We start from the raw sequence: 72,089 nt of genomic DNA, 5'->3' as shown, positions 1-72,089 counted from the left end.
AAATAAAAAGTATTATACTAGACACTTGTCTTCACCAAGTGATGTAAGAGACTTAGGCAAACATGGCCTTGATTGACAAGAACTCTTACGATCAATCTTGGATCCCGAGACGACTCACACACTCTATGATGTACAATGGATGATGGTGGTGGATGATGGTGTTATGGTGGTGGTGGGTGGTGGATGAAGTGTGAGAGAGGTGGTGTGCCAAGGCATGAGTTGCAATGAAACCAAGCACTCCTATTTATAGGCTGAACAGAAGCCTGGGCACGGCCCCGTGTCCGCTGCACACGGCCCCGTGCCCGTCTGACAATCTCTCTCCTCATTAATTGTAATTCGCAATTACAATTAATGCGCCTGCAGTACTTTCGCCACGCCCCCGTGTTCACTGGGCACGGCCCCGTGGTGGGCAATAGAAGCTTCTATAGGTTTGTCTTTTCTGCTGCTTCTTGGGCACAGCCCCGTGCTGGCTGAGCACGGGGCGTGTTCAGTCTTCTGCCTTCTCTGTTTTGTTTGGGAGGATGCTGTCAAGGGTTCGGGCATTCCACTTATGTTCCTTTTCTTGTATTTATGTTAGATTCAACTGTCTTTTTGCTTCTTTTGTTAATTTGAGCTCATTTAATCCTGAAAATACAAAAGGAAGACAAAAACACTCTTTTTCCAACATTAGTACTTAAAAAGGGTTAGTTTTATGCCTCATTTGATGTAATTTATATGTTGCATTTTACATACATCAAATATCCCCACACTTGAATTTTTGCTTGTCCTCAAGCAAAACTCTTTAATATGTGGCTTACACTCCCAAATGGAATGGGTAGAAGAGAAGGTTTTGGCTTGTCATAGAGTGTCGGGAATCCAAGATTTTTATTGGGTTTTATTTTTATTTATTTACAATTCTATTCGTTATGATTTATTTAGAACGTTTCATAAGAGAAATTACTTATTTGGGCATAGCATGCCTTTTTAAAATTCCATTTATATACAAGTTCACATACCTCACGGGAGAAATCACTCACACTCGGCCGAAGGTGTACTTTTTTAGTGAATCACTCGAGAGCGGCATGGAACTTATTCCTACCATAGGCTTGCCAAGCAATCAATCCTCCTCCTTTTTAACTTTTTACCTTTGTAAATATCAAGAGGACTTTTTGGGTAAAGGCTTGGGCTAAAGGTGGGTAGTTGGGTTAGTGGTTAGTAGAAAAGGGCGGAAATCGTAAAAAGCGTCGGTTTTCGTAAAACATTTTGTTTTAGTGACTTTTTATTCTTAATGAATAATTTCTTCAAACAAACTTTTGTTTTAAGAGCTTTGTTTTCTAACTTCATTGTTTTTTTTTAGTCACACGAAAACCAAGCTTGTTACTAAAATAAAGGGTAAAAATAAAAAGGGTTTTTGGTGGGTAAAAAGGTTTTAGGGTAAAGAAATGAAAAGGTTTAGGCTCAAAGGGGTTAACTAGGGGGAGTTTTTGGGTAGGTGAAAAGAAAAATAAAAATAATGGTTTTGAAAGAAAAAGGGTTAGTCCTAATGTCTCCATCATTTACTTACTTGGGTTTAAGTTGGTAAGGACCCGGAATGAATTGTCGTGGCAAGTTCTAGAGTCGTAAGAACCAAGCGGCTATTCACACAAGAAACGAAAAATGAGCATATAGCTTAAAGATGTATATTTATATGCTCAATAAAGGCTCAAAACTCACTTTTTGTGGGAATGGGTTTTTTGTGTGATCAAGTATATATAATCGAATTTTAACTAAGCTTGTCATGCCGTTTCATAATTTTCTTATGTTGGTTCTTTTTATCACGATGCTATCGGTTGTAAATTTGTAAAAATATAACCTTGTTAGTCTTAGAATTCCCAACTTAAACTTTAGACAAATAAAAAAATGAAAATTTAAAAAAAAAAAAAAATTAGGGTGATTAGCGGTTCCAATTGAGTTTTGTGTAAGGCTTGTTATTAGGACTTGCAAAATTCAAGGTTTTAGCATCCCCCCACACTTAAATTACACATTGTCCTCAATGTGTCCCAAAAATAAATTTTTATGTTGATTGAATGTGTAACATGGTGTTAAAAGCAAAAATTTGTGTTACTGGCAGTCTGGGCACGGCCCCGTGTTCAGGTGCCAGTAACGATAATTAAAGAAAAGAAACAGAAGCCTGGACATGGGGGCGTGTCTGGTGAACACGGCCCGTGTCCAGTTACCTGAACTGGGCATTTTTCTGCAGGGTGTTCAGCACGGGGCCGTGTTGGCTGGGCACGGCCCGTGCTGAACTTACTGTAATGGAGAAATTGTTGTTGTGTGGCCTTGTTCTTGTGCATGGGGCCATGTTTCTCGTTTCCCTTATCATCCCTTACCACCATGAGTGTGTTTTATTTATTATGAACCATTCAAACCTTAAAACCATCATTCCATTAAAACCATAGAGAGATCTTACATAGTCCTAAATTTATATTAAGCTAGATGAGAAAAGAAGCATTAAACCATGGAGTTCTAGCCTAAACATTATTTTAATTAGCAAAATTTCCAAGAAGCTAGTAGTCTTGGTTAGATATGGCCTTATAGAACTCCTTCTTCCGGGTGTGACTTTCCTCATATGTCGGCGAGCCATTCCTCCACCTCCCTTGGAAGGAGAAAAGAGGGCTCATTAGCGTTAGTTTGAGGAGTTGCGATTTCCACCGGGATCTCTTGTTGGTGCTCCATGGGAGGTTCCGCCGAAATGTCGTCCCACCCGGTAGGGTTGTTAACTTCGAGTGCCAGGTTCCAATCCTATTGAGGAAGGACCGGTTCCATTGGGGGTGTTACAAGAATATTTAACCTCTGGTGCAAGAGGTTAATCTCTTGGAAGCTACTCTCAAGTCCCACCGTAAGATCGTTAATACGGTCGATTAGGACCTCCTCTACTGACGTCATTTCGTCGAGAGCCTCCCTTAATGCTATTACATAGTGCACAAGTGTAGCTTCAATGGAGGGCCTCCTTCCTCTTCGGCTGTTTGATGAATGCACGGAAGATGTTTCGCTGTTTTCACTCGACATTCTACGAAAAATGAACTGAAAATAGTTTATTCTCTGAAACAGTAGACCGGACACGGCCCCGTGCTCATTGAGCACGGCCCCGTGTTCATCTTTCTGCAGAGTTTTGGAGCAAGGAAACTTGAAGTTTTAAGTTATTTGCTGAACTTGTGGGGTCTTTTCAAACATTAGTAACTTAAAACAATGTTATACAACATATTTTTACTAAGATTCCTTGAACAAAACTCATCAATCCCTACCACAAAGCTTGAAAATTCAAACTTTAATGGAGGTTTTTAGAGAAAGATGAAGAAGAAGGAAATGGTTAAAAGAGGAAAGGACAAGATGGCTTGTTGGGACCTTCTTTTAGAACTTACCTAGAATAGTTGAGAGAAGATTCCTTCAAATCTCTGTCCCAAGTTGGTCCAAATGTGCAGAATTCTTGGCTGCATTTATAGAAAACGACAGCATCCTGGACACGGCCCCGTGTTCAGTGGGCACGGCCCCGTGTGCAGATAAAATTCTGACACAATTTGTCCGTATTCTGACGTAAGGGTCAGAAGCGAATCTTTTGGTGAACACGGGGGCGTGTTGGCTGGACACGGCCCCGTGTCGAGAGGCTGGTTATGAAGTTTGTCTCGTTTTTAAGGAACTTAATCGTATCGGGTGGTTCCTGACTGGTTGGAACAACCCCAAAGTGCCTAAGATACCTTAATTATCCTAGACTAAGGCGAGAACGCAAGAGGTTGTCGGTGAGGGTAATTCCTATTTTTATTCTAGGTGGACAAGTCCAACCCGTTCCCGGGCTCTCGTTAAAGAAGGTATATGCCGAATCGCTCAGGTCTATGTATGCACCGAACGAAGTCGATGGAGAGTCCTTCACGGCACAATCGGCACAGGGACGACTATCGTCCAAGTCTTCGCTAGGTATGAAGGTATTTTTGGAAGCAACGAGGTTGTTGGAATGCGATCCCAACATTTCTTCATGGTCTTCGTCTTTGGGTGAATCAAGGAAATCCTTCCTAAGCTCTTTTGACTAATTTAGAATTAGATCTTCTAGTTGAAATAACTCGTCGAGGAGCATTTCCCCTAGAATATCTGGCTGGGCGCATTCGAGGGAGAGATAGTGATTATTTTTACTTTCGCCCCTCTTAAGGTTATAGGGAGTCGGTGGGTCTATGTAGTGGGGCTTATAATTTAGAAAGTAGCATTCTAATTCTTTATGTTCGCCTCCACATAATTGACACCACGTACCATAAGAGTGCCGAAAGTAAAAAGAATTACCATCACTCATGTTTGTGTCATAAATTACCAACCTCCGGGATCTAACGGTTCTGTTTTCAGTAAGTGAATCTTGGGCACGGGGGCGTGTTGAGTGAGCACGGCCCCGTGTTCAGCTTACTGTCTGACTTAAAACAAGATTGCCAGTTCCAATGATTGAGCACGGGGGCGTGTTCAGCAGGCACGGCCCGTGCTGAGCTCTGCAGAAGCTGAAAAACTAAGAAAATCCTAAAAAGTAAAAAAGAAAAATAAAAATATGATTAGGCCGTTGATTCCTAACTTTCTTAAAATCCTTGTGTCCCCGGCAACGGCGCCAAAAACTTGATGCGTGTGTAGTGTAATATATTTTAGATGTATATTTTAAGCCCTTTTTACACTTTTAGCCAAGTTTTAAATTTATAAAACACGATATTCACTAACACTAAACACACATATGGGCAAGTGCACCCATCGTGGACGTAGTATAGTGTTGGTAAGATACCGAGGTCGTCCAAGGACACAAGAGCTTTTAGTACCGGTTTATCCTCAACGTCTAACCAAATCAAAATGTTAGAAAAGATTTTTAAACTAAGAAAATAAAAACTAACTAAATGCTGAAAAATAAAATAAAAATAAAAACAGATAGACAAGATGAATCACTTGGATCCGACTCGTGTATTAGTATAACCTTTGATTATTTTCGCACTTTTGCACTTGTTTAAGAGATTATCTTAGTTATTGTAGTAGGCCCCTCTTTTGAAGGCGACGTTACCCTCAACCCAGTAGTTTGAGTCAGCAAGGATACAATCCTAAAGGGTCGGATTATTGAAAGATAATGAATTAAGTTATTAATGCAAATTATGGTAGGCCCCTCTTTTGGAGGTGACGTTACCCTCGACTAAGTAGTCTGAGTCAGCAGGGATACAATCCTAAATAGCCGGGTTATAGTATTAATAGTAGTTAACTTATGAGGGGGTCAAAGAGTTTGGATCCCCGCCATCCAATACCTATGGGTATTGAAGGAGATCCTACTAAATTTGACCCTGGTCCCTTGCAGGACCTCTAAACGCTGAACAAGGGCAAGACCCTTACCAAATCGTTCCCTTAACCCCCGACCAGGTAGCCAACATACCTCCATATAGACCGTGGAGATATGAATGGTGAAAATCTTTTATTTTATATAGAAAGTAAAATAATGCCAAGACACCACGGACAAACGATAAGGAAAAGTCACCTTCAACATAAGCAACTAGTTATTAAAGTCATTAATACAAAACCAAATAAAAAGTGCAAAAGATTAAAAATAAAAAGTATTATACTAGACACTTGTCTTCACCAAGTGATGTAAGAGACTTAGGCAAACATGGCCTTGATTGTCAAGAACTCTTACAATCAATCTTGGATCCCGAGACGACTCACACACTCTATGATGGACAATGGATGATGGTGGTGGATGATGGTGTTATGGTGGTGGTGGGTGGTGGATGAAGTGTGAGAGAGGTGGTGTGCCAAGGGATGAGTTACAATGAAACCAAGCACTCCTATTTATAGGCTGAACAGAAGCCTGGGCACGGCCCCGTGTCCGCTGCACATGGCCCCGTGCCCGTCTGACAATCTCTCTCATTAATTGTAATTCGCAATTACAATTAATGCGCCTGCAGTACTTTCGCCACGCCCCCGTGTTCACTGGGCACGACCCCGTGGTGGGCAATAGAAGCTTCTATAGGTTTGTCTTTTCTGCTGCTGTCACACCCCAACCGATGGCGGAAACATCGGGATGAGACGAAGTGTGTAGATTGCTCAAAACGTCATAACACTATGTGACAATAATTAATTTAAATTCAAATTTCATTTCAAAACTAAATGTCATACATAATTCAAAAGGATATAACAACTTTGTTTCATAACAAGTAACATAACAAACAAAAGATAGAATATTCTAGGCGTGTATCTAGTCCACCCTAAACTTGTTTCATGAATCATCCATACTTCAATAATCAACCTGCAACATGTATTAAAATAGAGTTTCAATGCAAAAGCAAAGAGCGAGTATACTAGTTTGTTTACATAGCATAATAGAATAAAACTCATATCCAACATGAACATAACAAAATAGTTTCAACGTGCTAGTTTACGTAGTCCAAGTGATAGCCCAAGTTTCCCAATGCGTTTAAAGTACCTAACCCAAAGTTTAACGGGAGGTTGATATGTCTCCTCCTAACAATACCCCAAAGACTAACGGGGAGGTGCATTACTCCTATAGCGCTACTATTGTTAAGGCGAAACTACACACAAGAATTAAACGTTCACATTGCACAAAAAGTCTCAAGATTCACAAGTTTCATGTTTCATGTTTAAATGGATAGAGTAAGTTTCAAATAAGTTTCAAGTGTCACGTGCGTTTAATATAGAATACATGTTGCACCCAAAGTGTTTAAAAGTAAAAATGGGTTCGAGTATACTCACGGTTTACAAGTGGTGACTTGAAGTTCCGAGAGCAAGTTTGTAGATGAGTTAGTTTGGAACACCTTGTCCTTCTACACAAGGAAACGTAGGTGTGTGAGTTTGGCGTATACGGAAGATTATAGATTCGGAGTTTTTAAAATATAAAGAAAGTAACATAGGTGAAAATAATCATCTTGTACACATAACTCTTGTTCTTGACACTATTGAAACTCAAAAGAGTTGGTATGATTTTGTTGGGACCTGAAGGTTTATTCATGTAGGTTAACAATATATAGGGATTGATCATGTAATTAGTTTATTATGTTTTGGGTTTATCAATGTGGTTTGGGCTAGAATAGGTGTCGCATGGGCTTAGGTGGTATCGGCCCTAATGTGTTTAGTATATAAACACCCCTAATCACTTGATTAGGGGTTGTTGATAGCGAGTAGAAGGCAGGCGACACAAGGTATTGGAACCGAGTTCCATCCGAGATTTGTATCAGTCATCGTTCATCGTGAATGCAAGTTTCGGTTTGATTCTTATTTATTGTTTGTTATTTGATCATAATATTAGTTCTTGAATCACCTTGTGTTTGATTTCCGCGCTCTCACAAGGCTTAGATTGATATCATTGAGATCCTCACGGGTTTTACAATTGGTATCAGAGCCATTGAAGCCATTCAAGGGCTCGGTTTTGGTATCAATCAGATTCAAGAAATTGCATATATTACTGATCCGGTTTGTTAAGTGTGTTTGCAGATTTTTATCGACTGTTCTTGACAAATTCATTGGAAAAATCACTGATTTTGGTTTGTTGATTTCAGTATTGGTAGTTGCTGAAATTTCGGGATATCGGTTCAACAGATTCAAAGATTACAATATCTTTGAATTTTGGAAATTGCTGAAAAGTCGGGATTGCGAGTAAACAGTTCTTATCACTTATTGTTTTGCAGGTTACGACTCGCAATCACCCAGTTGCGGCTCATCACGTTTCAGTTACGACTTGCAACCTCAGCTGGTTTCGGTTCATACTGCCTCAGTTACGACTCGCAACCAAAGGATTGGTCTTCACTCGCAACCGTAGTTTCGGCTCATTCGGTTTTGTTACGACTCGCAACCATTCAGTTACGACTCTCAACCACAGAAATCTTGACTCGCAACCTACGTTGTTACGACTCGCAATCACTGAAGTTTCGACTCGCAACCTTGTCAGTTTCGACTAACAACCATCAGAAAATTGACTCGCAACCCCGTTTCGACTCGCAACGAATTTGTGTGACGGACATTTGGACTGTTGATTTTGGACTTAATAAAATTAATTAATTAATTAACTGATTAATTAACCATGTCAACCACCAACAGTGAATTGTCTGCCCTAACTCAACAACAAGAACTGGATTCAAAGCTAGGAACCACAACACGTATTCCGAGATTAACTGATGCTAATGACTTTCCCGAGTGGAAGTGGCGCTTTGAACAGCATCTGAAAGTTAAAGATTACAAGCTATGGCGCAGCATCTTGAGAGGACCTAGGGAGATCATGATGGAAAGCCCTACAGAACCTGATGTCAAAGTAAAGAAGCCTCGAGACCAATACACTGAAGAGGATCTGCTCATTATTGAAGAAGATGATAGAGCTCTTTCTTATCTGACCATGGGATTGGGTCCTAATATTGCTATGGGCTTTCGCACGTGCAAATCTGCCAAGGAACTGTGGGACTCTCTGGTAGAAGTGTATGAAGGTAACGAAGATATGAAAGAAAGTCGAAGGAACTTGCTGCAACAAAATTTCAACAATTTCAACCATATTTATGGTGAAACAGTAGATAATCAGATCCAAAGGTTTGTCAAGCTGGTGACTCAAATGCAAATGGAAGAAATTCATACCACAAACGCCTCCACCAACAGACAACTTCTCAATGCTTTGCCCAAGAGTTGGGATCATCATGTTGCTATGATCAAGAAGACCAAAGATCTTGCAAGATGCACCCTGTCTGAGATGATCTCGCATATCAAAGCTTGTGAATTGGATGACAAGCAGACAGAGACTAACTACAAGAACAGCATGCTGGCTGCCGGTTTCTCAATAGCTCCAACCACATCCAGTGACAGTAACACAGCTCTTCTGTCTCAAGGAGGATTCCAAATGTTTCGCAATGCTACAGCTGCTAAACCTGCTCCCACTTCAGCAAACGTCTACAACTCAGGGTCCTCTACTCAAGCTTCCCCTACAAGTGCTGGAAAGGCATCTGCTGCACCTTCTGCCTCTGTGGCGAGCAATGAAATGGTTGCCTTCTTCTCGAAACAGTCAAAAGAAAATCTTGAAATTGCAGCCTCAGTCATAAATTGCTTGAATGCCTTTACTTCGGGAAACCTTGGTCCTCCTAAGTTTTCCATGGATGATTTGGATCAAATTCTTCCAGAAGATGTGGAAGAAATGGATATCACGTGGCAGATGGCTATGGCGGCTTTTAGAGCTAAAAACTTTGTGAGGAAAACAGGGAAAAACAAATGGCAGAATCTTACGTTCTCGGGCCCCGCAAAGATGCCATTTGAGTTTCGTTGCTATAATTGTCATGAACAGGGTCATTTAGCTAGAAATTGCACGAAACCCAAGGTGAATGGTGAACAAACTCCAGCTCAGCCTGCTGCTCCTGTTACGCCCAATCGAGAAAGAGCTCTTGTGACTACAACTGGTGTGCCTGCTGATAATGTCAACAGTGGAAGCCCACAACCTATGGGATTGGCCCAAGCTTTGGTGGTTCAGCCTGATTCGCCTTTTGACTGGAGTTCAGAGATAGAAAGACTAAACATCTCAGCTCCTGAAAATCAAGCCAACTCAAGCAATATCGCTTTCATGGCCAGCAACGATTCGGTGAATGATGATGTGAAGGTAGCACAGGAGGAGGAGTCGTCAGCTGAAAACTTCGCCTTCATGACTCAAATCCTGTCAGCACCTGTCAAAGGTCTCACTAAAGAAGAGGTAATTTCTGTTTTCTGCACTTCTGAATGTAGGGAACGAGTTGAGGCCTATAGAATCCATAACGCTGAGCTAATCGAAGACTATAATGAAATTAAACGCAAAAATTTCACTTTAACGAAAAATGAAAAACTTTTCAAAGAAAAAATCGAAGCTCAGCGTAAGGATATCGTCCAACTCAAAGACGATGTTAGTGTATCCACGGCCCAACTCATCATGGTTAAAGAAAAACTGTGTGAGGTGACTAAGGAACTGGAGAATGTTAGGGATAAATACCAAATTAATCAGTTAAACATTAAAAAATTCGATTCCTCCGGTAAATTACTCAAAAATCTCTGTGATCAACAATTGGCTTATTCTAAAAAGAAAGGGTCGGGATTGGGTTACAATCAGACTCCTCCTCCGTACAATAACAATTACACTTACTTGCCTATGACCGAGGAGGAGATGCTGAATGAAGGTAAAATGACATACGGATCCAAAAATAATAAGCCCTCAGTGAATGTTGAAGGTTCCAAAAATAGTAAGTCCTCAATTAATGGTAAACCTGCTGAAGAACAGGTAAAACCAGAAACGTGTTTTGTGTCAAAGGGTACTTTTGATCCTAACAGTTCTTCGTCATGTGCAGATAAAGTACCTGAAGTGATATGGGGAGATGTGTTTGGAAGTGAACAAGTTTTAGAATCTGATTCTTCTAAAACTTCTTTTGATAATACTAATTCTGGTTGTGTGTTTGGACAAGCGTTTTTGAACTCTTTTCATAGTTATGTTTCGTCTTCTTTTGGGCCTGATGTTTTGGGCAAAACAGTGAATGCTTGTGATGAACCTTTTAAAAATGCGTGTGATGATGAATGTTTTGCAACTGCTGAAAATTGTGATTCTGATGTTTCTGATTCTCAAGGTGAAAATAGTGTGACCAACGATGTTCCTCAGGACACTTTCAGTGAAACCACTGAAAATGTTTCACAAGAAAACCAATCACACACTGATTTTTCGTGTGAATCAAATTCAGTGGACATTTCTACTGATGAATCTGACGGAACTTCTTTGGATGGCAACGATAGAAAGGAATCATTATTTGTTGATGAAGTCTCAGCCTCGATCGAGACTGAAACTCAAAATGATTTGCAAAACGAGAAAGAAGTTTTCTTAAATGAAAGTTTGAAAGAAAATACTTGTGAAAAAAATCATAAGTCAACATCTGAAACACCTAATCAAAATGATTTTCATGAAACAGTAAAAATTGAAAACACTACTTTTTCAGATTCTCATGCTTGTGCCAGTGCTAGTTCTGATCCTCAGGTATCTACAAGCTCAGGGAAGGCACAAGCAAGTCAATCAAAACAGAACAAGCAAGCTCCATCTTCAAGACCCAAAAGACCCGCAGCCACTGTGAATCATCAAAACTCTTCCACAGTGAAACGACAAATTTGTTTCAATTGTGGGATAGCCGGGCACATTGCCAGAAACTGTGTCTCGTTGTCTTCCTCTGTGCAGTCTAAAACTCAACACGCACAACATCAGAAAGTCAAACCAAATCGATTTGGTCCTTCTAAGTCAATGAAGACTGATAGGTCTAAGACAATGAAGAACGACCATCGTAGGGTCAGGCCTTCTGATCAAGATTGGAATGCAGCCAAACGTAGACATAAAAATCAGCAAAATCATTTTTCAGAAAACAGATTTAAGGCGTTTGGTAATTATGCTAACAACTGGTCTAAACAATATTGGAAACCTAAATCTAAAGCCGTGCATTCCAACTTGCCTCATACACTTCATAAAAATTCTGCCAATGCGAATTCATCAAAATTTTTAAATAAAGACAATTTAGTTTGGCAGAGGGTAACGTATTTCGATGCTCAAGGAAAACCCAGATCCACTATGGGCTGGGTTCCTAAATCTAACTAATCCCGCTACTCGTGCAGGAACAGCTATGGAGGACTACCGTGCGCCTCTGGTACATGGATAGTGGCTGTTCCAGGCACATGACAGGAGACTTATCCCAACTTGTGAATGTCAAAGAATTTAATGGTGGATATGTCTCATTTGCGGGAGGTGAATCTGGCAGAATCACTTTGAAAGGAACTGTTCAAAACGGTGTTCTCAGCTTTGAAAATGTCAATTATGTTCCAGAACTGAAGCACAATCTGTTAAGTATTTCGCAGATTTGTGATAGAGGGAATTCAGTTCATTTTACGAAGAAAGGATGTCATGTTCTTAAGCCTGGGATTGTTATTCCAGAAGACTGGTTCTTGATGACAGCTGAAAGAAAAGGGAATGCTTACGTCATTGATATGAACAAGAAACCGTGTGAAGAGATCACCTGTTTATTTTCGAAGATTTCAGAGCATGATGGTCTTTTGTGGCATCGTCGACTTGGGCACGTGAATATGAAAAATCTGAATCGTCTAGCTAAAGGTCAATTGGTACGAGATCTTCCGATTAAGGATTTCATGTTGGTGGAAAAGTGTGTTGCTTGTGCGAAAGGAAAGGCTCATCGAAAACCTCACAAGACTAAACCAGTACCTTCAACAAAAGCTATACTAGAACTACTTCACATGGATCTTTTTGGTCCAGTGAATGTGCTGAGTATCGGGAAGAAAGCTTACTGTCTAGTAATCGTCGATGATTACTCTCGCTACACTTGGGTGTATTTTCTCAGTCACAAAAACGAAACTGCTGGACTGGTGAAACAATTCATTACATTGGCTGAAAATCAAGCGAGTACTAAGGTGAAGGTTATTCGATCAGACAATGGGACAGAATTCAAGAATGTTACTTTGGATACGCTCTGCATTGAAAAGGGAATTGATCGACAGTTCAGTGCGCCACGCACTCCACAACAGAATGGAGTGGCTGAAAGAAGGAATCGTACTCTAATTGAGGCAGCACGTACCATGCTGGCTGATTCAAAGCTTCCTAGCTTCTTTTGGGCCGAAGCTGTTAGCACGGCTTGTTATATCCAGAATCATGCTTTAGTAAACAAACGTCACATGAAAACCCCTTATGAGATTCTGGAAGGACGTAAACCTTCGGTTTCACACTTTCGTATTTTTGGTTGTCCATGTGTATTATTACTAATGGACTCAAATGGAAAGTTTGAAGTCAAAGGTGACGAATGTTACTTTGTTGGATATGCTAAAGGCTCTGCTTATAGGGTATACAACAAAGTAACTAGAAAAGTTGTTGAGTCGTGCAACATCGAATGGCTTGAAGAGAATGCTACGGACGCTAGAGTCGGTCCAGATTGGTTATATGATTATTCTGCTCTGTTTAAATCATTTAACATTTTGTCAAGTGATGTTTCAGTTGCAGGTGAGTCAGTTCCCCAACAACCATTGTCATTTGAAGATACTGAGGACGAAGCACAGATGCAAGAAAATGTGAAGCATCATACTGTTGATCCACCGGGAATGGTGTTCACGCAACATCCTACACCGACACCGATGGTCAATCAATCCCCTGAAGGTGCATCAACCAGTGACTCTGCAATGTTTCCTGATCCAATTCCTGAGGATTGTACCGTCACTTCTCCTGTAGTTCACACTACAAGTGCACCTGATGAGGGGGAGTGTAGCAACACCACCACTGCAGAGGAGACTGTACCAGATTTGGCCATACCGACGAGCGTTCAACGCAATCACCCAATCGAAAATGTGATTGGTCCTGTAAATGCAGGAATTTTGACCAGGAGTCAATCAGGAACCATTAACACTTGCTTATATTCTAGTTATCTTTCTCAAATTGAACCTAAAACCATTGATATAGCTTTGCAGGAACCTGGCTGGGTAGATGCTATGCACGAAGAGCTGAACCAGTTTGAAAAACTTGGAGTATGGAAGCTTGTCAAGTTGCCAGCAGGAAAGCGTAAGCTTGGAACTAGATGGGTTTTTCGAAACAAGCAGGATTCTGCGGGTGTCATTGTTCGAAACAAAGCAAGGCTGGTGGTTCAGGGATTTAGACAAATCGAAGGTCTAGATTATGATGAAGTATATGCTCCGGTTGCGCGACTTGAAGCCATCCGGATCTTTTTGGCTTACGCGTCGTACGTGGGATTCACTGTTTATCAGATGGATGTCAAGACCGCGTTTCTCTATGGAGATGTGAAGGAGGAAATTTTTGTCGAGCAACCGCCAGGGTTTGTGCATCCAGATCATCCTGAGTACGCCTACAAGTTAGACAAGGCGTTGTACGGGTTACATCAGGCTCCTCGAGCTTGGTATGCCACCCTAACTGAGCATCTGTTGGCTCATGGATATACGCGTGGCACCATAGACCAGACTCTGTTTATCAAGAGGGTAGGACGTGATCAAATTTTGGTTCAAATCTACGTTGATGACATCATTTTCGGATCTACAAGCGAGGATCTGTGCAAGGAGTTCGAGAGAGTTATGAAGAAAAAGTTTGAAATGAGTGCTCTGGGGGAGATGACACTGTTTTTGGGTCTACAAGTCAAGCAGAGTTCACAAGGAATTCTGATTCATCAAGGGAAGTATGTGGATGATGTCCTGGCAAAGTTCAAATTCACGGACGCAAAGCCTACTGAAACACCTATGGCTGAGAGACCATTATTGACTGAAGATGAAGAAGGAGAGTCTGTAAATCAACGTCAATATAGGTCAATGATTGGGTCATTGATGTATCTCACAGCTAGCCGTCCGGACATCATGTTCGCTGTTTGCAACTGTGCACGCTATCAGGCTAATCCTAAAACTTCTCATCTTATTGCTGTTAAACGGATCTTTCGGTATCTTAAAGGCCGACCGCGGTTTGGCCTGTGGTATCCGAGAGATTCCAATTTTGACTTGTTTGCTTTTTCTGACAGCAATTTTGGAGGTACTGACAGTGACAGAAAATCCACTTCTGCGGGATGTCAATTTTTGGGTGATCGGCTCATTTCTTGGCAGTGCAAGAAACAACAAACGGTGGCGATATCCACAGCTGAAGCTGAGTATGTTGCTGCTTCTGCTTCTTGCTCTCAAGTGGTGTGGATGCAACATCAATTGCAGGATTATGGTTTGACTTATCTTAACACTACTATTTACTGCGATAATGATGCTGCAATACAAATTGTTCGAAATCCTGTTTTTCACTCCAAAACCAAGCACATTGATATTAAAGTTCATTTCATTCGGGACTGTTTTGACAGAGGTCTGATTACGCTTGAACAAATCGACACAGATGCAAATGCTGCCGATTTGTTCACTAAACCTGTCAGCAGCTCGAAATTCAGAGTGCTTGTGGATTTTCTAAAAATGATCCGTTTTGCTAATTGAGCATATTTTTTGTTTTGTTTTGTTTTTCGTAGGTAAATTTGTTCATAAAGTTTTCTATTCTTAGGTAGTTTTTATTTATGCACAAATTTAGGGGGAGAAAAATCGAAAAATACAAAAACATTGAAAAATCGAAAAATACAAAAACATTGAAAAATTGAAAAAATACAAAAAGAGTTTCAAAAGGAAGTGTGGCTGGACTGGGAAATGAAATGAATTTTCACATTATGGTCAAGGGCTGACTCATGTAAGACCAGTATCGAAATTGTTTGACTCTAGTATGATGTGTGTTGGTAGGCTCTATCCTTAAGATTGGAAACAATAGCTGTTTCTGTTCAGAACTAAACCAGTACATGACCTCAGAAAAGAAAATCACTTGGAATTAGCTCATGTCTATTTGAATGTTTGTATGCTTTTCCCGATACACACAATTTTGATCTGATTCTGAAATCTTATCTGAAAAGGTCGTGTACCTCCTCTGCTGCATCCAGATACATGCTGACCTGGAGGTGCTAGGCAACGTCAGCTTCTGCTGCATCCAGATACATGCTGACCTAGCTGTACGTTGTCGATCTGTAGATCAATTAACACCCGAAAGAGGCCCTCTAGTGCCCAAAAGAAACCCAATAAACCTATATCAAATTGAGAAAAACTCATTTGATCTGTATATTATACCATCTCTGCAAAAGATCTATTCTGTTCTTTTCTCAATCTATTCCCAGTTAAGATTTCAGAAATCTGGATTGGACTTGTGAAATATGTGGTAGGGAAGATACTTGCATGATAGAGTGTGCTATTTATATTTCCGGGATTTGATTAGTATTTGTTTGGGTGTTCATGATTAAAATATCAAAACATGATAAAATGAAGTACGGGCAGTTATATGGAAAAGGTCTAGGGAGATGAGTTTAAGAGGACAAATATACTGACAGTTGTCTAGATCATTCTAAAATAGATCAGTGTTGATAAGTGAAGTCATGCCCGAGACCCTGTGATTTGATCCCTGAGCATCTATGCAAATTTCCTGTTTTATTTTTGTAAATAATATTTTATTATTTATTTTTGTTGTAGGTTTTTGTTTTGCAAAATAATGCTCAATTAGTTTAATGGGTTATTATTTGAAAATCAGATCTTTTTATTTGGGTTTGTTAAAATCATTTTTGAAAAACATTTCCTTAAGCCCAAGTGCTGAAAAACATTTTATTGAGCCCAAGTCAATAAGGCCCAAGCCCAACAGACTTGGGCCCATGAGAAATAGTGGACATATAAAAGGGACATTACGAGTCATTGTCTCCATTCACTCGCATCCTTGTTCAAATTCTCTCTCAACTTTCCGGCCGTAATCTCGATTCCGACTCAATTCCGGTTGCGACTCGCAATCCGATCAGATCATCAACAGGTAATATGACGTCATTGTTCAAGATTTTGCAGGATTTTTGAATTTTGTTTGAAGATTCCGGCGAATATATGAAGATTCCGATGAAGATATGAAGATTCCGATGAAGTCTCCGATGAGTGTTTGAAGTTTCCGATGAAGTTTCCAGTCGCAATCAAGAACAACAGGACTCGAAACTACTGATTACGACTCGCAACCTCAAGATTGCGACTCATGATTGCGACTCATTCTGGCTTGTTGCGACTCATGATTGCGACTCGCAATCTTCCAGTTGCGACTCAGTTTTCCTGGTTGCGACTCGTGGTTACGACTCGAAACCTTGGGTTGCGACTCATGGTTACGAGTGAACAGTAACAGTGTTTGTTTTATTTTTAATTTTTATCACTGTGCTATTGGAAACTTATACGTTTTGTGTGGTGTGCAGAAAAATGGACTTAAAGTTTATCGCGTCTCACAATCAAGTAGCATATTTGGCACCTCCACCTGTTAAGCATAAGCAGCTGTTCACGTCATTGATCAAAGGCCTAAGTACATGCCGTATTGCTCACGCTCTTCGTGAAAATCCGGTCGTTTATGAAAGCCTCATTCGAGATTTTTGGAAGACTGCAAAGGTGGAAATCATTGAAGGAAAAGGAGCTATAGCTGCTGAGATCGACGGGACGAAGATTATTGTGACGGAGCAGACTATCAGGGATGTGTTGAAGTTCAATGATCAGGAAACGGATCCAATCGAGCTTGCTGCTGGAGCGATTGAAGCAATTTTGCCACGACTGAGCTATGAAGGAAAATTTCCTCCCCTGGTTAAGAAGTTTGTTCATCCGTACTGGCGTTTATTATTGCACATGTTCCTGTTGTGCATGACAGAAAACCGCGGGGGAATTGATCAATTAAACACAACACAGACGGCTGCATTGATTTGCGTGATTACTAATGAGCCGTTCAACTATTCAAGATATGTTCTGGAAGCGATGAAGAGAAATGCTATTGGGCTTCGAAAGGATAAGTTTCTTATGTATCCTAGATTTGTTCAGATGATTCTCAATGAACGTTATCCTGAATTGAGGAGATCTGGTGATACTCTGGAGTTAAAGCCTATGGGCCCTTCGTGTTTTGGTGCTCTTACTACGAAGAAGGGAACAGAGAAAAAGTTTGAAGGTTTGATCGAGTTGGAGAAGTTTGGTCAGTTTGCAGAGACCGAAGACATTGTTGAGAATCCAGTCAGGGCACAAGCCGTACCTGCACGTGCCATTGTTGCTGAAGAACATGACATTCAAAGGAGAGATGAAAATGAGCCTGAGCCAGAGCGTATCACTATTAACTCTGACGATGAAGGTGTTGAGATTACATGTGATTCTGATGATGATGACATAGAACTTCCTCCTGAAGTTAATGCTGATGCTGTTTCTACAGTTAATCCAGTGATTTCTGCTGAGAGTTTGGCAATGCTGATAAAGAAAGTGACTGACACGATGGGAAATCCTCCTCCCAATCTGTCAGTATCTACTGAAGAGCCAGAAGAAAGCCCAAGGGATTCTGATTCTATTCCGCTAAAAAGGAAAAGAAGGGATCCTAGACCCGGAATGTTTATCGAACAAAGCAAAGATCAATCTGTAACTGTTGCTGATGATGCTGAAGGTTTATATGACTTCGATTTTGAAAAGTATGTTGACGATGCTACCACCACCACTACAGAGAATATCTTTGAGTCTGGTGTTCATACTCAAGGTGATGATACAGTTATGACGAATGTTGAAGTTCAAAATGAAGCTGTGCCTAATGTTGAAGCTCATGTAGAAGCTGGGCCCTCTGAAATTGTTAGTGCTGGTCCTTCTGGTACTATTCATGAAGAACCGAGCAGTTCAAGTGGTAAACGACCTGTAGAACCACTTAGAATGCCTTTCGACAGTGATTCTAGTGATGATGATGAGTTTATAAGCATGAGGGAAATGAAGAAACGTTTGGTTGTGCTCGAACAAGATTCAATTCATAAAGATGCAAAGATCATACAGCTTGAAGATACCATTGTGAAGAAAGATCAACAAATTGAGCAACTGCAAGGAGACGTTAGTTTGTTGTTCAATATTGTTTATGATTTGCGAGGCAAGCTTGAAAAGAAATTTGGACAAGAGTTTTCTGATACCACAGATGTCGAAAACAGAAAGAAAGCTTTTGAGAAAGATAATGCTGAAAGGAGTGCTGCTATGGAAAAATACTTTGAAAGAGTTACTGATCCAGAAGCAGAGAAAGCTAAAGCAGAGAGGTTGAAGAAGAAAAGAGAGTTTGTGATTCTGAAGAACAAGAATGCTAATCCAGATGATGAAGATGCACGTGCTACACATCATTTAATGGATGTTGGTGAAACTCTCTACGATAAGAAAGGAAATCGATCTGGTGTAGTCAGCTGGGGTTATGATCATGATCGTAACAGATGGTGGATCAAGAGGAAAGTTGGACCGGTTGAATGGTACAAACATTCAGGGCAATTTCAATCATTCACTAAGGTAGATTTGACAGATTTGACAAATAAACCTTATGTGGATGATAAGCCTAATGGTCCTGGTTATGCATTCTTCGAGAGACTGAAAAGGGAAGTTGCAAAAGGTTTTCCCTCGATGCGTACAGCGGATTCTACTGTTAAACCAGCGAAAGGGATCAGGGATCCGTATACAAACAAGCGAATGAAGATTGTGCACTGGCCCGCTACTGACAAAGAGAAGACGATTCCGTTGGTGAGAAAGATTCCAAAAGGGGCGCTGAAGACAATGCATTTTTGGGCGTATGATGAACGTCTTGGTTAAGCAGTGATTGTTTGTGATGGTGATGCAAGTTACTGTTTGGTAGATCAGATCGATTTGTTGAATCTTGCAGTTGAAGATCTTGAAGTCTTGGCAAGCAACCAAATCAGAGCTACTGAAAAATATGAGGAAATTGCTAAGGGTTGGACATCTGCAGTAGCTTCTGTCATGCATATTCACAAGAAGGGTTTTGGTGGATACAAAGACAATATGAGTGGTGGTCATCAAAGCATCTGAAGTCAGAAGAACCTGCATGCATAAACCTAGGGGGAGATTGTTGGGACCTGAAGGTTTATTCATGTAGGTTAACAATATATAGGGATTGATCATGTAATTAGTTTATTATGTTTTGGGTTTATCAATGTGGTTTGGGCTAGAATAGGTGTCGCATGGGCTTAGGTGGTATCGGCCCTAATGTGTTTAGTATATAAACACCCCTAATCACTTGATTAGGGGTTGTTGATAGCGAGTAGAAGGCAGGCGACACAAGGTATTGGAACCGAGTTCCATCCGAGATTTGTATCAGTCATCGTTCATCGTGAATGCAAGTTTCGGTTTGATTCTTATTTATTGTTTGTTATTTGATCATAATATTAGTTCTTGAATCACCTTGTGTTTGATTTCCGCGCTCTCACAAGGCTTAGATTGATATCATTGAGATCCTCACGGGTTTTACAGATTTCATGGATTCTAAGATCCATTAGAGTCGTAACAAGGGCATGGTCATAGATGATGTAACGTCCACTTAACAAATAACTATTAAGTCATCATCAAGTCTTAGTTACTTAGATGTATACGTATAGAATAACTTAGATATTATATAGTTTTACAAGTCTTAAGATTCAAGCATGAGGTAGGAGATTAATGTCTCCATTTAGGTACCTCTTTGTGTCATAGAATACATACATGAGGTAGGAAGAATAAGCTTCCATTTAGGCACCTCTATTGTTCACCACTACACTTGTTGTTATAAACGACAAGGAGGGTCATGAACATACAAGTATCAAGGTATAAACAACAACTAATCTATAGTAAAACATCAAGTAATGAGTGGATTCTTATGAAGGATAGCCCAAGCTAATCCAACCATCACACATACATCAAGCTTCACACTTGAACACTACTTGTGGGTAAAACCCCTATTAAAACAGAAAGTTTATGAGGTTTTAACCTCTGATTTAGATGTCTCAACCATGTTTTTAAGCTTAACCAACCATGAGAGGGGTTGTAAGCATTAGGACATTGGTTTGAGATGTGTTTCACACAAGTTAGATGAAGTTTGCATAAGTTTGAAACAAAACAGAAAGTTTTAGTCCATTTTAGGGCAAATCCAAGCCTGATTCTTCCAAGGAAAAACCAAGGATTCAAACCCAAGGAAATAACAAAGCAATAGGAAGAAGAACCAAGTGATTTGGTTGAGAAATGAGCAAGTTACACTCACTTTAGTAAAGCTTCACGAATCTGTCCAAATCTCAGATTTTCAGCTGATTAGAGAGCAATTTTGTGAAGATTAGAGAGTTGTGAAAGTCTAAAATGAGTTGGAGAAGGTGAGTATTTATAATGGAAGAGATTAGAGGTGATTGGAGGTGATTAGAGGTGGATTAAAGGTGATTGGGTGAGGTTGGAGAGTTGGATTTCGTGCAAAATTTGAAAGAAAACACAAGTTTGCCGAAACAAGGCGCTCGCGTAGCGCTAGCAACCAGGCTATACCCGTCGCGCTACGCTAGCACATGGATTATGAAATTAAGTTTGAAAAATGACAATTTGGCCCCTGTAGTTCATAGTTTAGGGTTTTTAAGAGTTTTAGGGGATGTTCTTGTCATATAAGCATTGTTTAAGGGCAAGACAAGTATGATTATCATAAACCAAGTATAATTGAGTGCATAAATGTCGAAATTAAGTATCGTTCTCGTTCAAAACACGTTCAATGCATAAGTTTAGTTTAATCACAAGTTTCGCACATAGTTTCCAAGAATCACGATTAAACATAGACTGATTCACCAAATCGAACATACGAGTATACATAGAATGCGTTTAACATAGATGTAACAAAATATAAGCTTCATTAATGATCCAAGTCTCGATTTGATAAAGATTACAAGGAAAGAAACGATTACAAGAATACAAAGTTTCCAAAAATAGAATTACGAATCAAACTTTCTATAAATGGAAAGTACAAGATTGCCGGGCGTTACAGTCTCCCCTCCTTTAGGAAATTTCGTCCTGAAATTTAGGAAGACGTAGGGAAAAGATGAGGATACTTTGACTTCATATCCTTTTTGAGTTCCCATGTAAATTCAGCGCCACGTTTTCCTTCCCATCTAACTTTGACGATAGGAATCTTGTTGCGCCTTAATAGCTTGACTTCTTGCTCAACGATTTCCACTGGTTTTTCCACAAAATGCATAGTATCGTTGATTTGAAGATCTTCGAGAGGAACTTGAAGTCCTTCATCAGCGAGACATTTCTTTAGGTTCGAGACGTGGAACGTTGGATGAACGTTGCTGAGCTCTTGGGGTAAGTCGAGTCGATAAGCCACCTTACCAATCCTTTCGAGTATCTTGAAAGGACCGACATAACGAGGGGCAAGTTTTCCCTTTTTACCAAAACGAACCACTCCTTTCCAAGGAGATACTTTGAGTAGGACATGGTCCCCAACGTTGAATTCCATTGGCTTTCGTCCCTTGTCAGCATAACTCTTTTGACGATTTCGAGCCTTGAGTAGATTGTCACGGATTTGGAGAATCTTATCCGTTGCTTCTTGAATGATCTCAGGGCCAGAAAAATGCTTATCGCCAATCTCGTGCCAGCTTAAAGGGGAACGACATTTGCGACCATATAATGCCTCGAAAGGAGCCATTTGAATACTAGAGTGGTAGCTATTGTTGTACGAGAACTCGATCAAAGGTAAATGCACATCCCAACTACCACCAAAGTCGATGACACAAGAACGGAGCATGTCCTCTAGGGTTTGGATAGTACGTTCAGTCTGTCCATCCGTTTGAGGATGAAAGGCCGTACTGAGATTTAAATGAGTACCCATAGCGGACTGAAAAGTTTGCCAGAGACGCGAAGTGAATCGACCATCACGATCAGAAATGATGTCGAGAGGAACACCATGATGGCGTATGACTTCATTGGTATAGATACGAGCAAGTCGTTCAACCTTGAAATCCTCACGAATGGGAATGAATTGTGCGGACTTGGTCAAACGATCAATGACCACCCAAATACTATCGTAACCAGCAGGTGTACGAGGAAATTTAGTTATGAAGTCCATCGCAATGCTATCCCATTTCCAAACAGGGATCTCAGGTTGTTCGAGTAGACCAGAAGGTCGTTGATGCTCGGCTTTGACTTTCGAACAGGTAAGACACTTGGAAACGTACACAGCAATGTCTCTCTTCATACCAGGCCACCAATAGGATGTACGTAGATTATGGTACATCTTGTCGGCGCCAGGATGAATTGAGTACCTAGATTTGTGTGCTTCGTTCATGATAAGGTCATGAAGATCGTCGCGATCTGGGATCCAGACGCGATCACAACAATAGAGAAGACCATCAGGTTTCGAAACGAGTTGACTTTCAGAAGCTCCACGTATTTCCACACCCATGGAACCTTCATTGATAGACGAATATTGCGCTTCACGAATGCGATTGTGAAGATTGCTCGAGACATGAAAACAACGAATGACATCTACATGAGCCTTACGACTAAGTGCATCGGCCACGACATTCGCCTTACCAGGGTGGTAGCGAATCTCGCAATCGTAGTCGTTAAGTAATTCCACCCAACGTCGCTGTCGCATATTGAGTTCTTTTTGGTCAAAGATGTGTTGCAGGCTCTTATGGTCAGTGAAAACCACACATTTAGTACCATATAGGTAGTGTCGCCAAATCTTTAACGCAAAAACAACTGCGCCGAGCTCGAGGTCGTGGGTAGTATAATTTTTCTCATGTATTTTGAGTTGGCGAGAGGCGTAAGCGATGACCTTGTCTCGTTGCATGAGGACGCAACCAAGATCACGATTCGAGGCATCACAATACACCACGAAATCATCATTCCCATCAGGGAGAGCGAGGATAGGAGCGTTGCAAAGCAACTCCTTGAGAGTTTGAAAAGATTCCTCTTGCTCAGGACCCCAAGCAAAAGGTTTCTCTTTTTGAGTCAACGAAGTGAGAGGAACTGCGATCTTTGAAAAATTCGAGATGAATCGACGGTAGTAACCCGCCAATCCTAAGAAAGAACGGATTTCAGAAGGAGATTTAGGCGCGGTCCAATTCTTCACAGCTTCGATTTTTGCAGGGTCGACATGGATTCCTTTTTCACTAACAACGTGTCCAAGGAATTGAACTTCTTTGATCCAAAACTCGCATTTAGAAAACTTAGCGTATAAACGCTCACTACGCAAAAGTTCGAGTATAAGACGAAGATGACGCTCATGATCGGCTCGAGATTTAGAATAGATGAGGATATCGTCAATAAAGACGATTACGAAGCGATCCAAGTAAGGTTTACAAACACGATTCATGAGATCCATGAACATAGCGGGTGCGTTGGTTAAGCCAAAGGGCATAACCACAAACTCGTAATGTCCATAGCGAGTACGAAAAGCGGTTTTGGGAACGTCCTCTTCGAGGACTCGAAGTTGATGATAACCAGAACGAAGATCGATTTTGGAGAAACAGGTAGCGCCTTGGAGTTGATCAAAGAGATCGTCGATACGCGGCAGAGGGTAACGATTCTTGATGGTGAGTTTGTTGAGCTCACGATAGTCGATACACATACGAAAAGAACCATCTTTCTTTTTAACGAAGAGCACGGGAGCACCCCAAGGAGAGGTACTTGGACGAATGAAACCCTTCTCGAGGAGTTCTTGGAGTTGCGAGGATAATTCTTGCATCTCAGAAGGTGCAAGACGATAGGGAGCCTTAGCAACAGGAGTTGCACCAGGTACGAGATCAATACGAAAATCAACGGATCGAGGAGGAGGAGGACCGGGCAAATCTTCAGGGAAGACGTCAGGGAAATCGCGCACCACTGAAACATCACTTAGGCTTTTTCCCTTGCCTTTTTCTTCCACAACGTGGGCTAAAAAGGCAAAGTACTGTTTGCGTAAGTACTTGTTTGCTTGTGTGCAGGACATCAACTTCAGTCCCCTTGAAGGTCGGTCTCCATAAACGTGTAAAACATCACCAGAGGGAAGAGGTAAGCGAACGAATTTCTCGTGACAAGCGATTTCAGCATGATTCTTTTGTAACCAATCCATGCCTATGATGACGTCCAAACTACCTAGTTGCATGGGTATGAGATCGATAGAGAAAACGTGCTCGTTAAGAATAAGACGACAATCGAGGAGAATGGAATCGACTAGGATAGACTTGCCATTGGCGACTTCAACGGAAAACGACTTAGGTAGCTTAGAGCGTGCACATTTCAACAATGATTCGAATTCTAAGGACACAAAGCTTTTGTCCGCACCAGTATCAAATAGTATCGAAGCATAAAGATGGTTAACAAGAAACGTACCGTTAACGACATCATTGTCGTTGCGTGCTTGATTTGCGTTTAGGTTGAAGACGCGTCCACGAGTAGGCTGCTGGTGCTCTTGGATCCATTGAGGGCATTGGGGACGAAGATGATTAACATCCCCACATTTGAAACATGCCCTAGCAGGTCTTGCGTTTTGGGGAGCAGGTGGAGCTTGTTGAGCTTGTTGAGCTGGTTGCGCTGGCTGAACTGGTTGAGCTGGCTGCCCTTGGCGACAATAGTTGATGGTATGACCATAACGGTTGCAATTTTCACAACGACGACACCTAGCATTAGCGGGATGATGGAAGTTACAGGTGGTACACTTGGGGTGAATCCCAGTGTACGGCTTGGGGGCATCAACAGGAGCAACAGGATTTGGGTTAACAGGCGACACAATCGCGTTACAAACGGGGTTTGATTGATTTCGCTTCTTTCCCCTATTATTATTCGATTGTTGGGTAATTTGATGGGCTGGCTTAGAAGAAACGGGGTTTGCTGCTTGCTTATCGCGAACGCGATTGTTGTTCAAAGACGCGGCCAAACGGTAAATGTCTTCGATGCTATCGAGTTTGGCTGCCTCGATTGTGTCACGCATACTAGGGGGTAAACCATTGATATACTTGCTTTTCTTGCGATCAGGGGTTGAAACAAGGTGAGGGACAATGAAACTAAGTTGCTTGAAACGGGTGGTGTAAGCTAGGTTGTCATCACCAATCTGTTTTAATACCCAGAATTCTTCTTCCAACTTTCTTTGCTCATGCGGAGGACAAAACTCATCCATCATTAGGGCCTTAGTCTCCTCCCAGGTCAACGCATAAGCCAACTCGTTCGAACGGATGTTTCTTTCATTCGACCACCACTCAAGAGCGCGGGCTTGGAATACCCCGGTTGCGCTACGTGTCTTGAGTTCGTCAGGGCAATCGCTATTGATGAATGTGACCTCTATGCTGTCAAACCACTCAAGCATAGCGGTCACCCCATCATTGCCAGTAAATGGCTTGGGATGGCACGAAGAAAAGTGCTTAAAGTTGAACGAGGCGGGCTTGCGTATTTCGACCTTAGAGTCGACGGAAGAGTGAGGAGTTTCAGATGCACGAATCTCGGAAATGACCTTTGGGACGACGCGAGCGAATTGATCGGCCATGAAAGCCATCATCTTCTTGGTGGAGCGAGACTTTGACTTCTTAGACGCGTTGGAGAGACGAGATGACATCTAAGATTTAAAGAACGAAATGAGTGAGACTTGGTCATAATGTTTGTTTATGAAAATGAAATTGATCACATAGCATAAAGAGTCACATAGCATAAAGGTTCAAGTTGATTTTCATAGCATAAAAGTTTAAACGTTCATATAGCATAGTCATGAATTCCACATAGCATAACACGAATAAACGAAAGCATTGTAAATTTAGTTTGTTCACGAGGGATTATTATTGTTTGTGATTGCGATAACATGCGAAATGTTTAAAACGACATTTTGAAATGAACGAACGTTCAAGTATAAAAATCATATATAAATTGAGATACATAAAAGAGAGGCTCAATAAAACATTGGAGTGTTTCGGGTAGAGAAACGTCGACTATTCCAAAGTGGGTCGAAAGTTCTTTCGAATTAGAGATATTGTGCTTTGGCCTATAAGTAAGATACTCTCGTCGAGAAGCGATTAACGGTATCTTACCCTTCCGGTTACTACACATCTCTAAATGATTGAAACATTCGGGACTTTGGCGAGAATAAAAATCAAGGAATGGGACTCAATCGACAAGATGCGGGTTTCACCCCTAACTTGACGATTTCGTACCCTAAATGTGGTTGGTACTCGTCGGCCAAAATAAATTTTGACACTATGACGAGGGTCCACTAGAGTTGAAATGGAAATTACCATTAAGTTGTGGATGTCACTCCTAGCTTAATGGTGAAATTTCGTGCAAAAATAGATTAAAGGTAGAATGAGAGTCGTTTACCAAATTGTGGGTTTCACGCCTATTTTGGTAAATTCTTCTCGCTGGTGTTACAAGAGTATAAAAATAGCATATGTGTATTCGTGTTAGCCTTAGGAAAGGCACATAAATTTAATCAAAAGTATAGCTAGGAAGCATGCATGGTAGAGTACAAGTTTTAAACAACAAATAAGAGGCAAAATTCCTAGAACTATAGATTAGGGCAAAAGCATGGCAATTTTCCTAATTCCCTATAGTTATGGCTCTGATACCAATCTGTCACACCCCAACCGATGGCGGAAACATCGGGATGAGACGAAGTGTGTAGATTGCTCAAAACGTCATAACACTATGTGACAATAATTAATTTAAATTCAAATTTCATTTCAAAACTAAATGTCATACATAATTCAAAAGGATATAACAACTTTGTTTCATAACAAGTAACATAACAAACAAAAGATAGAATATTCTAGGCGTGTATCTAGTCCACCCTAAACTTGTTTCATGAATCATCCATACTTCAATAATCAACCTGCAACATGTATTAAAATAGAGTTTCAATGCAAAAGCAAAGAGCGAGTATACTAGTTTGTTTACATAGCATAATAGAATAAAACTCATATCCAACATGAACATAACAAAATAGTTTCAACGTGCTAGTTTACGTAGTCCAAGTGATAGCCCAAGTTTCCCAATGCGTTTAAAGTACCTAACCCAAAGTTTAACGGGAGGTTGATATGTCTCCTCCTAACAATACCCCAAAGACTAACGGGGAGGTGCATTACTCCTATAGCGCTACTATTGTTAAGGTGGAACTACACACAAGAATTAAACGTTCACATTGCACAAAAAGTCTCAAGATTCACAAGTTTCACAAGTTTCATGTTTCATGTTTAAATGGATAGAGTAAGTTTCAAATAAGTTTCAAGTGTCACGTGCGTTTAATATAGAATACATGTTGCACCCAAAGTGTTTAAAAGTAAAAATGGGTTCGAGTATACTCACGGTTTACAAGTGGTGACTTGAAGTTCCGAGAGCAAGTTTGTAGATGAGTTAGTTTGGAACACCTTGTCCTTCTACACAAGGAAACGTAGGTGTGTGAGTTTGGCGTATACGGAAGATTATAGATTCGGAGTTTTTAAAATATAAAGAAAGTAACATAGGTGAAAATAATCATCTTGTACACATAACTCTTGTTCTTGACACTATTGAAACTCAAAAGAGTTGGTATGATTTCATGGATTCTAAGATCCATTAGAGTCGTAACAAGGGCATGGTCATAGATGATGTAACGTCCACTTAACAAATAACTATTAAGTCATCATCAAGTCTTAGTTACTTAGATGTATACGTATAGAATAACTTAGATATTATATAGTTTTACAAGTCTTAAGATTCAAGCATGAGGTAGGAGATTAATGTCTCCATTTAGGTACCTCTTTGTGTCATAGAATACATACATGAGGTAGGAAGAATAAGCTTCCATTTAGGCACCTCTATTGCTCACCACTACACTTGTTGTTATAAACGACAAGGAGGGTCATGAACATACAAGTATCAAGGTATAAACAACAACTAATCTATAGTAAAACATCAAGTAATGAGTGGATTCTTATGAAGGATAGCCCAAGCTAATCCAACCATCACACATACATCAAGCTTCACACTTGAACACTACTTGTGGGTAAAACCCCTATTAAAACAGAAAGTTTATGAGGTTTTAACCTCTGATTTAGATGTCTCAACCATGTTTTTAAGCTTAACCAACCATGAGAGGGGTTGTAAGCATTAGGACATTGGTTTGAGATGTGTTTCACACAAGTTAGATGAAGTTTGCATAAGTTTGAAACAAAACAGAAAGTTTTAGTCCATTTTAGGGCAAATCCAAGCCTGATTCTTCCAAGGAAAAACCAAGGATTCAAACCCAAGGAAATAACAAAGCAATAGGAAGAAGAACCAAGTGATTTGGTTGAGAAATGAGCAAGTTACACTCACTTTAGTAAAGCTTCACGAATCTGTCCAAAACTCAGATTTTCAGCTGATTAGAGAGCAATTTTATGAAGATTAGAGAGTTGTGAAAGTCTAAAATGAGTTGGAGAAGGTGAGTATTTATAATGGAAGAGATTAGAGGTGATTGGAGGTGATTAGAGGTGGATTAAAGGTGATTGGGTGAGGTTGGAGAGTTGGATTTCGTGCAAAATTTGAAAGAAAACACAAGTCTGCCGAAACAAGGCGCTCGCGTAGCGCTAGCAACCAGGCTATACCCGTCGCACTACGCTAGCACATGGATTATGAAATTAAGTTTGAAAAATGACAATTTGGCCCCTGTAGTTCATAGTTTAGGGTTTTTAAGAGTTTTAGGGGATGTTCTTGTCATATAAGCATTGTTTAAGGGCAAGAAAAGTATGATTATCATAAACCAAGTATAATTGAGTGCATAAATGTCGAAATTAAGTATCGTTCTTGTTCAAAACACGTTCAATGCATAAGTTTAGTTTAATCACAAGTTTCGCACATAGTTTCCAAGAATCACGATTAAACATAGACTGATTCACCAAATCGAACATACGAGTATACATAGAATGCGTTTAACATAGATGTAACAAAATATAAGCTTCATTAATGATCCAAGTCTCGATTTGATAAAGATTACAAGGAAAGAAACGATTACAAGAATACAAAGTTTCCAAAAATAGAATTACGAATCAAACTTTCTATAAATGGAAAGTACAAAATTGTCGGGCGTTACAGCTGCTTCTTGGGCACGGCCCCGTGGTGGCTGAGCACGGGGCGTGTTCAGTCTTCTGCCTTCTCTATTTTGCTTGGGAGGATGCTGTCGAGGGGTCGGGCATTCCACTTATGTTCCTTTTCTTGTATTTATGTTAGATTCAGCTGTCTTTTTGCTTCTTTTGTTAATTTGAGCTCATTTAATCCGGAAAATACAAAAGGAAGACAAAAACACTCTTTTTCCAACATTAGTACTTAAAAAGGGTTAGTTTTACGCCTCATTTGGTGTAATTTATATGTTGCATTTTACATACATCAGTATCTTATGATTAGTGTCATCCAAGACGTTGTACCGTATTGGATGATGTTGACTTGGCGCAAGGGTACTGAAGGATTTTGCAGGATCTCAATACGTATTTCCTTTGCCAGGTGTTGGAAGCTGGTGGATGCGAGTTTTGAAAGTGCATCCGCGGGTTTGTTTTCACTCCTGTTGATATGGCGAATGTTGAAGGAGGTGAAACGCGATGTCAGTTGTTTGGCTTGTTTGAGATATAGGATCATGATATCCCCTTTCGCGGCGTATTCACCGCGGATTTGCCCCGCAACTAGTAATGAGTCGACGTGTGCTTCCAAATGTTGGACGCCGAGCTTGACTGCCAAGCGTAGCCCTGCGAGTAAAGTTTCGTACTTTTCCTCGTTGTTTGTACTTTTGAAATCGAGGCGAATGGCATAGGTAAGCTCTTGGCCATCAGGGCTGACGAGTCGCAGACCTGCACCGCACTGTCCTCGTTGGACGCACCATCAGTATATAGTGCCCAGATGTCTGATGGGGACGGTGGAGGTGTAGGATTTTATTCGTCTTCTCATTCTTGTATAAGGTTTGCCGGTACTTGTACGGCAAAGTCAGCTAAAACCTGGCCTTTGATTGCTGGGTGCTGTTTGTAAATCAAGGTTTGCGCGCCCAGTTCAATGGCCCATTTGGCAAGTCTTCCAGAGATTTTGGGCTTGGAGAGGATTTGCCCGATCCTGTAGTTGGTTAACACGGTGATGACATGATCTATAAAGTAACCGCGTAGCCGTCTAGATGCATGTACTAGTGCGAGTACCAACTTCTCCATGATGGAGTATCTTGTCTCTGGATCGTTGAGCATTTTGCTGACATAATAGATTGGTGTTTGGACCCCTTCTCTCACCACTATGGGTACCACGCCCACCGCGTTGTCCGTGGCGGACAGGTACAGGATGAGTGGTTCTTTTTTGCATGGTGCCGTGAGAGTTGGGAGTTGGATCAAACACTCTTTCATCTCTCGGAAAGCGTTCTCTGCCTCTGCGGTCCATTGGAACTGTTCCTTTTTCAGGCAGTTGCGCAAAGTACTGATAAAGGGATAAGATTTAGCCGCGTGGTTGGCTAAGAATCTGTTTAACGCGGCTAGCCGGCCAGCTAATCGTTGCATCTCCTTTATTGTGGAAGGCGGTGGCATGCGGTCGATCGCCTAGACCTTTTTCCGAGTTGACCTTGAACCCATCTTTTGTGGCGATGAATCCAAGGAACTTTCCTTCTTCCATTCCAAACGAGCATTTCCCTGGGTTGAGCTTCATGTTAATGCCTCGCAGAGTTTGGAATGTTCTTTCAATATCTTGGAGCATGGTATCGTCCTCCATGCTCATGACGACTAACTCGTCCATGTATATCTCGACACACTTGCTGATGTGATCGCCAAAAGTGTCGTTCATCAGCTTTTGATAGGTTGCACCCGCATTGCGCAACCCAAACGGCATTTTTGTGTAGCAGTAATTTTCGGTAGGGGTGCGGAATGCCGTTTTGTCTTCGTCCTCGATTGCCATCTGTACTTGGTGATAGCCTTTGTAACAATCGACACTACCATCGGAACGGGGTGAGGTTGTCGACTTTCTCGTCGATCTCCGGAAGTGAGTAGCAATCTTTGGGGCAAACTTTGTTAAGGTCTTTATAGTCTACGCACATGCGCCAGCCCCGGTCGCTTTTTCTACCATGATTGGGTTGGATAACCAAGTCTGGTATTTGACTTCCCGCAGGATGCATGCGGAGAGCAGTTCTTTAACCTGCTCGTTCATCGCCTCGTTCTTTGCGGATCCAAGGTGGCATTGGCCTTGGATCACGGGCTTGATACCTGGTAGAGTATTCAAGAAATGTTGCGCGACTTCACGTGGGACACCTGTCATATCGGAGGGTGTCTATGCAAAGATATCTTGATTCCTAAAGAGGAGGAGTTGCTTCAGGCGCGCTCTTGTGCTGTTAGACAAGGCGGGGCCCAATGTCACTGTCTGTTCGGGGTACCTTGCATTAAGTACCCATTTCTCGGGTGCGGTGTTGGGGGTCAGCCTTGCCGTTTTGGTCGGACGCAGTTCGTCCGTCGACATTACTTCTCTGCGGGCGTAAATTATCGCGATCCCTGTCTTGGTTGAAAAACCGATAGCAGAGTGGAGAACGGATGTTATCATGTTAAAATCGCCCTGAGATTCTCGTCTGAGAAATACGTCGTAGCGGGAGGTGTGTGGTAAAACCATGAAGTTTACCTCCTCGATCCGCGTGTGCTTACCGTTGGTAAGGCGCACAGGGAATGTGATTTGGCCCAGAGGGAACACTGTTTCCCCCGCGAATCTAGCCAATGGGTAGTCCACCGACTGCAATCGATCTTTGTCTTCTTGATCGAATTGGTTGAAGCATTGCTCATAGATAATATCGGAGGTACTGCCTGGGTCGATAAATAGATGCTCAGTGCAGTAATGAGCTAGGTAGCCGGTGATGACGACGGCGCGCCTATCGCGTGGTCCGCCTCGGACTTTGGGGAAAACGATTTGTTCGTCTCGCCAGTCGTCGTCTCCTCTTCTTGCCGCCTTGCGCGGCTTTCCACGGCCCCCATTGATCATGCGGGTGGTGGCCACATACATGGCCTTTTTGCCGGTGGAGGTACCCTCGTCATTGGGGGTAATGCGCTTAATTTGTTTCTATGCAGCTGACAACAGGTGTTGTAGCTTCCCCTCTTTTAGGGCTCGCTCAATTTCCAATCGGAGACTGATGCAATTGTTCGTAGAGTAGCCCGATTCTTTATGATATTCACAGTAAAGGGTCAAATCTTGGCCCTTCTTGGACTTCATAGGTTGGGCCGGTCGCAAGAACTGTGCTTCCGTTTGAAGGACTTCTCTTGGCGACTTCGTGAGTTCGGTCCAATTGCGGTCCCGAGACTCCTTCTTGGATGCCCGCTGGTCTCACTGGGCATTAATGGTTTCCCGGGCATCGGGCTGGTACCCGCGCGGGATGTATGGTTTGGAATCGTTGCCACGATTCCATGTATCCCGGTTGCGCTTGTTGTTGTTGCGCTTGGGTCTTGGCGGGAGGATTGACCTTCCGCCTGGGGGTGCGTTTTGCCGGCGTGCGGTTTGAGGGACCGCGTGGTCTGGGCGTACGTCTTGACTGCCGCCATGACGTCGTCCCATTTTTCTGGCAAGCCCTCCTTGCCCAAGATGGTCATGATCATTTCATCGTGGTTGACCGTTCGGATGAAATGATTGCGGGACATTTGGTCCGCTACCCCACCAATCCCAAGGCATTCTTTGTTATAGCGGATAACGAAAGATTCCAAACTTTCGTTTTCTCCGCGCCAGATGTTCATGATGTCCAATGTATCACGTTTGTGACGTCGTTGTTGGCTAAAATGAGCAAGAAATTTTTCTTGCAATTGTTCGAATGAGGCCAGCGATCCTAGTGGCAAAGAATCAAACCAGGCCCTTGCTCGTCCGATGAGGGTCTGGAGGAAGAAATGGCACCAACTGGCTTCGTCCCAACGACCCTCAGCCCCGGTAAGGATATTCATATGGTCGTCAAGGTCTGACGAACCATTGTATTCTCCCATCGTACGCGGGAGTTAGCTCGTGGTGAGTGGGGCCTGGGCGATCTTCGGTACGAATTTGGAGTTTTCCGCTGCGGACTTTGGCCTGTAGGGTTGGGCTTTAATGCGCTTTGCGGCGCGATCGTATACAGCGCAAGGTTATGTAGGGGGATAGTAATTTTATCCTCCTGGTCGGCTGTTAGCCGAGTGAGATTCCTGTTGGTGCAGTATGTCTATTGACTTCGCCTTGTATCGAGTCATGTAACAATAGGATAGAACAATCAGTGCTCGGGGTGCTAGAAACTGAATTTAGTGGATTTGTTGGTAATTCCGCTTGAAACTGTCAAGTGCATGTTCAAGCGAAATCAACATTGTTAATTCCGCTTGAACGTGACATGGTCGTTTCAAGCGAAATCACACTACTATAAATAGGGAGCATGTCCGTTTCATTTGAAGTGGAATTAAGGTCTTGTATTCAGTAACGAGGTGCTGCCGAATTGTCTCTAGGTGCTGTAATTCTATCAGATTAATATAAGAGACATTTATAATTACATCGAGCGTCCGTTTCATTGATTCCGCCTCTGATTCGGATAAACAACTCTTCTGATCGACTCAGTCAGGTCGTACAACGATCCTACAAGTGGTATCAGAGCACAGGAGGAAGAGTTTAGCTTGATATCATCAGTTTTCTGACTTCTACACCTTCTTTTTCAAATTGGACAAGATTTCACGGACAAAATGAACTAAATTTTTCACAGTACATGCGAAACAGTGTTTTAACAAAGCCTTGAGAATACCAGACCTAAATTCGGCTTAAAAGTGACTAAATTGGACCTAAAACTTAATTCCGCTTGAACGAACAACTTGATTTCGTTTGAAAAGTCTAGCTGATTTCGCTTGAAGTCGTAATTCCGCTTGAAAACAGTGTTAATTCCACTTGAATCCGGTATTCCGCTTGAAGATTACGTTTGAAGTTCTGATTTCGCTTGATAATATTGAGGATTACATCTGGTGGAAAGAAAGGTTTATCAACTGGACGAAAGCATATGCACATGAGAGTTGGTTTTGCTTGGAGTTTGGATATGATACACCTGTTAATGACAAAGGAGAAGAAATTCTGATCAAAGATTTTTCAGAGGAAGACAAAAAGAAATTCTCATACAAGCAGAAAATGATTGCCTTGATCCCACAATCAGTTCGAGATGATATTTTTTCATTATTAATTCATGATGGGTCATCTAAATCTGTATAGGAAGCTTTCAGGGTGAAAGCTGAGGGGGGTAAACAGATAAAGAAAAACAAAATAGCGTTACTAAAAAAGGAATTCGATCTGTTTGATAGTTTGAAAGGTGAAACTGTTAGACAAATGATTGAACGGTTCTGTCATTTAAAAATTGAACTTGAAAGATTTAAAATAGTGAAAACAAGAGAAGAAATTATTGACAAAGTGATTGAAGCGCTACCATGAGCTGATCAGTGGCAAACGTTTGTTTTTATCTTGGAAAATGATGTCTTGTATGATTCAATTACTCTTGATGTTTTGTTAGAAAAAATTGAAAGTCATGATCTGGAATTGCAAAAGCAAAGCAAGATGAGCAGTTCGTCGCATCATCAGAATGTTGGTCTGTACTACAAAGGCAATTTACCTTCGGTGAAAGCTGATAGTTCACCAAAGACAGCATTCAGTGGTGAGAAGATGAAAGAAACACAAACAACCTCATCAAGCTACAATTCTGGATATCATTCATCTTCAAAAGCAAGTTCTGAAGAATCAGAGGAGATATGTGTAATATAGCTCTCAAGTTGAAAAATTCTCCTGCAATGAGCATCAATGCAGCAAAGCAGCAAATGAGTTTCCTTGCATCTTTTCTGGAATGGTATGAAGGTCTGGTAGTTGGCAAAATTGGAAACTCCGAATTGACCAAAGAAGACTATGACCAGATTGACCTGGAAGAGATGGAGCTCATTGACATCCGTTGATGTTTGGCAAGTTGCGTTCGCAGAGCTCAAAGATACATGGAGATTACCGAGAAGCAATCTTTGGGTGGTCCGGCAACGAAGCTTGGATTTGACAAATCCAAAGTGACCTGCTTCAAATGTAAGCAAAAAGGTCATTTCAAGAGAGAATGCACTAATTCTGCAGCTGGAGGAAATGAACATCCTTTCAACGATGATTATTATCTGAAGGAAATCTACCACCAAAGCAAAGAAGAGCCGAAAATGATTGAAGATAAACCCAAGTCAAGAGCTTGTGCAGTTTTCCATGATGATGAAGGTTTCGATTGGAGTCAAATTCTTCCAGAAGAAGACCGTATTGATTACCGATTCAAAATTAGAACAAAGGAAGATGATGGAACATGATCATTATGCTTTTGTTGCTGAAATAAAAGAGGAAAATCAAGAAGAAAAAGGCACAGCTGAGATAAAAGAGAAAACTCGAGAAGAGATTTTGAATGAGAAGACTGAAAGAGAAAGATTCATTGTGGGGTGCAGAATGGAGAAAATGCAGGAAGAGTATGAAAATGCAGTGAGCAACAAAAGATGGGATAAGAAACAGGAATGTTTTGTCAACAAACAAGGTGAACCGGTTGTTCCAAGAAGCGACATAGTTCATGATGATGTTCTTTTAGTAATTCCTCAATCTGGCGAATATTACTCAAATGTTGCAAAAGACAAGACATATGTAAAAAGGCTGGATAAAATCATTAGGGATGCTATGACAACAAAACTGAGGAAGAGGAATGAAGAAAGAATGAAGAAGAACATTGAGAATTTAGTTGATGATTTGAAGAAAGCTGCTGAGGAAGTCAAGGTTGAGAAAGTGAAGGTTAAAAAAGTGAAAGATGAAGCTGAGAAAGTTGAGGATGAGAAGATGTTTGAGAAAGAAAAGGAAATAAAAGAAATGGTTGTTGAGAAAGAAACTGTTACTGAAGAACAACAAGTTGAAGAAATTAAGAAGAAGATGGAAAGTTCGATAGAAGTAAAGTTTGAAAGATCAACAAGTGTTGCAGATGATGGTGGTAATGGTGAAGAAATGAAGAATGATGCTGACCAGAATCAGACTGAAGTTGCAGCAAACACCAAAGTGCCAATCACTGAAGTAAATTCTGATTCTGACATCTTAAATGAAACTGTTGAACAGTGCAAGAAATGCATGGAACCATGCAGTGCTTGTACTGAAAAAGATGAAAAGTTCAGAACAAGAGATCTTGAATTTACAAAAATCAAAAAAAATTTCAAAGAAAAATGCAAAGAAATGTTTGAAAATGAAAAGGTTTTAAAAGAAAATAATGAAACGCTTTCAGAAAAATGTAAAAAATTAGAAAAAGAGAATGAAGTTTTGAAAGAAAGTGTTTCTAAAATGACAGAAGAATGTTCACAAAAAGCAAATATTTACCAAGAAATGAAAAAGGAATATGATTCAATAAAATTGGCTTAACACATTACAAAAGAATCATATGAAAAAGTAAAAAGTGAAATGAAACTTGCTCAATCAAGATTGAAATACTGTTCTAAAACATCAAAGGAATTAAAACGAATGTATGAAATTAAACAAGGTGTTGTTAATTCATATATTTAAGATGTTGCTAAGCTAAAATGACATATTGCTGATTGAGAACAGGATAACAACAAGTTAAAAAGTTATCACGCGTCATCATATGTGCTTGAACGTATTTTCAACATAAAACCGGATGGAAAAGATTCTGAGCAAAACACGAAAGGTATTGGCTCAGATTTTCATCAAGTTCCACCACCGGAAAAGTTTGTGTTTTATGATGATGAAAAGGTCGAAAAAGCTTTCAACATGGTAGATCAATTGCCAGACAACATTGACGTAACCTATTCCAAATCTGACGATTCTAGTGATTCAGAGGTGGTAGGTAAGGTCGTTGAAAGTGTGTTGAAAGAAGAGTAAGTTGATACAGGTAAATCTGAATCACAGGATGAAAATGAAGGTAATTTTCATGATAGATATCTGAAAAACTCAAAATCCGAGGAAAATTTGAATGATGATTCAAAAGGATTGTTTATACCATGATTGGATCGGACAAATTGTTCTTAGATGTTGTATTCCCGATTCAGAATGTGATTTCAGAAAAGGTTGATAAAGTTTTCAAGATGGTTGAGATTCAAAAATCCGAGATTCCAAAGTTTGCTGGTAAAGGTCACAAAACTTTTTATAGCAAACCTAGTTACAAGAAGAAAAACATGAAGGCTGGGTTGGGTTATAAAAGAAAACAAAGTCGAAATAAAAATGAAACACCAAATTATCAGGCAAAAATGAGTTTTGTTCAAGGAAAAAGTTTAGCAGAAGAGAAGGAACTTAAATTTGGACGACAGTCTAATGATGAGTCTCATGCTCAGAAAAAACAACATCAGGTCAAAGATGTGTCCAAGAGAACATGTTTTAAATGTGATCAAATTGGACATCTTGCTCACAAGTGTCCGAATCTAAAACCTGTTGATGTTGAGATGAAAAAGAATTCTGATAATGTTCAAAAACAGAAATCTGAGGATGTGAAACAAAAGTCAACTAGATTTGACTCAAAACAAACTTGGAGGTACAACACAAACTAGTTTGCTTCGAATCAAAATTGGAAATCAAACCCGAACAGGTTCGATTCAAGACAGACCTGGAATTCTCACACACCCAGATTCAGAACAACGCAAAGTTGGAAAACATCGGTTGATATGACAAAACCCCAACAGTTTTGGAAACCAAATGTTGTTCAAAAACAAAGTGTTCAAAAAGATTCACATTTTTACAAGCGAGGTACTCCTAAAGGTCAAACATGGTCTGCTAAAAAACAAACGATGTTGGTAAATGAAGAAAAAGTTGAAGTCAAAATTGATAATGTTTTTGAGAAAAATGAAAGAAACTATCCAGTTTTACCTAGAAATATTCATTTTCAATTACCAGAGTCTAAATAGGCTTGAATTGCTTTGTTCAAGTAACTGAATTCGTTAAATGTGCAGGTGCTCAACAAAACCAAAGATTGTGAGAATGAAAACTGGAGCAGCCTGGCACATGGAAAGGATGAAGACGCTGCTGAATCCTGTGTTGGGTGAAACAGGGAGTTTATTTTCTTTCTGTACATAAATAAACAATATTTCAAAAACCCTAAAAAATTGAAAAATTAAAAACCAAAAATATGTGTTTAGTTTGTTATTTTGAAAAACCAAGAATATGTTTGTTTTTATTTTTTTCTCAAAAAAATAGAAAATTACAAAAATATGTTACTTGAATATGCCGAAACCCTCACGGCGGAACAAACATGATTACTTTCACAAGATTGAAAAACGGTTTTCAAACTGTAAAAGATCAATGTGTTGTAAATCATGGGGTATTTATTGCTTTTCATGTAATTCAGTACACATTAAGCAGAAAATGAATGGCGAGACAAAGCTATCAGTATCAGTTTGTCAAATTTTCTTTTAATGATTTTGCATTTTAGGGGGAGAAAAATTGTCAGAAAATCCAAAAACATTAGAAAATTTGAAAAAGCCAAAAACATGATAAAATTCAAAATTTGAGTTTTGTGTAAAAAGAGGAAATGATAGTACATCAGTAGACAATCACAGTACGCTAAAGAAATGGAATGTTTTAATGTGATAAACGGTCTCACTGATGATATGCCAGTAGGTTTTTGCACATTTAGTAGATTGTGTTCGAGATATAAACCTAAATTTCCAACTTGCTTATATCGTGGGGAACATCTCTCGGATATATGGGTAAACCCCGAAATCTTGTTTGAAAGGTCCCTCTTTCTGAGATACTAGGTCTTTATACTCAGTGATATCTGGGTTATTATCCCGGGACTTCTGATTTTGCGGAAGCAATGGCCTAGTCCCCGTATAATACTGTCTGCTTGCTTGAAATATAACATCACCCTCAACATAAAAAATGATAAAACATTGAAAAAATGCTAATCATGTGCTGTTGAAGAAAAGATTCTCTAAAGGGAACATACCTAAAGTCGAACCGTCATCTCTCTGTTGAACGGAAGTTCTGACCTGAGCTCTCACGGTTTCGCATCTAATCCTTTACAGATATCATCTAGGTATACTCACCTGTAAGACTGAATATTTGGATCTTGATACGGAAGTATATTCTGAGCTGGGACACGCGCATAAGTTTAAGTCTTATAAAACACTAATCTCGTATCTCGAAACAGTTGAACTTTGTGTGAAAATTTAAGTGGATCAGTATACTGACAATCTAAGTGAATCGTATAAAACTTAAAGTGTTTAAAGCTCAATGGTACTAGTGATTTGTCATAAACTGATATGATCCTCTGACACGAACTCAAAAAAAATATTGTCTGTAAATATGTTTGTATATATTTCTTTACTGTTTTATGTTTTTAGAAAATTCAAAATTTTTTTTATTCTGCTTTATTTTCGACAACTGATGTCTGAAATGCCGAGTTTCAAAATCTAAGTAAGCTGATTGTGTTTCTGAAAATAAAACAAGTTCATTAATTTGAAACTTGAATTTTTTTTAACAAAAATCAAAAACAGTTTGTGATATCTCCAAGGTCATTAGTTTGGACTTGGATGATTAACTGTGGGGGATTTGGATGCTTATATTGTTATAGAGCTAGTTTCCGATTCGATTCGATGAAACTGCCAAATTCATGAGAAGTGTTAGTTTAGAAAAATTGAGTGAGCCAGGTTAATATTCCTTGATATTTGAAAGTTTGAAATGCTGTTACTTATAAACGTATGAGTGTTGCAGATATTGTACCAGACTACGATCCCGGCAGCTGAGTCTAAGGGGGAGTCTGAAGACGAGCTCAAAGCAAGGGGGAGCTTGTAACTAGAAAGAAAGGTGTCGATCCCTAAAGCACAGAAGCTTGACGAAAGGGGGAGCCTGAAGACTTGAAGAAAGATTGATAGATGCTTACAGTGTTAGACAAGAGACAGAATTTGAAGACTGATCAAGACTGAAGATGTGTCATGATAAAGACTCGACACTGAAGACTTCGTCAACATCCAAGGGGGTGTTTGTTGGTGCAGTATGTCTATTGACTTCGTCTTGTATCGAGTCATGTAATGTAATAGGATAGAACAATCAGTGCTCGGGGTGCTAGAAACTGAATTTAGTGGATTTGTTGGTAATTCCGCTTGAAACTGTCAAGTACATGTTCAAGCGAAATCAACATTGTTAATTCCGCTTGAACGTGACTTGGTCGTTTCAAGCGAAATCATACTACTATAAATAGGGAGCATGTCCATTTCATTTGAAGCGGAATTAAGGTCTCGTGTTCAGTAATGAGGTGCTGCCGAATTGTCTCCAGGTGCTGTAATTCTATCAGATTAATACAAGAGACATTTATAATTACATCGAGCGTCCGTTTCATTGATTCCGCCTCTGATTCGGATAAACAACTCTTCTGATCGACTCAGTCAGGCCGTACAACGATCCTACAATTCCCTGCAGTATGTATGGTCGTCTGGGTCGGTGCGGTCGTACCCCTCGTTGTGGGGGTGCGGCCCCAGACGACTATGTATACCGGACCCGCGGCGGACTGTTTACTGTCGCCGATTTTCGCCATGTGGGCCCAGGCGGTCATGTATTGGGCCCTTAGCGCGGGACCCATATGTAGAGTCGACCTCTCTGAGCGTGCGGACGCTACAGTAGGAGGATCCGCATTCTTCACGCCTATCCCGGTAGGCCGGGTTTTGGGTGCCTTGCCCTTGTATTGCAAGATACGAGCCGCAGGAGTGTATGGTGCGGGCGTGGGACCTCCAGGTGTTTGCGCATCTGCGCAAGCTTTGTTGTAAGTTGCGGCGAGGGCAGTCTGTTGTTAGTAATACCATGTATGGAGATCCATGCCTGGGGGCAGTATAGAAGCGTACTGTGAAAAGTCTGGGATGAACATGGGGGGAGCGCCCCTTGTGTGGGTGTGCCAATGTGGCCGATTTGTTGGGTTGGGGAGTGGTCCCCCTAGGTCCCAAGTTTTCGGGGTTGAGGTTTTCCCCGGTAACATTGTTTTGACGATCAGACATGATCTTCAAGAAAGAGAGAGATGGGAAAAAGTGTTAAGAGTAGCGGTGGGCGCCAATGATGAAATAATGGTTAACCAAGGGAGGTTAATTCACTGGTCTCGTCAAGGAGGGTTAATCCCTTCTTTCCGAGGATCGGTGGCTGGATCGTCCGCTGATCTGTCTCCTACACAAGGAAAACACACCGTGACTCGTAACAAGGAGGATGGGGTGGGTGGTGTTCCTTGTTACCACTCTCTGGCGTGAGAATCAGTAATTTGCTTGAGAGCAAAGTGTGTGATAGTAGTAAGAGTGAGAGAGTTTGATAAGCAATACCTCAAACCTGGTCCGGGATGGGTATTTATAGCCGAGGAGTGAAGGAAGGTAATTTAGTGGCTAGACTGACAACGTGCAGCCCCTTGCAGGTGTGTCAGGTTTGTCGGTCACGGAGGTGATGCCACATCCCACTATGGTGTCAGTGTGTGCGCCAGTGTCATTTACGTATGGGCTGACAGATGACTGTCATCAGTGCCACTTGCTGTTTTGGCTACCTGAGTCAAAGTGTCAGTCCCACTTGCGTCGTCAATAGGATGCGGTGCTCTGCCGCATTACTGCCTGCGGTAACCGCGGTTGTTTCTGCGTTCCTTGGCTTGACGTAGATGTTTATGGGATGCGGTGCAGAGCCGCATCGCCGTACTTGGTAACTGCTTTTTCTATATCCCTTGTCGTGACGAAAATGTTCATAGGATGCGGTGCTAAGCTGCATCACTATGTGCAACACCCATTTTCATACACAAGGTAAGTCTTCTCATCACTTGACAGATTGGATTCGACCGCTGCGTTCGCGCGTGCCCGCATGAACGCAGATAAGTTCTTGCCGGTGGGAGTATTTGATAAGGGTAATGGTCACTCGCGGCCATGTTGGTGCGAGATTTGGGACCATACCCCTTCAATCACCTTCTCTTTGCGTCTCAACAACATACATAAGTTGTAGGCGAAAACAAAATATGTGAGAGTCAATGTGGAGATTATTCTCGTATTCTCATAATAGCTTATATAAGTTTAAACATGTAGAAGTTTCTATCTGAATACAATGAAACAGACAAACAATGTACTTTTAGCAAGCAAATTCCTAGAATAAAAATTCTGGATCCGACATTATATTTGTGTAACATACCAATGAAAAATCAATTGCTGGGAACATGGGTTTGTATTCACTTATACTTCTCCTCCTATAGTAATGATCAACACCCTACGTGAATTGCAATAATATTAGTTCAGAAACATATAAATGACTTTGAAACTCACTAGATTCACAATTTGTGTAGGTGGAATAGTGGGCAGGTCAAATGGGTTGGTTCATGGCTCAAAAACATGTACCTTTTTTATATCTGTGTGCTAGAAATTACAAGTGATGTACCATACTCTCTCGACAAAGCTCCATAGCAATGAACGGAGGACAATTTAGGCTTGAAATTGCAGGACGATTACTACTGCCAGTACTTTCTGCCATTAGTGGAGGCATATTAACCCCATCAGTGGAAGCTTCACCTCCAAAAGCACCAACTGCTGTTTGCATAGTCCTACAAGCACAGTAAATTAATCTCAGGTAACAACCTTTTTAATATTTTTTTTGTCAATTTCTAAAATATTAACTAATAATGAGTTATAATTACAAAAAAACCATTACAGTAATAGTTTAAATCATTTAATACAAATACAGCAGATTGCATGTATATAAATAGATTTTAGGTGACTAAATGTTCCTCTTTTAGTTAATTTTATGACTTGGATCATAAACAATAACGCTCATTTTCAATCACATTAACATTAAAAGGAGATAGTACCTACGTAAAGGTGAAACTACCACCAATTCGATATTTTTGAAAAGTCCAGACGCATGAACATGCTTCCGGAGATTATCTACCTGTTGGACATATCAAAGTCAATATGGAGGTTTAACAGATGAAGCTTAACCAAATTTTGACCCATTTACTTCTAAATGGTTGATCAGGAAAGTTTAAACTCAAACAGGTCAAATACAAGAATTTAGCCAAAGGGAAAACGAGTCAAACAGATTATAAGTGTATGAATGGTTATCTTTGTAGCTTAATCATTTTTATCTTAAATAGTGTATACTATTAAGAATAGTGTTATGTAATTAATTAACCATTAAACACGATTTAATGAGTCTTAAAAATTTTGGACGACAAAGTGTGTGCAGGTCAACCCAAACACAAGCCGTTAGTTTCAACGTGCACTAAATGACTCAATCACGTACAAAAGATGACATGTCACGTGATCCAACCTGTTTCCAACCAAGAGGAGTAAGATGTGCATCAAAGAGTTCCTCGCACATATATGCACTCAAGTCCTTCTCTCCTACTACATTGTGAACTCCTTGGGCATGCCTCACCTAGTACCATAAAAAGTTAAAAACCATCAACATATATCAAGAAAATTATATGATTCTAAAAAAAACCTAAAACATACCAGATGCGGGCCAGAATTCATATCTGTGATTCATTGATAAACAAATATTGTTGAGATAACTTCCAAATATCAAATAATCCTTATGTTGGGGTGATTTTAGTGTCGTCAATAACATTTTAGTATAATTGGATTTACTGTAAGACTAAATAATAAACGATTGTAAACACAACACTATTATAAGTTAGGAGATGTGGAGTCCAAACAAACACATAAATAGAAACCTACATTTCAAAACTAATTACATAACCCTACAAAAAGTAACTTGGGGTGTCTTAGGGTAAGTCAAAAGTTGTGTCTCTTTACATCACACCTTTTACTAATACTCTTGCCTTAATAAACATATAACCCAAACCAACATGTCCCAATATACACACCCTTAAATAATACTCTTCCACTAATAAACACATACCATATATTAAACACCCTTAAATAATTATACTTTTCCATTAATAAACACATACCCTATATTAAACACATGTTGTGTCAACTACCAACCCAAACCAACATGTCTCAATATACACACCCCTTTAATAAATTATTATATTATTTAATGATGGTTGCCTTCTTAAAATGAAAGGGTGTGATTTTAGTTTAATTCCATATAAAACACCCATTTCTTTGAAACGTTGTATCCTTTTGTTAAAAGGTTTTATGAGTTTAAGTTGTGAAGGGGCACGCTGGTTCAAAGCGTTATATAATGGCAACCACTCAAACTTCAATCGACGCGTCTTCTCGCATGTCATTTGCCACCTTTTCACTAACGTGTCTGTATATATAATAACTGAAATGATTGTATATCACAAAAATCAAATCGTTGGCTGGTAATTGTGCATGTTCACATCACATTTGACGCTGGTTCGATTTCCCTTGAAATGTTTCATTTCTCATTTTTACCCTTTCATTTTCTGTTAGTAAAAGTGTATGTTAACGAATTCTGAATCACCCCTTTACCAGATCTCCAAATCCCTTTCTTCATCTATCATCTTTCAAATTCCATTCATTAATCCAAAACAAACCCGTAAGTTACCATTGGATAAACTTTCTCATTTGAGTCATATGATTCTTCCATCATCCATGCCCATTAATGTAACCCATAATTTTTATCATTTTCTTTTATTAACACATTGAATAATTTGTTATTTGCATGATTGTTATTTGCAAGTGTAAATACAGAGGTTTTCTGTGTTTCATTGTAAGAACATCACATGTTTTCTATGTTTAGTTGTAAGAACATGAGTTTAATTGTTTTACTAGAAATTTGATACTAAATTTTTGATATACTATATAACCCAGAAATATAATCCTCTGTGCAAACACTTCATTTGATCTTAAATAAGGCAAAAATTATAGCAACTTGAGATGCGCGCATTCTACATATAATAATTAAAAAAAAATACATTTCGTAGTATTCAATCGGTTGGCGTGGTCGTCGTGTATGTTCAACAAGCATGAGACGTTGATTCGACTTCTGTTCACATCGTTTGCTGCTTTTTTTTCCTTCCTTTTTTTCACCAAACCAGCATGTCATTAAATTACGCCTTTAATAATTCATAAGGGGTTTGAGATGGTCTAAAAAATTACATCATCACAACCATCGTTGTCGTTTATATTTGAGTCCCTTTCTTCCACCAGGGGCGTCACAAAGTCACAAAAAATTCACACCCCAATTGGATTTGATTTTTTTACAGCAATTGGTGGTGATCCCAATCCCTTTGATGAAGTTAATCCCATTTCATTAAACCTGGGACATTATTTTTTTAGTTATTTTTTCCTTTGTTAAGTTATTTTTTTTCCTTTGCTGTAAGTTTTTTTTATCCTTTGTTGTTAAAAAATTATATCTGTCCATTATTCTTTTTCCTAAATTTGTCCATTATCATTTTTTTTATTTGGTAAAATAAGTTATTGTTCATCAAAATTTGAAATATTACATGGGTTCGTAATTTGGACAAATGCGGAACTTATTTAGATAACTTAATGCGTAACGCGGTTTTGGTATTGGTTTAGTTTGGCATGAAACTGACACTCGGTATAGCGACAAAAAATATGCTTGACACGATATCGACACATGTTTACATCGATTGAAAACACAAAAAAATTACATCGGTCCATGGGATTATATATCAATTCTACTAATTATATGTGTTTAAAGTTAATAGAAAATTATAATAAAATATGAATAATGTCTTTTTATAATGTATTGTTTGTGTAAAAATTCTTAAATTTATGCAAGGTTTAAAATTGGATAATTTAAGATTTACAAAGCTTACTCTGCATACCCACAATAAATGGACAGAATTTTCGTTTGGACAACATGGGAATAATCAAAATTGGATAAAATCAACGTTCCGTCGCAACGCGCGGGTTAACGTCAACTCGTTATATAAACAAATAGTGAATATAGGTTATAGTACTAGAAACTCAGAAAGTAGAAGAACAGAGAAGCAAGGAACGACGTCGTATCCATGATGGCGATGAAGAGAGTCACGCTTGTTGGTATTTATTTTTATTATTGTTTTAATTTTATAATGTAAATATATTGACTTTGTTCTTATATCTTTTCAATTTTATAAGAGTAAAATGCCCGGATAGTCCCTGTGATTTTGTAAAATAACACATATAGTCCTCAACTTTTGGAAATTACATCGGTGCTTCTTGTGGTTTGACAAGTTGTTACTCGGATAGTCCCTGGAGTGGATGTCCGTTAGTTTTCTCCGTTAAGTCAATGTAAAATTACCAAAATGCCCTTAGTATTAAATTAAAACATATTATCACACACATACATACAAATATACAATACAGTCTTCATAGAAACCGTAATTCGCCTCTGTCACAACACACATATTTGCCCTAACTATGGCCGATCGAAGAGACAGATATCGAGATCGAGACAGAGACAGAAAACGAGACAGAGACCACCGCCGTTCCCCTGACCATCGCCGGTCACGTTCTCGCTCCACCGACAGGCACCGCGGAAATACCCAACACCGGACACACAGAGGTGAGTGTGTAGATGTGTGGATCTTGATAAGGAACGGATTGATTGTCGTAAAACACAGGATTTGAAGTGCGTACGAGAGTGATCGATAAGAGGATGTATGTTGAAGGTGTGAAGAGTGATTTTTGGGGCGTTTTCAGGTTGAAGAGGAGGACAAAATGAGGGTGATTCTCGATGGATTTGGGTTTCAACATTAGAGCTGATTGAGAGAGAACGAAGGGGATGTGTGTGTAACGTAAAATTGAATGGGGGATGGGGATAATCATGTCTTTAAGATGGATAATGATTTTTAATTGATGTTTACACATTTACAGCATGTTATTGTTGGGTGGTGTTGGTGGGGGTGGTGGCAGGTGGTGGTGTTGATGGCTATAGTGATGGTGGCTGGTTGTTTTGTAGTAGCCAAAAGAGTTTGTGGACCCCACACTTTCAATATAATAATATGAGTGTGTATAATATTTATTTTTTTATTTTTTAACGATTGGGGTAAATAAGTAATTTCAGATGAATTTAACGGAGAAAACTAATGGACATGCACTCTAGGGACTATCCGAGTAACAACTCGTCAAACCACAGGGAGCACCCATGTAATTTCCAAAAATTGGGGACTATTTATTACAAAACCATAGGAACTATCCGGACATTTTACTCATTTAATAATGTAAATATATTGACTTTGTTCTTATATCTAGAGTTCAAATTTGGCAACTAACATAATGTTCAAGTATATGATAGATTAATCTGACTTATTGATATTATACATTATATATACATTTCCTACATATACATTTCTAAGTTAGGGGAATAGTGCCAGGCAAGCGCATTTTTCTATTGGACCAACTTTTTTTTAATTTAATTTTATTTCCAGTTTAAAATTACGTTTTCATCCTTTCCTTAAAATTACGTTTACTCAAAATAAAATTATAATTTTGCCCCTAGCTCAAAATTACACTTTTGCCCTCGGTTCAAAAACTCACTTTTAATTTTGTTCCCAGTTTCAAATTACGGTTTCGCCCTCCGTTTAAAATTACGTTTTTGCACCCAGTTTAAAATAAAATGTTGTTTTTTCCTCTAGCTCAAAATTACGATTCTGACCTCAACTCAAAATTACGTTTTTGCCCAAAGTTCAAAATAAAATTATGTTTTTTCCCCTAGCTCAACATTATGATTTTTTCTCTCAGCTTAAAATTATGATTTCGCCTTCAGTTCAAAATATAATTTACGATTTTGCCCTCTGTACAAACATACATGTCATGAGAGAGAAATATTCGGCTTATTGCCCCGCAACGCGGGCGAGGCAAAAACTAGTATGAATATAAACTTATGATGATGACTAGTGTTTTTAAGTAATTATTTTTTTATTCTTTCTTTTTTTATTATTTATTTTTCTTTTAGTTAGAAATAGTAATTGATAATTTTTTGGTATTTGTTTTTTTATTAATAGTATTTTATTTAGCATTCAAATTGACTTTTTAGTAATAATTTACGTACGTTAACTTTTAAAAAAATTCTAAATTTGCATCTATGTTTACTTATTTTTATAATATTTCAAGTTATTTGCTCACGCATTGTGATGGTATGTTATCGCGGGCATCAGATTGGTACCAGTTCGGTTCATTACAGTATAAGTAAGTTCGGTTCGTTACAGTATAAGTATGATTCATACAATCAGTATAGAAATCGACACGTGTTTTACATCGACCGAATACAATAAAAATGAACAACGGTACCGGAATCAATGTTGTTCGAATGGTAACGATCGGTTCAGATTGTCATGGTACTAGTACCGATATTCATTTATTATCAGTCATCACAAACAATTCGGTTCGTTACAGTATAAGTGTGATTCATACAATCAGTACATAAATCTACACATAAATCTACACGTGTTTTACATCGACTAAATACAATAAAAATGAACGACGGTACCAAAACCAATGTTGTTCGAATAGTAACGATCAGTTCAGATTGTCATGGTTATATAAAATCGAAAAAGTGTTAAAACAGAAAACCATAAAAACGAATAAAGGGATGTTGTTTTGTATGATACGCTAGCGATACGTTGTCAGTTTACCGAAAGAAAAAACAATAAAAATTAATACCGGTACCGAATTGATGTTGTTCGTTTGGTTTCGGTTCGGTTCACTACGGTAGTAGCACGATATCTGTTATCAAACAAGAAACAATAAAAATTAATATATACCGGTACCGATGTTGTTCGGTTCGGTAAGGTATAGTAGCGATACGATCTTAGCTTATCAAAAGCATAAATAAAAATAAATAGCGGTGCCGCTACAAATGTTGTTCAGTCGGTTTCGGTTCCGTTAACAACATAATAGCCGTTTTCAAAAAAGTTTATATGCCAATCTTCAAAAAAATAAACATAAACGCAAACCAACTGAGTTGACATCAACTGAACAACATCGGTGTCTATATTCGTTTCTATTGTTTTCAATGGACTTAAGGTTCTCTTTTTACATTAATATAGTGAATGTCGTCATCGTAACAAACCGATCAAATACCGAACAAATTCCCACCGCGAAGCACGGGAGAATCTCACTAGTTATAATAATTTGTTATAGTAAGAAAGAGACCATAGGTATTATTTAATTAATAGTAGTTTAAGTGGATACAAATTCGAAAACTTTCTTTTATTATATTAAAAATTCATGTTTTATTAATTTGTCACAATCGTTAGATTTAATACTTGGTTCTTGTTGTGTACTAGTTTTAGGGCTCACACATTGGGTGGGACGCTAAATCTAACGAAAAATAAACGTAAAAATGTTCAACCACGCATGTACATTGTGGAGTGTTAAGTCGCCAAATTTAAACCGAAATATAAAACATTATCATAGAAAGAATATTCACGACGGGTTCGAAACGAAGATAAAATAGCCAAATCGCGATAATATGTAAAAAAAGGAAAAAAAATAGCTTTACAAGGTTCATGGGGAGGGGGTGGATGGTAACTTTATTAAGGTTTGGGTAGCAAAGTACATTATTTAAAAAAATAATAATATGCGTATATATTTTAGTATGTTTAGTCATTGATTATAAATTTTGTGACTATTATGTTAACAATCAATGTAATAAAATGTAAATCTGGCTTGTCTGCATTGCGGCGGGGCTACAACTTAGTTTATAAAAAAACAACTTCTAACTTAAAAGTTGAACTAGTATTGTGGACACGCACGTTGCGACCGACGTGTAATTGTATACGTAATTTAGGTAAACCACAAAGACCATTCATGTAATTAGTTCTAAAAAATAAAGTTAAAAACAAATATATCAATTTCATATATAAAATTAATACGTCAAACAAAGATTTTATGTACACGTCAATGTTAAAATGTTTTATTATATAATAAAACTAACGAAAGAGAAAATGACATCGGTTTAAATAAAAAAGTAGATTTGTTGATAGTAACTCCTTGTTTTAAGGATCAGGTTTAGGTTTCTGTTTCTGGTTTAAGTCTTGCATTGTTATTTATTTATTTATTTACTAGGTTATAACCCCGTGTATTATACGGGTTGAATAAATGAAGAGTTAATTACATAGTTAGTCCCTGTGGTTTGCACAAAGCAACATACTTAGGTACTAATAGTTTAAAATCACATTCTAGGGTATTAACTTTTTATTTTGTAACGTTTGGAGGTATTAACGTTAATTGTTTGTTAAACTATTAATACCTAAGTATGTTATCTTATGCAAACCACATGGACTAACAATGTTTTTCCCTATAAATTAATACCTCCAAACGTTACAAAATGAAAAGTGAATACTCTATAAGGTGATTTTAAACTATTAGTACATAAATATATTATTTTGTGCAAACCACATGGACTAACTATGTAATTAACTCATAAATGAATTTTATATACTAAAATATTATATTTTTAAAAGCCTCCTTTATTGCACGGGTTGAAGAAATGTAATTTTATATATTAAATAATAAAAAAGTTATATCTATAAGACCCATATGTATTGTACGAGTTGAATAAATGTAATATTATATACCAAATAATAAAAAAATATATCTCTAAAACCATGTGTATTACACGGGTTGAATAAATGCAATATTATTTACCAAATAATAAAATAAAGTTATATTTTTAACCCCCCCCCCCCCCCCGTGTATTACATGGGTTGAATAAATATGGTTTTATATACCAAATAATAAAAAAAATACATTTAAAAGACTAACGGATTTTTTATATTTAAAGTAGGATAAGATTGAATATTAATCTTTATTTATTTAGTTAATATAAGATTGAATAGGTGATTCTTTATTTATTTAGTTAATATAAGATTGAATAGGTGAGAGGTTGTATGATGATAAATCGGTTAACCGTATTACAATGTCATATGTTTTTAGTTATATATTTTTTGAATTATTTTAAAAAAATTAAGACTTTGTTATTGTTAGTAAAATCAATGATTTTTTATTTGTAATTTTGTTTAGTATTATTTAATTAAAAAGTGCATATTATACATATAATTATACTAGTAGGAATGCCCGTGCGTTGCGGCGGGTGTCACGACTAATATCAGATTTAGTTATGACGTCTATTTTGAACCACAACTCATTCCCAAAAATCACAGCTGAAGCCCACATGTTGATTAAGATGGCTACACAACCGAATTAACCTAAAAGTTAAATGAAATTATAAAACATCAAATTTGATATTCAAGAGCAACTAATCAATTCAGAAGAATAATAAATCAAACCGAAAAGATCCAGTGTCATAACGAACCCGAACCGACCCAGATGACCAGTTTTACACATCAAGCATCAACTTGAAAGATCTAGCGTCGTATACCCGTATTGGTATATTTCTAAAATAATAAAACTTACAATAAAACAAAAGATTTGTCATTCAAACAAATACACCACATTTAAAACATGATGTACAAGTTAATACGGTTACACTAAGGATATAGCAAAGTTTGAAAAAACTTGGTGGACTTTGAGGAAAGGTGCTTGTTAATCGTCCGGGTTACCGAGTTGACCATAGCGCAGCCATTTGATCGCCCGGGTTACCGAGTTCACCATGTAAAAATGGCTAGTTGGTTCAACTTTGATGAAGTGGTCAACCTTGTTTCCAACTCGCTAGCTTTGTGAATGGTAACTACTTCACCTAAAGATCAACAGATACAAAAATTATGAAAGTACACAAAATAATTAAATAAACAAGTTCCAATTCAAGCTTGAGCTCGGCCCGAGCTCGTTCAAGCTCAGCTTGACTCGAGCTGTTGATGTGAGTCGGTCTTTAGTAGCTCACGCAAGGCTTGGCTCATTTACACCCTACTTGTAAGTTGCTTGACGTGTACTTTATGTTAAAACTATTTGTTATATTTTAGATTCTACAATATATATTTTTTATATTTTTTGTTATATTTTAGATTCTACAATATATATATATATTTTTTTTATTTTTGGTTTTGTAGCAAGTTGTATGGTATTAGTAGTAATTAATATGGTGGTGAAATACATGATGGGTTAAAACTTCATAAAATCAAACATGTTAATTACCACACGCATTAGTGGTTCATCAAGGCATCAAGAAACAACTGATCTTGTCATTAGTAACGCATTAGTGGTTCACACAAAAGCGCTGACGGTCGGGTGGTGGTATGTGGCGTGCATAGGGTTCGGCTCGGGTGGAGACCAGGTTCGAGTCCCGTCTCGTGCCTCGCGACCCTGTTGCCGTTCAAAAAAAAGTAAGACATTTAAGAATACTTTAGTGACTTCCCTATTCAGCATTGATTCACATAAAACAATAAATCTACATAACACAGTCGTATACCCACTATTGACCTGCTTTACTTAAAAAGTGACCGATCCGCAAGCACCCCTCAGATTGCAAACTACTTGTTTTAGCCCCAAGCTTGCTACTTCTAGCAGAAAGTGTAGAGCGCACACACAAACATACTTACATAGAGCAAAATGAGAGATTGAAATCAAATATAATTAAAACATACCATGACATCTTGCTTTGATGTTGCAGGTCCCTACACATGACTCAAGCTTATCTCTCATAGAAAATTGCTGGAAAAAATGATTGCTGAAAAAAAAAAGAAAATAACCATGATAATGTGAACATAATAATGAAAACTGCATGTAATATAGAAAACAACATGTAATATAGAAAACTGTATACCTCTCTTTTAAGAGCATGTAGACGTTTCTCTCAGCAATTGCTTTCTTGTTGGCAAGCCACTAATCCCTCCAAGCATCTACTGAAGGTAAGCAATCTGATAAACAAACTTTTGAAAACTACTCGATCGAGAACACATCGTATAGAAAACGTAGACGAAATATTGCCGAAAGTACGAAAAGCTCAAGCATGGAAGATCCAGTTAGGTTGCTGACAAATCTAATAACCATTTGGTATAATCAAAACCATTTACTTGCAGTATGTACGTACCCTGTCAGTAGGCGTATAGTTTCAATCTAGACTCCTGTGTTGCTGTAAGCATATAGCATTTTAAACAAAGTTACAAAGATAATACAATCAAGAACATTTCCAACAAAATGTAAGATAATAATTAACAATAAGGCTTACATTCACTCTTTCAACCCTCCGCATTTCATCTTCAAGCAAAGGTAGTTGTGCAGCAGAAGTCCAACGGAGCCAATCAGCATGATTGAAAAGTCCAATCGTATAATCAAAGCATCTTAATATACCAGGATTATTGTACATTCAGTAAGCACACACATACCAACTATCAATGGCTTGTAAATCTAAATTCGAATTCAATTTGAAGAAATATAATTGAAATCAAGAGCACAAACAACACTTACCTAATTTCGTGTGAACTTACCTGGAGGCATCTTCCATCTGAATCGCATACTCCAAACCCTAATTGTCATGAAACAGAGTAGATGTTCAATCCAGGTTGCTTGCGAGCAGAATAGAAGATCACCAAAACCCAAAATTACAAAAGTGATAGAAGCCCTAGCTCGCTGCACCGCCGTTGCTGGACACATCGGCTCCGCTTCCCTTCCCTTCTGTGGAACCGCACATAAAGCGTCTTCTTAGTGACCTTCTCATCGGCATTCAAAGTCTCCACATGCTTCTTACAGTACACAATAGCCACGTCGACCTCGATTGTTTCTCCATCAGAACTTCTTAAAACGATTGTATTTGATGATCGGAATTTTTAGGATGATTGTTGGTAATGATTTTGTAACCAGAGAACCCAAATTTTGAGATTGGGGGAATTTATGAGAATAGAGGTGGCTCTCTTAAGATATGGAAGCGTGTGTACCGGAAAAGAAGGAGAGGGGTCACGACTGTCTCTCTTACCTGGGGCTCCATTGATGAAGGAAAGCCATGAATAAATGGCGTCATAAATTTGGAGGAGATGCTTAAATTACTACAATGCCCCTACAGGCGTCTTAATTTATTTTGTACGGACTATTTTACCCTTAAAATTCCACCATAATTCCTTTGTACATGTTGCATTAAAATATGTACGTGATACAAAATTACAATCTTGTACATCACTTCTCCTTTTTATAATAGTATAGATTATGTCTTAAGTTATTGATGTCATTCAAAATGTTTTTTGATTTTATGTTTTGCATTATATATACTATGGTAAAAGTTTAAAATTTATTAGAGAAAACTACATCATCGAAAAGAATAAGAGTAAATTTGTATGTGACAAATAAAAAATAGGTGTCTGCCAAAAAGAAGTAATGATTTGGGTAAAAGGAAACTAAAAAATGTAGTTGTTACATGACACGTTAGGTAATATAAACAATGAAGATAATATGATATAAAAAATAAAATAAATAATATTATAAATGAGAAGTATATATTAATTATAAATAATCTGAAATGAAACATTACTCATGAACAAAAGAATCTGTAAGTATTGTTAAATCTTAAACAATAGATTTAGCACATATTAAAGTTTCTATTTTTTTAAGTGACCAAAAAATGTTTGTACTTTGAAGTTAAACAACTTCATTCCTTTTGTTTTTTTTTCTTTCAGTTGTCGTACCGAATGCCGATACTGTAACTAACCAAACTGATTTCGACCAAAATTGAATTTCCGCTCCATCGTGTGAGGTATTCCAGTACCTATTACTCTGAATTATATATTTGTTATTGTTAATATCTGAAATAAATTTCAATTGCCATACCGAGTGCCGATATTGTAACTAACCAAACTGATTTTGACCAAAATTGAATTTCCGCTCCATCGTGTGGGGGATTCCAGTACCTATTACTCTGAATTATATATTTGTTATTGTTAATCACTAAAATAAATCAAACTCATCTCATTAGTTTATTACATTAGTTAAAAACTCAAGAACCTATGTAAATGTCTTATGTAACAATAAGATATCTTTTGAAAAATAAGAACTAATGATTTATATTTATATTTATTATGTTGTGTAAGATATCTATTAAAACCTTTAATCACCATTTTTTGTAATCATCGAGATTTTTTGAAAAATACTGAACGATAAAGATAATAGTGATTGCTGAACAAATTAATTAATAGAATTTAACATAAACATTTGTGATCTTAGGTGAATATTTTTATAGTTATTTGAAAGTTAATATCAACTTTGAAATTTGTATGAATTCTTATTAGATTTGCTTAAATATTATTAATAATAAGAATTTGTATTAAATTAATAATAAGAATTTGTATTAGATTAGATTTTAGATTTGATTAAATATTCTTAAATAATAAGAATTTGTATTAGATTAGATTAAATATCATTATTATTATTATTATTATTATTATTATTATTATTATTATTATTAGCATTATTAATAATTTTAACTAATTGAATGAGAGAATGACAAGTGTCCCCCAAATGGTTTCTTTTATTTTATAGCATAGATTATTGCTACTTATGCTTTGGCAATGATTCTGGGGAAACCTTCTAGGTCTTTAGATAGGAGGAAGTTATTAATTTAATATTCGGAAAGTGTAACATTTAGCCATTAAAAAAAATGTAATCATTAAATCAAATATACTAAATAGTAGGATATAGAATAAAAGATTAATATAGTTAAAGTGAATAACAACATAAAGAATAAAGAATGATGAAAAAGGGAAGAAAATTTAGGTTTAAACATAGATGGAAATTAAACACCATAGATGTATAAATGTGAGAGACTACGAAGATAGTTATACAAAGACCAAAGTCAACAAAAATAAATAAAGCACATTCTGTAAGGGACTAAGGGGGTAGGAGCGTACAAACCTCAGGGGTACTCCTTACCTGCTTGTCGCACATCGCCGTTAGTCCTGCAGCTAGGGCCCCGCGAGTAGGTGGTGTGACAAATGGTAAAAGTTCAGGTTAATCCGTACAACCTATGTGACATATGTGCTCCATAAACAAATACGATGTAGGACACAATCTTTTATCAAAGAAACAATGTGTTTTGCTCTCAAAAATTTGTTTATTTTGGTTTTACAATTCACGTTTTGATTCAAGTTCATTTTCAAACCTTAAATCGCTTTCTAGAAAGTTATACACGAACTGATGAGTAAACGTAATCAGTTTAATGGGGAAAACACTACGGAACATTGACATAGGCTTAACATACCTTAAATAACTTTTATATAACATAGAAATAGGTTTTGAAAGCTTTGGTGTGTCAAAAACAAGTTTATTCACACTCATGGACTATTTGCGTCAAACTGCGAAAGTCTGCTGGTTCACATAGTATCGAACATTCTGGAACTTGATCATAAGTTAAAAATGCCCAAAATATCCTTTGCATAGCTTAGAAATAGGCTTTGAGGTGTTTGGTGCCCAAAAATAAACTTATATGATCAATAGGGACTAAAAGCGTCAAAAAGTGCATAAGTTTGCATTTTCGCGCATAACTTACGTTCTGAATATATCCGGACATCCAAAAATTTATGTAATCATTAAAATATTTTATTTTAGTGATTGGCATAATAAAATTCCATTCGTCGCGTAGTTTGGATCGTTTTTCGCGTCCGTTCGTGTTTCGTCGTAATTAACCGAACAACGCGATTGTACGGCCAAACGAACCGACATCCGAGATGTTTTTGAGCATATTTAAAGTTCTCTATACTTTAACTTCATTTTAGAGCCTTGAAATGAGGTTAACGGGGCTTAAACGTGTCAAAAATGCATCAAAATCAAGTTTCTGGGCTGCAGGGGCCTTTTCTGCCAATCTGCCAAACTTATACTAGGCGGGCCGCGTAAGATAGTGTGTATTCTTACGCGGGCCTCGAGGTCTTGCCAGATCAAAAACTTGTTTCTGGTTTTGCAGCTGGTTTCAAGCATTTTTCCCATGGTTTCTTCATACTAGGGGCTTGTTTTAAGTGCCCATGGTATTCTAATTCAGTGGGCACGCATGGATGGTTGAGATTGAAGCTCGGGAATCGAGGAACGATCTTAACGGTGGACCGAATCCTATAAATACCCTCCAAGATTTCATTTGCAATTCACCCTTGACCTGATTTCTCTAAGTCGAAGTTATAATACTTCATACCTGAGATTTTAAGATCAAGTTCTTCCTAGCTTGGACCCTTTGTAAGTCTCTTTCGTGCTTTTTATGCGTTATTTAGCACGAAAGTCAAATAGTGTTTGACTTTCTGCTTTGACCAGGTTATGGTCAACACAAAGTTCGTTGAAATTCGCAACGTGAGCGTAATCACGATGGTTCTAGTCCCGTGTGACTATACCTACTGATTACCACGTTGACTAGGCGTAGTGACGAGTCGTAGTTTTGGCCAAAATGCGTATTCATGCGTATTTTGGAACCAAACTACTCTTGGATATCAAAACCGTTTGTTTTGATATCAAAACTGTTTGTTTTGATATCAAAACCTATTTTCTAACTTAGTTAAACATGTTTCAACATGTTTAGCTCGTCACTTTTAGTCTTGTGCTTGTTTAAGAGTCGTAAGTCAAACGGTCTAAACAACCGCTTAGACTTTCGAACTAGACCTGTTTGGTCGATCATTAGGATCCGACCAAGCATGTCTAGTGACCATAGTTGTATAGGGAATAACCTTCCGAGGTTATACCTTATGGTCACTTAGGTTTAATTAGTTGTAGGTTAGGTAGTTTATATGCCTTAGGTAAATGACCAAAATGCCCTTTTCATGTATAATTGAATTTTAAGCATATGTAATATAAAATTTTGTCACTTAATTGATTATGCAACATATTTAGGCATATAATACTTGTCAAAAGACTAGTTAGACGTCTCGAACGCGCGTTTGCGCAAACGACGCGTTAAAGTAGCGTAAGCTACCTTTATAAGTCATAACGGGTCGAAAGCACTTAGGTTAAGTTTCGATTTAGAATTTAGGCTTTGTTAAACCATATCACATGAGTTCCAACACTCATTTGGTTTACAAGACCTCATTCTACCCGATCTTCTGATTTAGGTTTCGATTCCCTAACATAGTATCTGTTACCCTAGGAACCGCTTCAAGACTTGAACTCTTGGTCTTTTGAGCTTTGTTATACCCTTTGAACCGGGACTACACGCAACCCCAGGCGAGTACATAGTTCCCCTCTTTTACCGTTTTCAAATGCTTTGGGGTGATTCATATGTGTGATCAATTTGTTTTCAAAATGTATGGCATATATGTGTTCACTAAGTGCTTTTATGTGTATTATTCCGATTATGCAAATGCAATGCTTTATCCTTAAGTGATCTACCTATCTTCATAGTTAGATTCATATAGGATATTTGAAGTACAGTCTTAGATCTTCCTATCTTCATAGTAAGGTTTTTAAGAAGTACTTTGCAACTCGATGGTTGGTTTTTGTGTAGTTTGTTGGTGATTTAGATAACGAAACTAGATAATACAATAAGCACATGGTGGATACGCCGCTGGTACTTCCTATATATAAGTGTGCTTATTGCATTACCATTCGTGGCGTTATCCCGAATCACCATTAGGATTTAGGATTGTTTTGACTCAATGTGACAGATCCCAGAATCCTTATAGCATTTATCTATCTTCATAGATCGATTCTTGTAGGATGTTTAGAGTACTAATATTGGAGCGCATGTTTGGATTCATTGTGTACTTTAATGCATGTTAGATTTTACAATGTGACAAGAACCTGATCCCTGTAGTATCTATCTATCTATCTATCTTCATAGTTAGACATATATGGGATGTTTAGAGTACTAATATTGGAGCCCTTGTTTGGATTCATTGTGTACTTTAATACATGGTTACGAGGTGGAACAAGTTAACGATTTTGTGTTTATGTGGTAGTTGTGATTTAGATAACGAAACGGGTGTAATAAAATAAGAACATGGTGGATACACCGCTGGTACTTCCTATATATAAGTGTTCTTATTTTATTATTCTTGTAGCGTTATCTGGATCACTTTAGGATTTTGTGTACAATTGTTTCAATGTTTGATTATCAAAATCTTTGTTGAATTTCCCATATTTTTATATGTTAAGATTCTTAGAAAGATATCTGAAGTATTATCATGACTTATTGATTTGATTTATATAATACCCACATAAGTTTTGATTTATTTCAAAACAGTTATTATTAATCCTTGATTGGATTCCTAATAACACATTAACAAGTTTTTACAATGGTTTAATCGAGATTACAATGTAATGCTTGAAATGACTTAGTAATAATCATATTGCCATATACAAACCTATTTTGTCACGAGTTTTCAAAATTTAGATTATGTATTGCAATACTAAATTTTTGCCATTATTTGGCTTCAAGATTTATTTTTAATTAACAGCCCTCGTAGTTGTTAAAGTATTGCAATACCAAATGTTTTGCCATTTATTTGGCTAAATAAACCTATGTATTCGTCGACATTTTTATGCTGACTGTTTTCGCATATGTTTCAGGTTTTCGACTATTTCAAGCATGCAACGCATAGGACTGCATTTGGGCCTTAGAATTCTAAAAAGAACAATTACATGTATTCTTTGTTTGTAAAACGATGTTAATGATATTGAGACAATTTAGTACCAGTAGTTGTGAGCAATTTGTAACGTGATTCCCCGATATTTCACCCGCGTGTTGTTGTATTACGCTATTGGGGTGTTACAGATTGGTATCATAGCACTGGTTATAGGGAATTAGGTTATTAGCATGCCTTAAACCTAGTCTATAACCTTCCTAGGACCCAAACGTGAGTAGACTTAGGAACTCTTTCCTAATCCTCATCCTTATTCGTGCCACAACTGCTCTATGATTTACGAACCATCCAACCTTAGATGATTTATCTTGAACCTTAGGCTTCATGCCTTATGGTATCCCTCAAAATGTTTTTCTCAAAATGTTTTCATTAAAATATTTTTTCAAAATGTTTTCTCAAACGTTTTTTTCAAAATATTTCACAACATGTCTTATCTCAAACGATTTGTATCAAAGGATTTCTCAAATGTTTTCTTCAAACGTTTTTCATCAAAATCTTGGGTTCTAATAATGTGAACACATGCAATCTGGAAGGGTGGATGCCTGTACCGCGAGTTTTCTATCTAAGGCTAGAGTGTTCGTACAAATCCGCATTTTCGGACCAGTCACTCTTACCTGGGAACTCTTAGGGTGAGTGTCCACTTATAGGCTAAAGCATGTCTTCGTGAAGCATTATAAAAACCTATCCATCTAGACCCTACCGAATGATTTTTTTTTAAAAAAACGACCTTTGTAACCCTTCTCATTCATGTTACCCTCGGTAATGTGTTTGCTCTTCACGACAACCGAAACAACTTTCCTTTCCCAATACGATTTCATCATATTACCTTCGGTGATATGTTTGATTTAATACAGTTGAACTGAATCTCATTTCATTTCATGACTCTACGAGATCCTATTTTATTTTCAAAATACTTCCTTTGTCTTTTAAAATTTTAAATTTTTACCATTTGGATGAGAATTTTCAAAATTTCAACACAAAGTTTCTTTATTTTAAAAATTTTAAATTAAAAACATTTTTTGTCTTAAAATTAATAAATTTTTAACAGGTAAAGAATTTATGATACAAACCATTAACCCGGTTTGTATTCTCTCATCCAAAAATATTACAAAAGTTTATTTTCAAACAACTCTTGTTTCAAGACAATAATGTTACAAACTCATAACAATTGGATAAATCTAACTTTTGGTTTTCTCTATAGTTGCACTTTCGAAATGCCTCCTCGACGAGATGCACAACCTCAAACTAACGAAGAAATCGCAGCCCTTGTCTCTCAGCAGATGGCTGCTGTGCTTTCGAACATGGTAACCCAGGTTCACCAGATATACAATAACAACAACAACAACAACAACGCCCAGTTTAATTTCAAGACCTTCAATTCAGCCAAACCGCTGAAATTTTCTGGTTCTGAAGGAGCAACCGCACTCTTACAATGGTTAGAATGTATAGAAAGCACATTCTCCATGTTCAGTGTCCTAATGAGCGCAAGGTAGATTTCGCTTCGAGTGTCTTTCAAAGGAGAGCACTCACTTGGTGGAATTGTATTATGAGAGACCGAGGTGCCGAGGTAGCAATGGAACTAACGTGGGAAGAATTTAAGGATCTTATGAAGAAGGAATTCTGCACACGAAGTGAAATAAGGGCACTTGAAAATGAGTTCTATTATTTAAAACAGGATAGTGGGGTAAACCGTGCCGACACTGACCGATTTGAACAGTTAAGCCTACTTTGCCCCACTATGGTCACACCTTTGGATCGGGCCATTGAGAAGTACATCGATGGTTTACCTGACCCTGTCCAAGATATTGTCACTGGCAGCCAACCTACAACGCTTAGGGAGGCTAAGGAGTTAGCTGCTATCTTAACCGACTCCCAGGTTAGAAAAGGCAAACTTTTCCGAAAAGGAGACAAGAAACAAGGCACTAAAATTGTTACCAAGAATTTGAAAGGAACAAAGGCTGAATCTTCTAAAAGTTCTAGGAAGCGCAAGGCTTCAAAGAATTTTGCAATTCCTGCACCTGCTCCACTAAACTCAGTACCCTTTAAGGGATTTTATCGTGGAAAGCAACCTCGGTGCAATCATTGCAATTATCATCATGCGTCAAATTCCCCTTGTCGCCAGTGTACAATTTGTGGTTTATTTGGACATCTAGCTGTGACCTGTCGTATCCAGAACCGAGCAGCCCCTACTTAGACTCGCCTAAGAGCATGTTTCAATTGTGGTGACTTAAATCATTTCAAGCGAAACTGCCCCAATCTTGCCAATGCTAATGGACGAGTATTCAACCTCAACGAGGCTCAAGCTAATGATCAAGCGCTTATGATCATTTGAACCTCTAAATCTCCTGTTTATTTTCAAGAACAATGTACATATTTTAACTATGTTTGTAATGACTATAAATTTCAAGAAGTTTATCTTTATCTTTGTTATTCGATTTTCAATTTCAAACTCTAATGTGATTACACTATGTGTGGTTTCAAATTTCATGCTGATTTTGAGGACTCCGTTCTTTAGGAACTAAATCTTATAATATTAGCATAATATAAATTGCACTCCGGTGCCTTCATACGAACGTGGTGACACGATCGATACGAATACTATGAATAAGTTAATATTGTTTTATGATCACAACATTACATGCATGATTTGTTTATCTAATATGTATAGTACATGATTATAAATACAATTTGCTTCGTATGTTAATATAACATACTTAATACATTTTTGCTTAGTATGTTAACTTAGCGTACCTAGCACATGATTTGAGAACATTTTCTTGATATGCTTACATTATGGTGATAATGTATGATTAATATATGTTGCATTCTACCTGTTTGGTTAATATGAAACATATATAAATATTTGTACTAGAATAAAATACCTACTACTAAATTTGTCGTAGGCAAAATAAGTAGTGTTATCATTGCTAGTATGAAATACGATTCGATTTGACAGATATTATGTTGTGACGATGTTTATTTGAATTAGACGATAGTTCGACCTTATTATTTGTTTACCCTCGCTTAACAAGAGGAGCTATGTGGACCATGCGACGAAACGAGTAATTATGGGTGCACACTTAATTATGAGATTCGACGCATGAGAATCATAGTAAGCCTTGTTAAGTATGGTGATATAAAATCTAGAGTGATTAAGGTAACGGGAGAAGTATGATGCGATAAGAACACGGTGGATACGCCAATGGTACTTCCTATATATAAGTGTTCTTATTGTATTATTCTTCAGAACGTTACTAAAATCACTTGGTGATTTTATGTTATCTTGGACCATTATGTGATTATGTGCTAAGTGTTATTTGTGTGGTTATTTCCGATGGACGACAGCGAGTACATTCATTAACTCAAATCGAGCCGACCGGGAGTATATTATGGTGTTAAAGGTGACGATCTTGATGCCATAGGTATGATGACCCGTATCCTATGCATGAGATGCTCATGGTGCATTGGATGTACCTCGTGGGATGATAGAAACTGCGTACGTGCAGGGCTTGAATGTACACCCCCTTTGTTTGCTAGGAAGTACACTAGGAGCTTAGTATAACATACTTCCATACTTAAATGATTTTGAACACTAGTCGACTATCACAAGTTTCAAAGGATTGAATACCTTAAGACACTTTGAATATCCCAAATCACATTTTGAATTCCCTAAAATTTCCAAATGATGCTCCGCATCTTTGGGATCTAGCAATCTGCTTATCCATCAGTTGTTTCAATTCCACTCTACGGTCTCCTTCGAAATAAATTTCGGGACGAAATTCCTGAAGTAGGGGAGACTGTGACACATGTGCTCCGTAAACACACACGATGTAGGACACTATCTTTTATCAAAGAAACAATGTGTTTTGGTCTCAAAAATTTGTTTATTTTGGTTTCACAATTTCACGTTTTGATTCTAGTTCATTTTCAAACCTTAAATCGCTTTCTGGAAAGTTATACGCGAACTGATGCGTAAACGTAATCAGTTTAATGCGGCAAACACTCCGAAACAGTGACATAGGCTTAACATACCTTAAATAACTTTTATATAACTTAGAAATAGGTTTTGAAAGCTTTGGTGTGTCAAAAACAAGTTTATTCACACTCAGGGACTATTTGCGTCAAACTGCGAAAGTCTGCTGATTCACATAGTATCGAACATTCCGGAACTTGATCATAAGTTAAACATGCCCTAAATATCCTTTGCATAGCTTAGAAATAGGCTTTGAGGTGTTTGGTGCGCAAAAATAAACTTATATGATCAATAGGGACTAAAAGCGTCAAAAAAGTGCATAAGTTTGCATTTTCGCGCATAACTTACGTTCTGTATATATCCGGACATCCAAAAATTTATGTAATCATTAAAATATTTTATTTTAGTGATTGGCATAATAAAATTCCATTCGTCGCGTAGTTTGGATCGTTTTTCGCGCCCGTCCGTAGTTTGGATTGTACGGCCAAACAAACCGACATCCGAGATGTTTTTGAGCATATTTAAAGTTCCCTATACTTTAACTTCATTTTAGAGCCTTGAAATGAGGTTAACGGGGCTTAAACGTGTCAAAAAATGCATCAAAATCAAGTTTCTGGGCTGCAGGGGCCTTTTCTACCAATCTGCCAAACTTATACTAGGCGGGCCGTGTGAGATAGTGTGTATTCTTACGCGGGCTGTGAGGTCTTGCCAGATCAGAAACTTGTTTTCTGGTTTTGCAGCTGGTTTCAAGCATTTTTCCCATGGTTTCTTCATACTAGGGGCTTGTTTTAAGTGCCTAGGGTATTCTAATTCAGTGGGCACACATGGATGGTTGAGATTGAAGCTCGGGAATCGAGGAACGATCTTAACAGTGGACCGAATCCTATAAATACCCACCAAGATTTCATTTGCAATTCACCCTTGATCTGATTTCTCTAAGTTGAAGTTATAATACTTCATACCTGAGATTTTAAGATCAAGTTCTTCCTAGCTTGGACCCTTTGTAAGTCTCTTTCGTGCTTTTTATGCGTTTTTTAGCACGAAAGTCAAATAGTGTTTGACTTTTTGCTTTGACCAGGTTATGGTCAACACAAAGTTCGTTGAAATTCGCAACGTGAGCGTAATCACAATGGTTATAGTCCCGTGTGACTATACCTACTGATTACCACGTTGACTAGGCGTAGTGACGAGTCGTAGTTTCGACCAAAATGCGTATTCATGCGTATTTTGATATCAAAACCTGTTTTCTCACTTAGTTAAACATGTGTCAACATGTTTAGCTCGTCACTTTTAGTCTTGTGCTTGTTTAAGAGTTGTAAGTCAAGCGGTCTAAACAATCGCTTAGACTTTCGAACTATACCCGTTTGGTCGATCATTAGGATCCGACCAAGCATGTTTAGTGACCATAGTTGTATAGGGAATAACCTTTCGAGGTTATATCTTATGGTCACTTAGGTTTAATTAGTTGTATGATAGGTAGTTTATATGCCTTAGGTAAATGACCAAAATGCCCTTTTCATGTAAAATTGAATTTTAAGCATAAGTAACATAAACTTTTGTCACTTAATTGATTATGCAACATATTTAGGCATATAATACTTGTCATAAGACTAGTTAGACGTCTCAAACGCGCGTTTGCGCGAACGACGCGTTAAAGTAGCGTAAGCTACCTTTATAAGTCATAACGGGTCGAAAGCACTTAGGTTAAGTTTCGATTTAGAATGTAGGCTTTGTTAAACCATATCACATGAGTTCCAACACTCATTTGGTTTACAAGACCTCATTCTACCCGATCTTCCGATTTAGGTGTCGATTCCCTAACATAGTATCTGTTACCCTAGGAACCGCTTCAACACTTGAACTCTTGGTCTTTTGAGCTTTGTTATACCCTTTGAACCGGGACTACACGCAACCCCAGGCGAGTACATAGTTCCCCTCTTTTACTGTTTTCAAATATTTTGGGGTGATTCATATGTGTAATCAATTTGTTTTCAAAATGTATGGCATATATGTGTTCACTAAGTGCTTTTATGTGTATTATTCCGATTATGCAAATGCAATGTTTTATCCTTAAGTGATCTACCTATCTTCATAGTTAGATTGATATAGGATATTTGAAGTACAGTCTTAGATCTTCCTATCTTCATAGTAAGGTTTTTAAGAAGTACTTTGCAACTCGATGGTTGGTTTTTGTGTAGTTTGTTGGTGATTTAGATAACGAAACTAGATAATACAATAAGCACATGGTGGATACGCCGCTGGTACTTCCTATATATAAGTGTGCTTATTGTATTACCATTCGTGGCGTTATCCCGAATCACCACTAGGATTTAGGATTGTTTTGACTCAATGTGACAGAACCCAGAATCCTTATAGCATCTATCTATCTTCATAGATCGATTCTTGTAGGATGTTTAGAGTACTAATATTGGAGCCCCTGTTTAGATTCATTGTGTACTTTAACGCATGTTAGATTTGACAATGTGACAAGAACCTGATCCCTGTAGTATCTATCTATCTTCATAGTTAGACATATATGGGATGTTTAGAGTACTAATATTGGAGCCCTTGTTTGGATTCATTGTGTACTTTAATACATGGTTACGTGGTGGAACAAGTTGACGATTATGTGTTTATGTGGTAGTTGTGATTTAGATAACGAAACGGGTGTAATAAAATAAGAACATGGTGGATACACCGCTGTACTTCCTATATATGAGTGTTCTTATTTTATTATTCTTGTAGCGTTATCTGGATCACTTTAGGATTTTGTGTACAATTGTTTCAATATTTGATTATCAAAATCTTTGTAGAATTTCCCATATTTTTATACGTTAAGATTCTTAGAAAGATATCTGAAGTTTTATCATGACTCATTGATTTGATTTATATAATACCCACATAAGTTTTGATTTATTTCAAAACAGTTATTATTAATCCTTGATTGGATTCCTAATAACACATTAACAAGTTTTACAATGGTTTAATCGAGATTACAATGTAAGGCATAAAATGACTTAGTAATAATCATATTGCCATATACAAACCTATTTTGTCACGAGTTTTCAAAATTTAGATTATGTATTGCAATACTAAATTTTTGCCATTCTTTGGCTTCAAGATTTATTTTTACTTAACAGCCCTCATAGCTGTTAAAGTATTGCAATACCAAATGTTTTGCGATTTATTTGGATAAATAAACCTATGTATTCGTCGGCATTTTTATGCTGACTGTTTTCGCATATGTTTTAGGTTTTCGACTATTTCAAGCATGCAACGCATAGGACTGCATTCGGGCCTTAGAATTCTAAAAAGAACAATTACATGTATTCTTTGTTTGTAAAACGATGTTAATGATATTGAGACAATTTAGTACCAGTAGTTGTGAGCAATTTGTAACGTGACTCCCCGATATTTCCGTCGCGTATTGTTGTATTACGCGATTGGGGTGTTACAACCTAATCACAGTTTATTGAGTAAATTACAAGTTTTGTCCTTTATGTTTACACTAAATTGCAGACGCTGTCCTTTAGCGCAAAAGTTGACAAGTTTTGTCCTTAATGTTCCAAAATCTTGCACGTTATATCCTTTAAGCCAAACCTAGTTAGATTTTTTGGTTAAATCTAGTCATGTAACTTGCACATGAGGGCATTATTGTCATTTCATTATTATAAGTATTTATATCCACAAACAACAACATCTAATTAGGGTTTTCAGTTGTTCCCCTTTTAATTCCCTCTTTTCCTCCTCCCCTATCCTCTCCACCTCTCATCTAATCCCATACCCAAACAAACCCTAGACCATCTCTACAACAATCAATCAATCATGACCGGAAAAGCAAAGCTAAAGAAGCACACAACCAAGGAAATCTAGGCCAAAGTGGATGCAGCCACCACCAACAGAGGCGGCGGCAAGGCCGGAAACATTGACCGGACCGATCAATCGAATGGATTTCTATGCTCCAGATTAGCCAATATGGAAGGGATCAAGGGCTCGATAATCTCGATTTCACATATACGGCAAAAAACCGCAAAGTTACACCGCGAATGTACTCATCGGGTGTTGGAGATTGTTTCGTAAGTTTTGGCAGATTAAAATCATTTCGGGTAAGACTTTTCCTTTGGAGTCCGTCTTTGCAATGATTTCGAGGTAAAGAAGGAGTTGTTTCTGAACCGTGTGATCCTCTGAAGGAAGGACGTAGCGAACAATTGTGATGAAAAGCTATGGTAGTGTTTTTCCGTTCAGTGGTAGTGTTTCTCTGTTTCTGAACCATGTGGTAAAAACCCTAACTATGAAAGATGATGGACAACGAGTGTGTGTAGATGCTGAATTCAGGGGTTGGTGTGAGACTGTGAGATATAAAGGGGGAATTGAAAGGGGTGACAGGAAAATGACCATTTTACCCTTATGTGCCTTGCACATGAGGTATTTTAACTGAGATTTCTAACCCGGTTTGGTCTAAAGGACACAACTTCCAAGATTTTGAAACGTAAAGGACACCGCCTGTCAACTTTTTGCCTAAAGGACAGCGCATGAAATTTGATGTAAAGATAAATGACAAAACTTGTAATTTAGTCCAGTTTATTTATTCAATTACATGCATTTAGACTTAATTATGTATTAATTGGGTCCACGAAGTCTAGCAATGTCCGAGAAATGCATGAATATTTGCATTTAACAAAATCGTCATCGCCTTGTCGCGACGAAATCGGTTTAACAAAATCGTCATCGCCTTGTCATAAGGATGTCTAAATAATAATTACCAGTTTCTATTGCATAAGTTGATCATTGATTGAATAAGTAGCACAAATAGGGATCGTTTAGCATTAAAACATCATCTAAACCATGTATAGTGAACTAGTTAATCCCAATTAGTGTCCTAAAGCTATATTAGCATCTTAATCATCCTAATAATTAGCCCAATTACACAAAAATCTCAAGGGACCTCATCATTTCATGACCACCAAAGTCAAGTAAGATCACCAACCCATTCCCACCGCATCCCTCTCCTATCTACGGCCAAGAGGGCCCCACACCCCCTCCCCATACTTTCTTTGAGTGTTGGACAATGTAGTAAGGCCTTGGATCCCCTAACGGTGTAGTAGTGAGTGTAGGATAAGAAGAAAAGGCAGGTAATATTCCTACACTTAGAAAACCAAAACAACTCTCTCTTTCTCTCCTCATACCCTACAGCCTCACTACCACTCGTCTACTTTTCCATTTTCAAGTCCAAAGCAAGTAAACCAAGGTTGTTTATGAGTGTTCCAAGGTGATACAAGGTGATGTGAACGTTAAAGAAGCTTGTTCTTGCAAAACTTGAAGCAATTTTTTTCTTCTCTTTTCTCAACCAAGACTAGTCTTCCCTATCCTAGGCTAGTAGTAAGATTCATGAATTGTGTTGAAGGTGATTATACATGTAAACTAAGTATAAAGTGTGGAGGAAAGGTTCATGAAAGTGTTCTTGGTAATATTAGGGTTTTTATATAAAATACAAAGTCATGGATCTCTTTAAAAAACATTGTTGATGATGATGTTGGTAGATGATATTGAAAGACTAACATGTTAAAATCAAGAGTAAAAAGTGTTAATGGTGAAACTAGGACTTTTAAGGTTTTACAAGTGTTAAAATGGATCTCTCTTTATATATAGATAGATATAGTGAAAATATATATTAATGTGATGGGGAAGGATCCACTAAAAAGTGAATTTTGCCTAAGTAGTCTAAGAAGGATTGTGATGATGACATGTGGCACTCCTAATAAGTAGGAATCAAGGGCATTTTAGTCTTTATAAATAGGAGTGAATATGACATGTGGCACCCCTTTTGTTTTTTAAAAATACAAAAAAAATCTAGTACAAAAAAATCTAGCACAAAAAATCTAGTACAAAAAAATATAGCACAAAAAATCTAGTACAAAAAATATAACACAAAAAATGTAGTACAAAAAAATATAGCACAAAAAAATATAGTACAAAAAATATAGCACAAAAAAATTCAGGAAAATAATGTAGTACAAAAAAATCTAGTACAAAAAATTGAGAAAAAAAAATTTAAGACAAAAAAAATCAGCACAAAAAATTTAGTAAAAAAATATAGTACAAAAATCCAGCACAAAAAAATGTTATACAACATAGAAATACAACACATTTTAGTGGGTTTTTTTAGTCTTCATATTTTATATAGCAATATGGTACTCAAATTAAAGATAAAAAGACGCTCGATTTTATTGTGAAATTTTTATGAAAAAATAATGTCGTATAAAAAAGTTATGAACGTTTAAAAAATGGGGGTGAAATATGCATGTGTCTTGCATGTGGAGAGAGAAAGTCCATAAATAGGATTTTCCCAAGATACCCTTGCACTCATCCTTTCTCCTACACTTTCATCTTAACCATTGATTTGAAAAATGAATGGTTAAGATTCCTTATCATCCTACTTAGGCAAAATAAACTTTTTATTTGATCTTACCCCTTAATGTGATACCATGGTGAAAATGATTTCTTTGGACGATATATTAAAATTAAAATATAATAAGTGGATCTATATACATGGTTATGTATTAAACATACTTGCAATAAAAACATGGTTAACATATGTACTTATTGGAAAAATGAGATTTCGAAAGATAAACAAGGTTTTGCGTGGAAAATGGGTTTTCAAAACATAAGGGTATTTTTAGTATAAAATACGTTATTTCGGTGAAATTCGGATTTTCAATAAAACGACCCAAGTCTTGATTATTACATAAGTTTTAAGAACTTTCACATGAATAAAACGACCAATTCTTGATTATTAAATAAGTTTTAAGAACTTTCACATGTATATATTTCGGGTGGAAAATACATATTTCCGAGTTATTGCAAAAATATATTTATTTCTGAGTCATCATAAATATATATGTATTTCCGATTTATTACAAAGATGTATATATTTCTGAATTATTATAAAAATATATATTTTGGAATTGTTGTGAAAATATGGATGTTTTTGAGACGGTTATGAAAACATATATTTCCAAGCCAATGTAAAAATATATATTTTCAAGTTGTCATAAAAATATATTTTTATAATATATTTTCTGAAATATTGATTTCTTGCTAAGTGTGACATAATGCATTACGTACAATTCATAAAACAATGCACTTCACACAATTCTTAAAAGAAAATTACAAAAAAGTGTAAAACACAATGGTAATACACTAAAAATATTATCGTATCTATGGAAAGCACCCGGTCAAAGTTTAGGAGTTAGACTTGGTAGGTGGCCAAGGTGTTTGGTAGCTTGTTTATGGACTAAACTTAGCATTTGTAAAACTGGGAGGAGAGCTGGTTGAAAATCCACCAATATTGTCAAATAAGATAGATATGATTTTTTTAAATTCTTTTTCACTTTTAATATTTTTTTCTGTTACTAACGAATTAAATTGTTTTAGATTTTTATTTATGAACTAGTGTTTAACCCCCGCGTTGCGGGTGCGGGGGTCGCAAAACCATGCTAGACGACTAAAATCGGAAAAATCGTAAAACATAAACGCAAATTTATATCACCACGCAAAGACAAAATCGAACTTATATCGCGAGCTGATGTAAAACGTAGACAAACTCGAATTCATACCGAGAAAGCTTTAACTTCAAGAACTAAAATAATAGAGTAAATTGCCATTTTAGTCCCTGAGTTTTGTCCAAATTTGCCATTTTGATCCAAATAGTTTTTTTTTTGCATCTGGGTCCCTAACTTTTACATTTTGTTGCCATTTTGATCATTTTGTTTAACTCCATCCAGAAACCCAGTTTGTAACAGGGGTATTTTGGGGATTTCCTTAAAAAATGTTTTCAGTTGCCATTTTGATCCAATTTCAAAAAATCAAAAAAATTCCAAAAAATTCAGAAAATTCTAAAAAATCATAAAAATTCTAAAAAATTCAAAAAAAATATAAAAATAAAAAAAAATTCTAAAAAATCATAAAAATTCTAAAAAATCAAAAAAATTCTAAAAAATCCAAAAATCATTAAATGTTTCGGCACGAACCGTTTCGACCCGTACCGTTTCGAACCGAACCGTTTCGACCCGTACCGTATCGAACCGAACCGTTTCGACGCGAACCGTTTCGAACCCGTACCGTATCGAACCGTACCGTTTCGACGCGAACCGTTTCGAACCGTACCGTTTCGACCCGTACCGTATCGACGCGAACCGTTTCGAACCGTACCGTTTCGACTCGTACTGTTTCGACGCGAACCGTTTCGAGCCGAACCGTTTCGACACGAACCGTTTCGACCCGTACCGTTTCGAACCCGAACCGTTTCGAGCCGAACCGTTTCGATGCGAAGCGTTTCGACCCGTACCGTTTCGAACCGAACCGTTTCGAACCCGAACCGTTTCGTGTTTTCGGCTTCGACACGGTACGGGTCGAAACGGTTCGCGTCGAAACGGTTCAGCTCGAAACGGTTCGGTTCGAAATGGTTCAGCT

General features: G+C 38.0%; 1 protein-coding gene and 1 long non-coding RNA gene across 3 annotated transcripts; both read right to left on the bottom strand.

The window, feature by feature from the left end:
- Positions 1–42,258: 42,258 nt before the first annotated feature.
- Positions 42,259–49,503, bottom strand: LOC118487506 (phosphoglycerate mutase-like protein; the record flags this gene model as incomplete). Its single annotated transcript, XM_035984401.1, has 6 exons — positions 42,259–42,300; positions 42,394–42,468; positions 42,637–42,799; positions 43,064–43,143; positions 43,525–43,632; positions 49,483–49,503. Coding segments are annotated over 6 exons (489 nt in total), but the record flags the coding sequence as incomplete, so codon positions are not given.
- A 2,016-nt stretch (positions 49,504–51,519) lies between these two features.
- Positions 51,520–52,618, bottom strand: LOC110934792. 2 transcript variants are annotated; one of them, XR_002588635.1, is made up of 3 exons: positions 52,527–52,618; positions 52,242–52,409; positions 51,520–51,846 (listed from the first exon to the last, which is right to left on the bottom strand). It is a non-coding gene; the product is annotated as an uncharacterized LOC110934792 (long non-coding RNA). The 2 variants fall into 2 exon arrangements; XR_002588630.1 differs by having other exon boundaries at positions 52,516–52,612.
- Between the last annotated feature and the right edge of the window lie 19,471 nt (positions 52,619–72,089).

Source organism: Helianthus annuus, chromosome 15, assembly GCF_002127325.2.
Source record: "Helianthus annuus cultivar XRQ/B chromosome 15, HanXRQr2.0-SUNRISE, whole genome shotgun sequence".
NCBI classification, from domain to species: Eukaryota; Viridiplantae; Streptophyta; class Magnoliopsida; order Asterales; family Asteraceae; genus Helianthus; species Helianthus annuus.
Note: the sequence above shows the minus strand (reverse complement) of the source record. Positions and strands in the feature narration are given on the sequence as shown.